This window comes from Vicia villosa, linkage group LG1 (genome assembly GCF_029867415.1).
Source record: "Vicia villosa cultivar HV-30 ecotype Madison, WI linkage group LG1, Vvil1.0, whole genome shotgun sequence".
Classification (NCBI taxonomy): Eukaryota; Viridiplantae; Streptophyta; class Magnoliopsida; order Fabales; family Fabaceae; genus Vicia; species Vicia villosa.
This window is the reverse complement of record NC_081180.1, coordinates 3870709-3942797: the sequence shown is the minus strand read 5'-3', so window position 1 is coordinate 3942797 and position 72089 is coordinate 3870709. Positions and strand designations below refer to the sequence as shown.

Here is a 72089-nt window from a genome sequence, read left to right as displayed (position 1 = left end):
TGCATTTGGAAAAAACCTGAAATATTCAGCAAGAAGGCTCGCATTTGTGTTTGAGTCATCTCCACCAATAACAACCAGCCCATCCAAGTCTAGCTTGTTCACTGTTTCTTCAGCTTGTTTAAACTATACATGTAAACCACATTACTCTTCATACTAAAAGATGCATAAGAGGCCAAATGAACATTCCATAGAGCATATAAACTGGTCAACCTGTTCAGGAGTTTCAATCTTGTCCCTCCCGCTGCGAATCATGTCAAAGCCACCCTGCCAACCAAACTTATTCCTGTTAGTCATCACAATATCATAATTTCTAGAAGAAGAAAGAGATTGTTATATTAGAACATTTGAAAACATCTGTATGCAAATGAGCCATAAATAGAAGGCATGTCAAATGTATCAAGTTTACGGCCACATAAAAACAAAGAATCGCCAAATTACAATTATATCTAGTTAGAAGCATGATGCTCCAAAAACATGTAACCAAGGTTTTAAATATCAGTCGCGTCACATAAAGACTTTCACGATTTCGATCGGTACAAGTGTTGTGACACAACAGTGATTATGGTCGTCACGAGGTTAATTGACTAAAATTTGTTCTTCATCACAAAAACGGTGAATAACGGTATCGGTATCGGATCAGCACCTTCAGATACCATTTTGTCGTGGCCTTATTGCGGTAACTGACAGTTTTTTAAAACCTTGCATGTAACTAAGAAAATAAACCTGATTTCTATAAGGATGAATAAATTCTGAGTTGAGCTCAATGTATTTGCACTTCATGATGCCAGCAGGACCACCCCTAAAACCATACAATATGCTTCCTTTTGCTCTATCTTGAAGGTAATCTAAAACAAATATCAAAATGCATAAATTGAAACCTATCCGCATGAATTTTCACAAATATTGATTAATTCTATTGAATTGAAAACTATCTTTACTAACCGAAAATTCCAGAAATCACATTGTGACCTCCAGGAGCTTGACCACCGGACAAAACCACGCCAATTTTCAGCTTCTGACTAGGCTGCACCGTATCTGAATCACTCGGAACCAGCACCGCCGACGGCTGCCCGTACAGGTTCGGAAACAGCTTCGCGATCTCATCTGCAGAAACGATACGATCAAAAAATGAAAGCGAAATCGAGAATTTGACATGAAATTGAAAGTTGATGGATGGGAGGGAAATTGTATGAGAGATGAAGACCAGGATTCCCGGCAGCGGAGCTTAGAGGACCGTCGACAATCTTGAAAGGACTTTTGAGAACGGAGGGAAGAGGGAGAGTGTGGAAGATACGACTGTTTTGGACGTCGCTGTAATCAGAAGCGAAACGGCCGGTGACTGAAGGAGGAGGAGGCACCCTGTTAAAGTCGTCGCCGCCGTCAAGTGCGAAAGACGGTGCCATTCTGTGAATGAGTGAGACGGTTTTGCTGATGATGATGACTGTGATCACTCGTCGTCAATGCAAATTCAACTTTCAAGTTTCAAGTGCTTACCAAATATTCTCTTTTTCTTTTATTGGTGAAGGGAAAAAAAACAAAGGACAAGAATAATCAGGCGAAAAATCTATTGTCTAACAACTCTACCTACCCAAGGATATTAATTGCCTGCAGTCAGGCAGAAGCTGTAGTGACGCTGTCAACCATTCTTAGCCGTCTGATCAAGATCAGACGAATATAATTAAAAATCAGTATTTTATGAATACTTAAAGAAAAACAAATTTATCTTTTCTGAACCATCACATTATGATCGAACGGCTACAAATATATTTACTGTGTGATTGTGGTAACACATTGACTGCAGTGAATTCATTTTAAAAAAGGTACTACCGAAAAAGAAAGAAAAATAAATTAAAAGAAACCTGTGAGTCAGATTATTTTAGCATTAAAAAAAAATATTCTATTTAAAAAATGATTTTAGAAAAATATTAATTTAATAAAAAAAATTTAGTTTTATTCTTTATAAGTTAAAATATTATTTTTTTGAAAAGTTATCCAAACTAACTTAAAATTTAAATGATTTTTTGAAAATTTGAGAACCAAACAAAATTATAATAAAATGATCTTCCGAGAAATGATCATTTTAACTGCAAAAAGGAAATCCATCATTACAAGTAAAAAGGAAAAACTTAAACTATAAGTCGATTTTAAATCGATCAAGATTACAAGCTAAACTAATAACATAAATTTAATTAGAGTATCTAATAAGACCCTTTCAAAGTGAAATCATTAATTGAAGTAGGACTTATTGATATTGAGCCAAAAAAATAGTATGAGAAAAACTCCACTTTTACATTGAACTAGTAGGAAACCCGTGCTATCGCACGGGTCTGATCGAGGTTTCACATTACATGTATTAAAATATACCTTGTAAAGTTAATCTATATAAATCAACCGTATATATTTAACCAAAATGCAAACAAATTTTAGTCAATGTTAATCCCAAAAACATAATAGTTAACAATGAAAGAGCTAATAATACATCAAATTTTTTAGCTCTTTAAGTATAAACAATAAACTTATCGATTCATATTAGATAAAATTAATATATTTATACATTATAATCATTTATCAAAATTTAATTCATGTGTTTGGAATATCAAACATAATATAACTTATTTTGCAGTTTATAAATATTCACGTAATTCCAATCAATAAATGATATCTCATAGATATATTCACATCTACCTGTCAATTAATTTTATAAATTCAATATATATATATATAAAAGAGTAACAAAAGAAATAGTTAAAAGATAGACATTAAAATGATCCTTCAATCACTGGTATCTCATAGATGCGTTCACATCTACCCGTCAATTCAGATAAGTTAAGAAACGTCAATCAGTGGTATCCCACAGATACGTTCACATCTACCCGTCAATTCGGATGAGTTAAGAAACCCCAGTTGAATCCAAATGAATTAATTCTAAAAATTTATTAAACCTATTTGGGATATTAGCCCATTTTCCCAAACGTAAAATGTATAACAACTCCAGTTAAATGCTTAAGATTTTATACCTATATTATTATAATATAAAAAATATATAATTTTATAAGTTTAAAAAATATATTTTTAATTAAGAAATTAAATATAGTTAAAGAATAAAATTTATTAAATCTATTTGAGATATTAGCTCATTTTTTTCAAACCTAAAATGTATGACATCTCCGGTCAAATATTAAAAGTTTCTACGTTTAATATATACTTAAAATATTTAAAAGTTAAATAAATAATAAAAATATGAATATGTTAATAGAGTAATTAGATCTTGAATATGTACAATTATAAAAAAATAGAAATCTAAAACCTATGTATGGTAAATAATATATATTTATTCTTATATATCTAAAATAGTCAGATTAAGTAGTCTCTATTGAATAGTGTAATAAATATAAAATCTCAAATTTAAAATGCAAAAACGATCGTAGTTTGTTCAATTTATAAGATTGACTATATTAATAAATTTTTATCTTTTATCATTATTTTTTATGATTACCATTTATCATTAAATTTTCATGACTACCCATTAACATATTTTTAACATGATTAAATTATGAAGTTAATTTGAAAAAATTCTGAGAAGTTTTAGTTAATTCATAAGTTTACAAAAATTACAAAATCTCAATTAAATTTTTTTTATTAACCTTTCTATAAAAGTCTAAATAATTTAAAAATAAATTTTATCTCAAATAAGGATCTAAATAATTACAAAATAATTTTTATTCTTATATTTCTATAATCGAAAACTAAATATTTACCTTTGGAATAAAAAAAGTTATAAGTTGTAGTTAAAAATTATAAATTTTATCTCTATTGATTTAGATTTTTTTTATTAACCTTTTCTAATAATCTAAATGATTACAAAATATATTTTATTTTAAGTTAGAACTTTTAATTTTAATAAAAAAATTAAATAAAATAACAAATTAGTAGTATAAACAAATTAGTTATATTATAAATAAATTTTAAATTAATAATTATGAGAAATTATTTAGTTTTCAATTCAATAATAATAATTTCATTCAATATTATAATTATCATTTAATTGAATTTAAGATTTAAAAAAGTCTACCTTTTGAATGAAAAACTAAAAAATTTGAGTTTCCGTATCTGCATTAAGAAACTTTTCATCTTCCGGTGTGACCTTTCATATTAATTGCATTGACCATCAGAAAATTGATTTTATATGAAAAGTTAAAAACATAGCTATGATAATTAAATAGTCATTTACTTGTGTATGTCTGTTCCATTAGCCTTTAACTTCATGAATTATTGACACATTTTAAACATAATTTTATTTTATTTTTAACTCCTAAGAATTATTTTGATGATATACATGAATAATAATAATAATAATAATAATAATAATAATAATAATCAATAAATATTATTTAATTTTATAATAATGATGATTGATTTTGTAATCAATTTAAAAGGTATAATTTTTTGTATTAAATACATAAAATATATTCATATTTATTTCAACATTAAAACAACTTTATTTAATAATTTTTCATCCTACATAAAAAAATTTGATGAATAAATTTGGAACATGCAGTATCATTACCCCTAGTCCAATATAGTTATGCCATTAGTAATTAAAAACTGACTTTTAATTGTTTCATACCTATAATTATAATAATATTAAAAAAATAAAAAATTTGATAATTATGTTTTCCACGTAAAAGTGGCATTATCAATGACGACTCAACTAACCAAAATATTACATTAATGACGACTCAACTAACCAAAATATTACAAACAGTTTAGAGAGTGATTTTTTTTTGACAAATAGAGAGTGACATTTAATCTAAATTAAAAGTTACACTTTATTTTATTGAAAATTGACTACTACACTTTATCACCAGTAATTTTTAAAGCACTGTCATTACCCATAGTCCAATATATTATGCCATTAGTAATTAAAAACTCATTTTTAATTATTTCTTCCTATAATTATAATAATATTCAAAAAATAAAAAATCTTACAAATAATTTAGAGGTGATATTTTTTTTTTTTGACAAATAAAGAGTGACATAATTTAAATAAAAAATTATACTTTATTCTATTGAAAATTGACTATTACACTTTACATCTTCTATTTTAAAACTGACTATTACACTTTACATGTTCTATTTTATAACGTTAACCAAGAAAATCGAATAACGTTAACCACGACATTTAAAAGCTATAGTTTAGGGTTTATATATGGTTAGGTATTAATAGTAGATGCTTCTTTAAATACAAAATATAATAAAAATAATAATACAAATAATAATAATAATAATAATAATAAATAACAAAATCAAAAACAACCAATAAAGAATTGTCATACCATCCTAAATTAAATGTCAGATCAATATTAATTTATTTTACAATATAATCAAGAGACATAAAGTGATTGAACATTTCAAATTCAATAATAATAATTAAATATCATAAGGTCTGATTTGTGTCATAATAATGATTAAACGTTCCGATTTTCAAAATTAAAACAGTTCATATTTTTGGAATTATAATTTATGGGATAATAATGTCGTGAACGTTTCAATTTTTAAATTTTGTTCTATTTATTAAATAATTGTTATCTATTTAAATTTTGCTTTTGAAATTTATTATAATTTTTAAAATATAAAATTTATTATCATTATTAAAAGATAACATATTTTAATCTAACAAATAATACTTGATTATACTATAAAATTGAAAAAATATGATTAATTTATTTGGAATTGATACGTTTCATCACATAATTAATTTTTTTTATTGAAATAAATCTACTATCAATGAAAATTAAAACATTTTATATCCTTTGAATGTACAACTTTAATGACACACCTAATCTTTTAATTTTCCAAAAAAAAAAAGAATCAATTTTTCAAAAAACTGAATCATTTTATACCTTTTAATTATTCAGTTTAAAAAAGAATCTACTATTATTTATTTAAACTGAATCAACTTCAAAACTCCCATGTTATTTTGCAAACTCTGCTTTCTATCAGATGTCGCGACCTGATGAATCATCCCTGTGCATTTATCACAACATCTTGCACTTCATATCATGCCATATAAAATTCAAACCTGCAATATAAAATCCCGTAACTCATCAGATCAAACAGGCTGTAAATCATATCAGTTAAAAAAACAAAAGACATGCATCAAAGCAAATATATACTTAAGCCTACATCGTCCCATAAGCTAGAATACCATTCTCTGTCTGCAAGTTATGCAACCACTGCTTGAATAAATAGGAATCAATAGCACTCCTACGTAAACAAATATCAAAGTTTTGTTCAATTAACATAATAAACTTTAGTTTAAAATTCACGAATTCAGAAATAGGAAATGGAATATGAATGGTTCAGACTATTTAATCGGCGGCATGATAGAGTGACTCAATGACAAAGGTGACTCGGTTGACATTTCGAAACTTTGAAATTTTGCATGATATAAGAACATCCCGCTGATAGTTCGGACTTGAATTTGGAAACCAAATAAGTAGGGACAATGGCTTGAATCATATCACGCTTAAAAAAAACAGAAATAATATTGGTTAGTAATAAGGCCGAACACAGTGTGTTAGACAAAAACAATATAATTTGGGAACAAAATACCACCTTCGAATCAATTAAAATCATTTCTATGTGTTCTTTGTTTGAAGAACTTGTTACAGACCATATATGCTTACAATTAACTGCAATCTTCCACAAATCCTTCGACTCATTGATGTACTTCACAGAATCGATAGGGCGAGCCATGGGAATGCTTAAATAGTTGCAAGAAGAAAACAAATTTCACTTGTTAAATCTCAAATCGTACATATTAATAGAAAACAAAAATGAAGAAAAAGGATCAAACCTGTAAAAGAGCAAGTGAATCTTGGTATGCCATTGTTGGGGTGATATATAGCGTGAGAATAAAAATTTTGAAACGAATAGAACATTGAAAGGGCAGAAGTAATTGATTTTGGGTAGTGGAAGAATTGAAGTTTTCCAACGCATAGAAAACATACACAGTCAATGATGAATTAACTTTTAGGTTTAACCATTAATTTAATTTAACGTGAAGATTTGAAATGGAAGAAAAAAAATAATCTATTATTAAAAACAAATAATCAACAAAAAATAATAGCCTGCCACATCAGCAGCAATAAATACCAAATCAATATTATTGTGTTATTTTGACAAAAGACTTTTATACCCGTGGAATAAGAAAAGATTTAGTTCATTTATCAAAAGGCTTTTACTGGAATTTCCAAGTACTATTACTTTTATATATTAATAATAGATTCTTGATTCTTTTGCTCAATCCAAGAGAAAATGTTGATGATGAACAAAATTTAACTATTTCTGAATATTACTCAAAATTTGCTCATGGTAAAGGAAGATCTTTGAGAAAACTAGTTGGTTTCTATCTCCCCTTAATAAATTTGTTATGATAATAAAGAGAGATGGTCATTTCTATTTATTAGTACCAATTGAAGACAATTGAAGTTAAAATTTATCCATTGAGATAATCTAAGATTATGGAAAGTATTCCATGTGGTTATATGGGTTAAGCATTTTTTTTATAATTGACCTAACACGATCAAACATAATGAACATCAATAAAGAAAGGACATGAATAAAAAATTATAAAATAAATTTTCTAATGATTTATCCAACAAAGATTAAATTATATGAACATCATAAAAAAAATTACCTCACTATTAAAGCATACTTTTAATCTGAAGATCAAAAATTTTAATGTTATTTTAGGTCAAGTGCGAAAGACGGTGTCATTCTGTGAATGAGTGAGATGGTTTTGCTGATGATGATGATTGTGATCACTCGTCGTCAATGCAAATTCAACTTTCAAGTGCTCTTACCAAATATTCTCTTTTTCTTTTCTTTTTTTGGTGAAGGGAAAAAAACAAAGGACAAGAATAATCAGGCGAAAAATCTATTGTCTAACAACTCTACCTACCCAAGATATATGATTGCCTGCAGTCAGGCAGAAGTCACACTGTCAATCATTCCTAGCCGTCTGATCAATATCAGACGGATATAATTTAAAATCAGTATTTTATGAATACATAAAGAAAAACAAATTTATCTTTTCTGAACCATCACATTATGATCAAACGGCTACAAATACACTGACTCTGTGATTATGGTAACACATTGACTGCAGTGAATTCATTTTGAAAAAGGAACTACTGAAAAAGAGAGAAAAATAAATTAGAAGAAATCTGTGAGTCAGATTATTTTAGCATTAAAAAAATTATTCTATTTAAAAAATGATTTTAGAAAAAATCCTCAATCTAGTGGAGGGATCTTAGGGTCTCTTTAACTGTTTAGGGTGGCGAATCAAATTGGTTTAGTGACGGGTTTTCTTGCAAATTGGGTAAGGGATCCAATATTGACTTTTAGAGGCATAGATTCATTAGAGTTGCCCTAATGAAGTTCAAATTTCCTAGCATGTTTGAACAGGTCCAATCTTCTAGACCGTCAGTAGAGGATTTAGGGCAGTGGAGTCAAGGTGTTTGATCCTGGAACCTCAACTTGAATTCTGATCTTCTTCGAGGAGCTTCTCGGACAGATATGGACGAACATCTTATCATTCTTCATTTGGTTTAGCTGATTTCATTTGTGATTGAAACGATGTTTTAGGTTTCTCGGTCAAGTCAACTCATGCAAGGTTAGCTTCTATCTTGTTAGCAACAAGTTGTCATATGGAATTGGACCTTTCTTGTGCTCTCAAGTTTGTTTGGAAATCATTTGGTCTTAGTAATATCCAGGTCTTTGCTTTTAGACTTTTGTTGAACTGTCCTCTTTGTCTTGGTCCGGGGGAGTCCCACCCGCATCTTTTCCCTTTTTGTCTGGTGGCTTCTCGGGTTAGGGAGAATATTTTTGTCTGGATTGAGTTAGGTAGGATAATTCTATATAATGGTATTCTAGCGTAATTAGCAGCTTTTGACAACCTCTTGAAAGGGAGCTTTCCTAAAATTTTGTGTCTCCTCTTTTAATTTGCAGTCACTTGGACTTTATGGTTGTTAAGAAATGACACTCTATTTAGTGGTGGGTATAAAAAGATCTTTGATATTTTTCGCGTTGGCGAAATCTTATCGTATGAATGGATTAGTTCTAGAACCAAAAGGCATCTAGTGTTTAGTTTCTCTTTTACCTTTGTAGCTTCTTGGAATTTTTGTTTCCCCTTTAACCTTTGTATTAAGGTAAGTATCTTTGTACGAACTTGGATTCACTGTTGTCTAGCATAAGTGCAGTTTAGATTTTGTGTGTGTGATGAGAGAGATATAAAAAAATTAAAATCAAAATGAAGAGATGAGAGAGAGAGAGAGAGAGAGAGAGAGAGAAATGATGAGAGAGATACACATGATGGAGCATGAGAGAGGGTCGGGAAGACTAGTGTAGCAGAGGATCCATATCCTCTTTGTACTCGTATTAATTCACTAAAGGGTTAAATATGTTTTTGGTCCCTATAAATATCTCAAATTTTATTTTTAATCACTATAAAAAAAAATATATTTTAGTCCCTACAAAATTTGTATGCTTGCAGGTTTAGTCCCTACTATTTTTTAAAATTTTGAAAACTCTTTAATTACCCTTAAACTTTTAAATTTTTGTATAATTTTTTTCATACGTGTTTAGAAGACTATAAAATATTTCTTTACCAAATTATAGAATTTTTTAAAATGAGAAGAATTAAATATAATTTTTTTTAAATTTCAAAAGATAATGATAGAAATAATGTAAATCTCGACTTAGAAATCAAATTTTGAATTTTTTTTCGAAAAACATTTTATAACGTTCTAAATATATTTATAAAATAATCATTAAAAAATACAAATCAATTTAATAACAAGAATTAAAACTACTTACATATTAATTTATATAGACTAAAACATATATTTTTTTTAATACGGATAAAAAGATAAAATTTATAATTTTATTAGAATAAAAAGATATTTAATCCTTTGTTAAATAATATTTTTATAAAATTAAAAAACATAACAATAACAACGCGTAGTATTAATTTATTTCTAAATTTCTGAAGGAAAAAAGGATATGCACTGACAGTGTAAAATAGTTTTACACTATCAATCAATGACGATCATGAATCAGAACAAGTCAGAGTGAAAATTTAAAAAAATTTATATGACATGACAGAACGTTATATTCTAATTGGATGAAAGTGCATAACCATTAAACTCAATTTCTAAAACCGTGCATAAACTTTTTTCAACCTAGTTGCTTACAATAATAATAAAAAAAGCATAACAAAGCAGGACAGTCTGTGTCGTGTTTCCCTACTCTATGTATCCTACAATAGATACACTTTTGCTTTATTTTTTTTTTATCTTTATTGGTTAAGTAAAAAATCATTATTGCTACATGTGCTTCAAAGAAACGTGGATCGTGTTTATCTCTAATTAGCAAACTAATCAATGATAATCACATGCTAATCACCTAATCACTTGTTTTCCTTTTTTGCTTTGTCTACAAGTTTTGCTGCCTTGTACTGTGAACCATACAAAGAAGAATCTGTTAAAGAGATTCTTAATTAGCTGTGTGTGTCTTTTGTCTGATTTTCTCCATAATTGGATTTCCACTACCACTACACACAAAAGCAATTCATGGAACTGGTTTTTTTTTCTTCAAAAGTTAAGATCATGATATCTCTAGATAAACATCAACGTCACGCATGATCCAAAATAGAACCTCAATAGACATTTGACATACTTAAATTCTAAACTCAATATGAATCATACACAAATGTGGTCAAAATTGAAAATCCTATTTAACATCTTCGAAAACTTAAAATGTCTCTTGTTAATTAGGATTATTAAAAAACCGTTGAACCAAACTGCTAAATCAAAACTAAAATAATTGAACAATTATGTTTAGCTAGTGAATCGAACTACTAGGTTACACAAAGAGTTTTAAAATAAAATTAACTATTAAATAAACTGATTTGAAGCCGAACAAACTGATTCAAAACTAAAATTAAAAAGATTTTTTCTTTACCCACCTCCCTATGGGGTCACCCCATCGAAAACCCCACTTTACCCCGGCTTCGGAAATGCATTTTTGAATTTTTTTTTTTCTAAATTTTTACAGATTTCGGAAGTGCACTTCCAAAAAAATCTCAAAAATTGGGATTTTAATTAATTCGGAGATGCATCTCCGAAAAAACAAAAAAAATTTAAAAATTCTAAAAATTAAAATTTTTAGGATATTAATTAATTCACATATCTGATATAATTTATGAGTAATGAATAGTAATAATTATATATTTTGATATAATTTATGAGTTATGAATAATAATTATTATATATTTCTATTCTGATTCATATTTTAAAATTTAAAATAATTTTAATTAAAAAAATTAAAATAATTTCACCTACAAAATGAGTTATAATTTTTTATTTATATATTTATATATTTATAATAATTATTATATAATTGTATATTTACAAAAAAAAATTTTAAAAATGAGTGTTTTAATTTATATATTTATATATTTATATAATAATTATAATAATTATTATATATTTATAAAAATTATTATATATTTATATATTTATATAATAATTATTATATATTAATTATAAATGTTTATATATTTATATATTTATATAATAATTATAAAAATTAAAGAAATGAGTGTTTTAATTTAAAATAATTATTATATATTTATATATTTCACTTACAAAATTAATAATTATTATTATATATTTATATATTTTTATTTTGATTCATAATTAAAAATGAGTTATAATTTTTTATTTAGTTTAAAAAAATTAAAAAAAGATTTTGTCTTAATTTTATTTAATGAATAAATTTTATATTTAATTATATATAATTCAAAACTTACTTATGAAATTAAAATATTTTTGATTTATATAAGTTAGTAAAATAATTTTTAACTTTAAAATTGTTTAGAAAATTTTGATTCACCTTCATTTTATTGATTCACCTTGATTTTATACCTATTAATTGTATTGATTCACCTTGATTTTAATTTTTTAATAATTATTAAATTCTTTCGGAAGTATATATCCGAAACATTTCAAGACCAATTTTGTCTGGGAATATTTCAGATATGCATCTCCGAAGACACCCCTCTTCCAAAAAGGGGTGTTTTCGAAAATGCATCTCCGAAAACCCAAAAAAGGGGTGTTTTCGGAAATGCATCTCCGAAAACACCTTTTTTTCGTGTTTTCGGAAGTTCATATCCGAAATAAAACATATTTTGAAAAAAAAAAACATTTCGAAAATGCATTTTCGAAGTTAAGGGTATTTTGGATTTTTCACCAGAGGTGACCAAGAAAGTAAGGAGGTGGATAAAGAAATTTCCAATTAAAAATCTAAAAAAATTCCATAAAAAGATATAACGATTCGGTTTTTATCAAATGATTAGACTTTAGAAAACTGTCTTTTAATAATTTGATATGGTTTGAAATTTTGAAATAGATATATCAAACTAATAATTTGATTCAATTCAGTTTTAAATAAATTAAATTGATTTAATTTGGTTGGGATAACCTTTAGTATGATTCAATTTGATTTTTTTTTTTTACTAAATTGTCTTATAAATATCCCTACCATTAACCATTACCTTGATCTTTGGCTCAATTAATTATTTGTAAATATGTCCCCTATCAAGCTAACACCTACCTTAGTTTTGAATGTTCGAAAGTTAAACACAATGATTAAATGCACTAACATGTCCCACTTGTCAATTGTCCATAAGTGATTATTTTCACACAAACTCTCCCTTCAAAACATTATCTTTGTGTCCTAAAATGAAAGCCTCAAAGCAACAAAGACGATGCAAAGCCTTGTGTTGTAGTAGCAACAGGTTCAGTGTCTCTTCATCAGAAGAAGCAGAAAATTCTTCTTCATCTTCTTCTATCTCTGATAGGTTCCCTTCCGTTTCTACATTAGCACATGCCATGGTGCAAGAGAGACTTGACCAAATGATTAGAGAAAAGCTTGAGAGAAAAATGGAGAGAAAAAGAGAAGAAACTAAATTTGTTGTAATGTTAGCTATGGAGAAATGTTCTTATGATCCTAGAGAAGATTTTAGGGAATCAATGGTGGAGATGATAACGGCGAATCGCATTCGAGACGCAAAAGATCTTCGTAGTTTGTTGAATTATTATGTGTCGATGAATTCGGAAGAATATCATAGTCTTATACTTGAGATTTTTCATGAGGTTTGTAGTAATTTGTTCTTATCATGTAAATGCAAATGGTAAATATTGTGAACAATTTCAACAGTTTTGTTTTATGGATTCAAGTGATGATTTTAAACTATGTGAATAATATCAATGAGAACATGTAGATTGCACGCAAATTAATTTAGGCCAAACTTATGCAATTGTAAGAAAATAAACATGTACGAATATTTTAAAGGTTTAAGTTAGGCATGTTTGAAAAGTTTAAGATTTAAATCTAATTAATTTAATATTATACATTTTTTAAACCTAAAAATGATTTTTTTTAAAGAGTAATGCTATTCTTACACTATTCTTAAAGAGTAATACAGTATTTTTTAAAATAAAATAATAATATTTATAAAAAATATTTTTTATTTTTAAAATTACGGACAACACTGTTCATGTACGGACGTGTATTAACCAACTTCATTACTGCATTAACCAAGTTTTTACACTGCATTAACCAAGTTTGATAACTGCTAAAAATTATTTTTAATACCTGGATATTGCATTAACCAACTTCATTACTGCATTGATCAGGTTTTTACACTGCATTAATCAAATTTGGTGACTACTCTAAAGTACTGTTCATGGGTGTAAGAATAGCATTACTCAAATTTGGTTAATGCAGTGTAAAAACATGGTTAATGCAATAATGAAGTTGGTTAATGCAACATCCAGGTATTAAAAATAATTTTTAGCAGTCGTCAAACTTGGTTAATGCAGTGTAAAAACTTGGGTAATGCAGTAATGAAGTTGGCTAATGCAACATTCAAGTATTCAAAATATTTGTTAGCAGTCTAAAAACTTGGTTAATGCAGTAATGAAGTTGGTTAATGCACGTCCGTACAGGAACAATGTTGTTCGTAATTTAAAAAAAAAATTATAAATAAAATATTTTATTTTAAAATTCACCGTATAAATACGGTAAACAGTGTTTGGTGTAAGTATTGGTGTATAAATATGGTGTAAGAATAGCATAACTCTTTTTTAAAAGTGTGGTATGACATGTTAATATTTTTTTTTAATGAAGTGTTGTTTTCTTATTAGAGATTTAACTTATGAGTTATATAATTTTTGAATTTATAATTTATAGTTTATAAATTCATACGACGATTTAAATCTCTTTGGTAATAACTTTTTTATCATGAACTTGTGATTTATTTTATAAATTTATAACTTGTTTGTTTGAAAACGCTATTTTAAATAGTATTTTAACTTATAATTTATAATTTATTTTTCAAACGCTATTTTAAATAGTGTTTTATCTTATAGTTTATAGTTTATCAATTTTTCTTCCACTTTTACATTTATAATGTTAACAAAAACCTATTTTAATCATTTATAATTTATTTTAATTTAAAATAAAATAAATATGTATTAAATATTTTTTAACTCATTTTATATTTATAATTTAGTTAAACAGTTAGTTTTAGAAAATATTTCAATTTGCTTATCAATTATCAGTCATCAACGTTAGCTATGAGTTATAAGTTTATTAATCATCAGCCATCAATCATAAACTATCAATTACTTTATCAGTCGACCGTTATTTTTATCAAATAGAGCCAACAATTTAGTTAATTCAAATTAGTTAAATTATTCCTCTCATTTGACTGATATTGTCAGAGAATTATGATAGGTTAGTCTATTCATATTTTAATTCATATAAAAAAATATATTGAATTAATTAATTAATTAATTAATTAATTTACTTAATTTATAGACTAATAAAATTAAGTAATAGTTTGAGATTTAACATGAAGATTTACAGAATTTAACGTAATATAATATTCATGTTCAAAACATCATATTTTAATTATATTTTATAATACATTTAAACAATATTTTTTAATTATACTTCATAATAAATGTGTTATGTTATGCCAACTCAGTTGATAATTATATAAAAATATTTAATTCCAAATGTGCATGTTCTAATTTGTGACATTGCTCTTTTTATAATTATATTTTAAAATTCTTAGAAGCGTTGAAGATGTGTAATTTGGGTGCGTCCGAAAATACATATTCAAAACCTAAAGTTTTTTTTTTGTAACTTTTCACTATAATGAACGAGCATCTCATATGGCGGATAAAATAATGCTCTAAAACAATGACTTTAAGTCTAAAAAAGTTTCTCAATATAATGGTTCTTTAAAAAGATATGTGAAAAAAATTCTCGCTAAGATCGTAGTTTATTCACTTTCAAGTAAAAAAGTCTCTATTATGTTAACTTTAGAGTTGTGTTTAAATGCTGAGAAGGGAGGATGGATGAAAAGGTGAAACATTGAGACACTACCTTTCTTTGAAATGCTATTATGGAAGAAAGAATGTCTAAAAAAGTGGTTTATTGTGGTTATGGCTTGCCCTCGACGGCAAGAGACCATGCATGATGTTGTTTGAACGTTTACGATGGTTTAGAGAACATGCTCACATGAGGTGAGAGGTTCTATATGTGAGCATAATGCTTAGGGTATGAGTGATCTTTTGTGTAAGTTATGATCTCCCTTTCTTCCGTTAGGGAAAGTATTTATAGAGGCTCTTGGGCCTAAGACTTAGGAAATCTTATGAGGTGGTAATCTTTTCCTCTTGACTGGGGGAGGTGGTTGACTACCTATTCTTTAGAAAGTCGTAGTATAAATCAATCTGCATAACTGATGGAGGGATAGTGGCATTATGCAAATGTATTATTAGAAGGGCAAACAAAGACTAATTATGAAAAAGATTCACGCTCGGGTGAGAAAATTGTTTGAAAGAGACTCGTGTTTGGGCGTAAAAAAGATGGTTTGGTGAGTTAGATTGTTTTCAAGTGGGATCACTTTATTGCAAAAAGGTGTTTATTAGAATCGAATTAAAGTCCATGGATGAAGGTGAGCATGTAAACACAAGTCATAAGATAAACACCTTAGGACTCAGAATAAAGGGGCATACGCCCATTCATTCCTCCTTCATCACTTAGGGATCGTGGCATTCAATTGCATTTATTATTAAAAAAAATTGGAAAAGACCTTGGCGTTGACGAAGGGTTTATTTGCATTTGAAATCGAAAATCGGCTCGAGTGTGAAAAGAGTTTGAAAAAACTTGGTGTTGACCAAAGGTTTGATTGGTTTTGAATTATATTTATTGAAAATGGTTTGAGGAACCTATAATTTATTTGCAAAAACTACGATTAATCGGTGAATTATTTATTGAGAAAAGCCCATAAATATTGACCAAGCATCTTTTATTTGAAATTGATTTTGGTTTGAAAAAGAGACTAGATGTTGATCAAGTATTTTGACTTTTTGAAATTGAAAATGGTTTGATTTGATTTGAGTTTAAAAATGGACTTGATGTTCATCAAGTGTTTTTTTTTTTTGCATTCATTTGAAATTGATTTATTGAGTGAAAAGACTTGGTGTTGACCATATATTAAAGGGTTAAGTATATTTTTGGTCCCTATAAATATCTCAAATTTCATTTTTAGTCCCTATTTAAAAAATGACATATTTTAGTCTCTATAAAATTTTTATGCATGCAGTTTTAATCCCTGCTATTTTTTAAAATTCTGAAAACAGTTTTATTATCTGTAAAACAAATTTCAATCATTTTTTTATACGTTTTTAGAATATTATAAATTATTTTTTTACCAAATTATAGAATTTCTTATAATGATAAGAATTAAATATGAATTATTTAAATTTCAAAAGATAATGATAAAAGTAATGCAAATCTCGACTTAGAAATTAAATTTTGAATTTCTTTTTTTCGAGGAACTTTTTATAACATTCTAAACATGTTTATAAAATAATCATTCAAAAATACACATCGGTATAACAATATGGACTAAAACTACGTGCATAATAATTTTATGGGGACCAAAATATGTCATTTTTTTAATAGGGACTAAATATAAAATTTGAGATATTTATAAGGACCAAAAACATACTTAACCAAATATTAAATTATTGTGAATGATTGATTTTAAAGATGATTGATTGATTTGAAAATTAACGAAGATGGATGGAGTGATTTTAAAAATTACTTGATGTTGATCAAGCATTTTATTTATGAATAGTACGTTTTAGTCGCCGCTTATTGTCTTGATTTAACAATCATGCATCAACATAATAAAATAAATTAAGAAAAATAAAGCAATAAAAGTAATAAAGCCAATAAAAAATAAAGGGGGAGATAGACACACTATCAATACAAGGTGCCGGCAATCAAAGAAAATTTAAAAAAAAAAACGAAAAATAAAACAAGTAAAGCACAAAAGAAATAATAAAAGGGAGAGAGATGCACTATTAATCCAAGTATAAATGGAAAGAGAAATAATAAAAATAAAGGGATGCACTATAAAAAAAACAAAACATAAAAAATAAAATAAAGGGAGGGAGGAATATTAATTAATTAATTATTTAATATTTTTGAGTTTTTTAATATCTGAGCAAATGAAATAATTAGTCACGGTTGTCTCAATTTTTTGGAGGCCCTGTGTAGATTAGTCATGGTTCAACTATGCGGTAGTCTACCTTGCACCCCCTTAATAGTGACAAAGATTTATAAGGCCTTATTTAATTACAATTTAACCGTAAATAATTTGAGGCCCTGTGCGGTAGTCTACCTTGCACCCCCTCAAAGACGGTCTTACATAAATTTCATTAGAGTCTCCAACGAGGTTCCATAAAGTGAAAGCATTAACTAAAGTAGGACCTATTAATATTGAACATTAAAAAAATAGTACGAGGAAATCCTTAATTTCACATTGATTTCTTGATTCTTTTGCTTGACATAAGAGGGTGGGTGAAGGAAATGTTGATGCCGAATAAAATTTAGCTACTTTTGAATATTACTCAAAAATTGTTCACCGTAAAGGAAGATCTTTGAGAAAATTAATTAGTTTCTATCTCACCACAACAAATTCGTTAAGATAACAAAGAGAGATAGTCATTTCTATTTATTAGTACCAATTGAAGACAATTGAGTTAAAATTTATCCATTGAGATAATCCAATATCAAAGAACGTACACAATGTGGGTTATATGGGTTAAACATGTTTTGATGATTGACTCAACACGATCAAACATAATGAACATCATCAAAGAAAGGACATGAATCAAAAATCACAAAATCAACTTTCTAATGATTTACTCAACAAAGATCAAACTATATGAACATCATTTAAAAAAATTACCTAACTATTAAAGCACGCATTTTATCTCAAGATCAAGTATTATTATTTTAGGATCAAATGGTAAAAAAATGGAATTTTCTCTAAAACCTAAAAACACGCACACACGCGGGCACACGCATTTTTCAAACTTCAATTCCTTCAAAACTCTTTGGAAAAGCCAAAATTGATCATTGTTTAACCCGTATAATTAATTATGAAGCATTTGTTGTTGAGTAATTGATTATGGTTTTAGCCTAATCAATTATTGATCAGATATGAGCGAAGCTTTACTAATTTTCTTACGTGTAATTGATTATAGTCTTGCCATAATCGACTATGGCAAAACATCTTTACTAACCAAGTCACGAAAAATGTCATATGATCTTGCAAAATCTTTGTGTGATCTGACAAAATCTTTATGTGATAATGTTCGTGGTACAATCACCTTTTTCCCTCATGTCTATATTGAACATAAGGCATAGATCGTGCCACCATTGCTCACTTCAATATTGGGCCCTTAGACATATATCATGCTATGCATGATGGACAAATTCCGCCTAGGTCCCTCTTGTTTCTCAACATGATTTATGAATTACCCATCAACCATCATTATGGCCATCTTGTCACAGACAACATTTGATTTGAAATAAAGTACTTGACTCCACATCTAGGGTTCATAGTGGTTTTAGGTCAAATAGTGGTATACACCATTATCACCTTGAGAATAAATTATGACACTTGCATAACATTTTATGTAGTATTATCACGGTGGGTTAATCTAGTATAAATATTACTCTTAATATTCATGCATATGTGAAAACTTGATAACCCATTATCCATGATGCATGAGATGTAATCATAAACTTGTCCACACAATAGTCTCAACGTTTCAATGTTATCCCATTTCACAATAAAGTTTGACTAAGGATACTTTAAGAATAATGTCCTTATGTTGGGTTAAAAATACGATACTATTTACTGTGGATTTTGGTAAACAACCGCTAGTCTTCCAAAAGAGAAAATTTGGTTACTTGCAGGATTGATTATATTGATCCTAGGACTTATGTGCATAGTTTTTCTTTAAATTTTTCTTAATAACAAGGGTTTCGACACTAATCTCTATGGTAATGTGAAAAAAGGTTTATAAAATGTAAAGGAAGATAAAGTGACTTCGACTAGAATCAAAAGTGCAAGAAGATACTATAAATTAAAAAGACATGGTGCTGAAATAAATAAATATGGTGATTCATACGTACATTTCACTCGAAAACTTTTTTCTCAATACGCTAGATACTTTGAGTAATATGAGTTTGTACAAATTGAACACATGGAATCTAACATTGAAAATCCCTATTTATAATGAAAACAAAATAAATGTAACGAATGGTATTTTCTCCACTGCTTGACATGTTTCACTTGCATGCACTTCGCTCATTACTTGACTTCCACGTGTTTTCTTATAATTGATCACGCTAAAAAAAATTACTTAGCCTTGTTTCAAACTTCTCTATCGAAATAGCATAAATTCTCCAAAATATACTAAGTCCTAATATTGTATTGAAGAAGTGAAAACCATGTAGCTATCCTTCAATCGAAATCTTTTTAGCAACTTTGTTAGTCGAAATACTACCAATTTCACTCAATTCTTCTAAACATCGTTTCAATCTTTCTTGATTTGTCAAATCCATACTAGGGTGAATTTTTCTAGCTAAGAGATACCCTCTGCAATGTAGGCGAGTTTTGCCCCTGTAATATATTTTTTTGAATTCTCACCCTAAGCGTACAATTTGAACACTAAATTTGGGGGGTAAATAAAAATTATATATCACAGGGGGTAACTTGTGTACTTATGGGGCAAAAGACATAGAATTTTAACATTTCAAGGGGGATCCAAATTTTTGTTTACAAGGGTAAACCGAATCTCGAATATATTGCAGGGGGTATTATATATTTAACCCCTTATATTTTATGGGATTCCATGATTAATTTATACTTTTCATTAAATAGACTAGCTATTCTAAGGACTTAATTATTTTGAAAAAATAACCATAACGAAGAAATGTCTTTTATTATTAATAAATAATTCGATACAAGTACCAAGTTCTAATAAAAACTATTGGCCTCTAGAGGTTACACCAACAACCTCCCACTAACATTAGAGCCAATCAGGCACACGTGTAATACTCATAGATATAGTATATTCATCATGCTTGTGTTGTGCAAGAGGCTATGGAAGAAAGAATGTCTAAAAAAAGTGGTTTATGGTGGTTATGGTTTGCCCACGACGGCAAGAGACCATGTATGGTGTTGTTTGAACGTTTACGATGGTTTAGAGAACATGCTCACATGAGGTGAGAGGTTCTATATGTGAGCGCAATACTTATGGTATGGGTGATCTTTTGTGTAAGTTATGACCTCCCTTTCTTCCGTTAGGGGAAGTATTTATAGAGGCTCCTGGGCCTAAGACTTAGGAAATCTTATGAGGTGGTAATCTTTGCCTCTTGACTGGGGGAGGTGGTTGACTACCTATTCTTCAGAAAGTCGTGGTTTGAATCAATCTGGATAACTGGTGGAGGATAGTGGCATTATGCAAATGTCTTATTAGGAGGGCGAAAAATACTAATTATGAAAAATATTCAAGCTCGGGTGCGAAAATTGTTTGAAAGAGACTAGTGCTTGGGCGAAAAAAAGATGGTTTGGTGAGTTAGATTGTTTTTAAGTGGGATCACTTTATTGCAAAAAGGTGTTTATTAGAATCGAATTAAAGTCATTGGATGAAGGTGAACATGTAAACACAAGTCATAAGACAAGCACCTTAGGACTCAGAATAAAGGGGCATTCGCCCATTCATTCCTCCTTCATCACTTAGGGATCGTGGCATTCAATTGCATTTATTATTAAAAAAACTTTTGGAAAAGACCTTGGTGTTGACTAAGGGTTTATTTGCATTTAAAATCGAAAATCGGCTCGAGTGTGAAAAGAGTTTGAAAAAACTTGGTGCTGACCAAAGGTTTGATTGATTTTGAATTATATTTATTGAAAATGGTTTGAGGAACCTATAATTTATTTGCAAAAATTGTGACTGATCGGTGAATTATTTATTGAGAAAAGCCCCTAAATATTGACCAAGCATCTTTTATTTAAAATTGATTTTGGTTTGAAAAAGAGACTTGATGTTGATCAAGTATTTTGACTTTTTGAATTGAAAATAGTTTGATTTGATTTGAGTTTAAAAATGGACTTGATGTTAATCAAGTGTTTTTTTTTGCATTTATTTGAAATTGATTTATTGAGTGAAAAGACTTGGTGTTGACTAAATATTAAAGGGTTAAGTATGTTTTTTGTCCCTATAAATATCTCAAATTTCATTGTTAGTCCCTATTAAAAAAATGACATATTTTAGTCTCTATAAAATTTTTATGCATGCAGTTTTAGTCTCTGCTATTTTTAAAAAATTTTGAAAACAGATTAATTACCCTTAAAATTTTAAATTTTTGAATAATTTTTTTCATACGTTTTTAGAATACTATAATTTTTTTTTACCAAATTATAGAATTTTTTATAATGATAAGAATTAAATATGATTTTTTTTAAATTTCAAAAGATAATGATAAAAGTAATGCAAATCTCGACTTAGAAATCAAATTTTGAATTTTTTTTTCGAAAAACTTTTTATAATGTTATAAACATGTTTGTAAAATAATCATTCAAAAATACACATCGGTTTAATCGTAGGAACTAAAACTACGTGCCTAATAATTTTATGGGGACCAAAATATGTCATTTTTTTAATAGGGACTAAAAATGAAATTTGAGATATTTATAGGGACCAAAAACATACTTAACCCAATATTAAATTATTGTGAACGATTGAGTTTAAAGATGATTGATTGATTTGAAAATTTACGAAGATGGGTGAAGCGCTTTTGAAAATCACTTGATGTTGATCAAACATTTTTATTTATGAATGGTTTAAGAAAAATGCATCAACATAATAAAATAAATTAAGAAAAATAAAGCAATAAAAGTAATAAAGCCAATAAAAAAATAAAGGGGAGATAGGCACACTATCAATACAAGGTGCGGGCAATTAAAGAAAATTAAAAAAAAATACGCTTATTAAAAAAAAAAATACGAAAAATGAAACAAGTAAAGCACAAAAGAAATAATAAAAGGGAGAGAGATGCACTATTAATTCAAGTATGAATGGAAAAAGAAATAATAAAAATAAAGTGATGCACTATCAATATAAGAACTAATGGCACGGAAGAAATAATAAAAATAAAGGGATGCACTATACAAAAAAAACATAAAAAAAATAATAAAGGGAGTGAGAAATATTAATTAATTAATTATTTGAACTAAAAATAAATTAAAAAAATAGTTTTGGGTTTTTAATATGTGAGCAAATGAAATTTAATAGGTGCATGAGAAAAAAATAAAATCAAAAAGTAAAATGGCAAAGCAATAAACAAAACAAGAAGAAAAAATAAAATAAATAACATGGAGTGCAAATTCTAAAGGTGTGTTTGGTTCGGGATAGATGAAGGGGAGGAGAGAGAATATTTCTAATTAAATGCGTTTGGTTCAAATTTTAAGAGGGGAGCAAAACCCCCTCCAAAACACATTTTTATTGAGGGGATTTGGAGGAGAGGGGAGGGGATGGAATCTTAACATTAATATTTTAAAAATTATTATAATTACTATAATATCCTCAGTTTTATTTTAATATTTCATAATTATTTATTTTCTTTTGTATTACTGCTCTCTTCTGTGTGATTTTTCTCGATTGCTTCTATCAACTTATTATTATTATTCTCTACCTTCAAATTATTTTGAAATATTTGTCCTTAATATAAATCATAACCATTGTACTTTTTTTTATAACTCTTTTATGTTTATTTATATGTTTTTCTAATTTTGTTATGTATTCTATCATATTTTTTTATATTAAATTTTAAATATTTCATTTTAATTTTTTATTTATTTTATTAAAATATTTAAACCATTTATATTTAATAATAAATTATTTTATGTATTTGATGTGTTAAATAATTCATTACAATTTAAAAGTTGTTATCAATATATATTTTAATTTATTTTTGAACATTTTATTCGAATTAAATGAACTCAATTTGTTAACATTACGTAATAAATTATAACTTTTTAGTCACTCAATATTAGAAATTTTACTAACAAAAAAATATGTATAAATTTTTCACATTTGAATATCATATTGTATCACTTATATAAGATAATAAGGATAAAAATGTAAATTAGTATTAATAAAACCTCTTCCCTCCCCTCCTTAACCAAACATTTTTTTAATTAAAATTCCTCCCTTCCCCTCCCCTCCCCTCGTTTGAACCAAACACCTATCTGAATAAAAAAATTCCCTCCCCTTCTCTCCCCTCCATTAAAATCCCTCCCCTCCCCTTCCTCTTCCCCTCATTTGAACCAAACAGACCCTAAAATGGGTGTATAAAGAAAAATAAAAGGGATAAGGAAGGTCCAAGTTGCTCGACCCAGCAACATTCAAAAAAAAAAAAGAGCAACATGAAACAAATGGCTAGGATTAAATATGAGTTTCTCTTCGAGAACAACAGCAAAGCTCATCCTTTATTTTGGTCATAACTTGCTCAAATTTTCATGGAATTAAGCAAATGAATAATAAAAAGTCATCTACTCGATCTCACGAACAACATGTAATATTCAGAATTAAAAAATAAATAACAAAAATACGAAATATTAATTCCCATTTCACCAATTTTACTCACGGAGTTTCAAGAACACTTTAAACTTTTGATTTTGAATTAATAACGTTTCCATACAAAATAGTGATAATTAAAATATTAATTAAGTGCAACAAGAATAAATATACAAAAGAATTAAATAAGTAACAAGCATTAAAAGCCTACCTTGATAATAAAAAGTGACTTGAAAATAATGGAGAGAAATTTGTGCAAAATTTCGGTTTGTTTTTGTGAGTGATTCTTGGTGTCATTTGTGAATGATAATGAGTTTATTTATAGGCTCTAAAAAGGGTAATATAAGAATTAAGAAAAAAGAGGCGAGAAAGGTTTTTGTAATTGGAAGAATTTTGCTAAAACATCGTTTTTAAAATATTGAGCAAGATGTTAAAACATCTTGTTCTCTGTCATAACAAGTCCATCTGTTATGTATTTTGATAGATGTTCTGCCAAATGTTGTGAGATCCTACACCAGAACATTTTGACAGTTCAGACTGGTTTTTAACCTTAAAATATTTGATTGAAAAATATGAGAATCTAAAATATTCAGATACTCATTACAGGCGCAGACAATCAAGGAATGTTTAGGACAAATGCAGATTAGTCTCGGTTTTTAGAAAAAGAATGTTTGAGATTTATTTTAGAAAACTAAGATTTGATTTGTTCTTATTACGTGTAAAGATCTTGCAGATGTTTTCAGAAAGGAGAAGATTGGATTTAATTTAAAGTCCAAGCTCATAGTGCAAAAGTCTATAAAAAGGAACTTAGAAAACCTAGTTTTGTAGGCATTCACATGAGGAAACTTGTGGGTGCAATAACGGTTGTTGTTTTTGTATTCTCTCAAGTTCTTCTTGTGTTCTGTTATTTGTGTCATTCATGTATCTTCTGATACATTGAGGTGGACGTGCGTTCTCACTCTCGAATCTTTTAAGAAAGAGAGTTGAGTATTGTTCTTGATCAAAGCTTTTAAGCAAGATCAAGTATTGTTCTTAGTTAAGGTGCTTGACTAAGTATTTTTATTGGAAAGTGTAATCTTTCTATTTGGGTTCCATTGGTCACGGGGTGTGAGACTGTTATTATCACTGTGGTGATTGGAGGTGACATATCGATTTCTCATATCTAGATGTTGATTGCTAGGTAGAATTTACATTAGTAGGGATTAGGAGAGAAGTTGTAAACTTGAACTAATTAGGCTTCGAACTAGTACTACTAATAGTGGATTTTCTTTCTGATTTAGTAGCCCCCAGATTAGGTGTTATTGCACTGAACTAGGTTAACAATTATTGTGTTCTTTATCTTTCTGCATTTAGTTTTCAGTTTGATAATTGTGTTGTAAGTCAGCAGATGTTATAACATCTGTGTTGACATTGTGAATTGTTAAGACATATGTTTTTACATGTGTTGTAAGTGCCAGATATATATATATATATATATATATATATATATATATATATATATATATATATATATATATATATATATATATATATACACACACACACACACACACACACACACACACACACATATTCTCTATGCAACCATTTCATCCTCGATAAATATGCGTGGGAAAATATGACCACACCACCAATGATCTTGATCTCGTATTGAACTCTTCGAAATGCTTGAGTACCCCAAGGTAAAAAGGTATAAATACTGACAGTCCTAGAACCACATGTCACAACACTCTACTAAGGTGTTATGAGTTACAAGGAAGACTTTCAATGCACATGTTTCCAATGCTATTGGCCTCACAACTATCTCAATCTCTTCGACTAAGGACCAAACTTAAAGCACACATGAAAAAACCCTCATTCCAACAATGAGGCCCAAGGATTTATGGGGCAATAGTTCTAGGCCGCTTATAAGAATCACATGTCAAGGCCCTAAAGTAAGCGCTCTGAAGGAAAAGAACAAAGAAACATGTACGACTTCACTAAATCTTGGAGCATACAGTTCCAACCTGCTGTCAACTTTCCACCATCATATTTAATCAGACGATAATATGCACGAAACGACGGATAAAGCGCAAGAATTTTTAACTGGTCTCTTTTTATAAAGTCTTTCACATGTCGAGACTCTATAATTATACTCATTCTCACACTCATCTTACTTCTCATTCATTCTCTAACTTAGACGTTTGAGTGACAATTTTTCATATGTGCTATACTCCCACACTGAAAGCACAGTCCATCGCATTCGAGTCCTACTTCACTTTATTATTAACTTTTTCTTTATTGACTTAAATACACTTTTGGTCCCCCTATTTTGATATTTTTTTAATTTTTAGTCTCTCTATTTTAAAATCCAGTGTTTTGGTCCCTAAACTTTACATATGTTTGTTGACCTCCCCTCCAATTTTGCAAATGTGGCAGTAATGAATAGGATTAAAAAATAATTTTTAATAAACAGGTAACAATGACTAGGATAATTTATTAATTTGTTTATTTAATTAATTTTTACATAATTAATTAATTATCTGAAATCAAAAGTCAATTATTTAGAAATTAATTAATTGGAATTTTAAGCTAAAATTTATGGGGTCAAGTCACTTCAACATATTAAAAATCCCCAAGAATATAACTTGTGGGGAGTTGTGAACTATATAAACACTAATACTTTTTGTTGTGAAATCGATATGGGACTTAAGTCTAGAAGTCAAATATTACTACAATGGAGCTGACTCCTGTGCTTACAATTACACTGACCCTAAATTTTAATTTTATCCACTACACTTCACTGTTAAATTACTACTTCACAAGCATGAAAGCAGGTACTAGATTACAAGATCAAGGGAAAAGCTCTATGTTGATTTACTGTTTTTCGTTATTTTCTCGTGTTTTTGCTATTGCACAATTACCATGGAAGGAATAACGAGCTTTGTGTTAATGAGTTTAGCTTTCGTCAACATATACTTTTGGCATGCAGAACTCAAAATTCCTTTAATTTGTATCAAAGATGAGCCGCAGTGAGTTAATTATCGATGACAATCAAGTTAAAGAGACTCCATTACCTGGACTTAGAGATTGGGCAACAGAATATCAACAGCAGTATAATAATGGTGTTGCATAGGCTGGTGAATTATTAGTTAATAAGGCATTTTCAACAAGCTGGAAACAATATTCACTTCCAAGTATTTTATATATTGGCTTTCATTAAGTTATAAAAACCAAGACTTATCAGAATTTAGTTTTTATTTTCTAACCGTATAAGTAAAGAATAATGAAGATGCATGTCCTATAAATGTTTGTATTCCACCTTATCTTCAGGAATATCATCAAAGTTTTGTATTAAGTTTATCCCTATCTATATAGGAAACATGTGTTAGTATGTGTTCTATCTAGTCATAGGGATGTCAACGGGACAGAGAATGTTTGAAGGATGCTTCACCTCTTTCCACCCCCCCCCCCAAATTTACTCTTCGTCCCCGATCTCCGCCACGGGGAAATATTTTTCCCATCCTCATCCCCACAGAGATCAAATCTTAAGAAATTTTTTATACTTTTCGATCGAAACTATGACACTAGTAATTCGTTATTTTTTTCCTTTTAAAAAAACACATATATTTGGCATCATTCTTTTTAAAAAAATAAAAATACATCTTGCATCAATAAAAAACAAAAGCAGTTATTGTTGCTAATTTTTTTTGCAAAAAAATATTAACAAAACTTGTTGTTTTCATGCTTTCGCTAATTTACTACCATAGTACTCCCGTCGTCCAGTGCAAGTAGTTGATTATGTGTGAGTGTGACAAATCCATAACTACTAATTTATTAATTGAATGAAAAACATATTATTAATGGAGGTAAAGTGAATTTAAAGAGTAATTAGCATAAATGCAATGAAGAAAAAGAGAGTGGTTGTGGTGATGATGATGAAAATAGAGGAGATGATGAATGAGGAGACAAAGATAATTGAGAAAAAAAAGGATATGGTGTGTCATTCTATGTATTGAATTCACTGTTTTAGGGTTGGGTATTTGGGTAGTGAAACAATACATTATAAAATAAAACATAAAAATTAAAAGATCCACTAATGACTCTTCATTTTCTAATACATTAATATTTTTTTATGTAAAATTATATAATTATATATTTTATAAATTATAAAATTTAAATAATATGGTCGGAGTCGGGGAATCCACAGAGTCGAGGGTTCTTTCCCAATCTCTGCTCTAAAGTGTCATCGGATGAACTTTTCCCTCTATCCTCGTCCCCGTGGAGAAAAAATTCTCAACTTCGATGCTCTGAACAGATAATTTCCATAAAGATCTCCATTAACAGATGCAAATTGGCATCTATAGTTCTATCACTTTTCTATCCATTGGGTAATCTTTTGAATACAGTACTGAATGTTTTTATATCTAGATTTCCATTAAAATTTATCAAAGTTCTAAGAGTTGAGTCCTAGCGCAACAATAGGATTAACTAACAGACAGGGGCGGTTCTATAGCCCTGCAAGCTCGGGCACGCGCCCGGGCTCAACCCCTACTTTCTTTGTATTTTCCCCAATTTAATAGTCGATTTTTAAATGAAACCAAGGGAAAAATTAGTAAAAATAAAGGTGTAAAAATTAAAACAGATGAATACCCAATGGTCCAAACAGACCTAACCCAATTAATTATTTATGACTTAGAATAGAAATTAAAAAAAAAAAACTAATCAGAATGGCTGCTCCTCTCTTTATCTTCTGACTGTTCATATTTCTCTCTTCCCTTACGTCACTTTCACGTTTCAATTCAAGCAGCAGAACAGCAGGTAATGTGCTTCTCTTAATTTTTTTCTTATTATAACAATTCTATTATTATATTATATATATATATATATATATATATATATATATATATATATATATATATATATATATATATATATATATATATATATATATGTTCATTCATTAATCATATACTTTCTTAAACTTTTCTTCTTTATATAGTTACAGTAGGGTAAATTGCAATTGCAATATAGGTTGTTCAATTTGGTCAATTTCAATTATCGTATCGCAAATTGCAATTGCAATATAGGATGTTCGATTTCACATACAGGATAGGTAATTAAATAAGGTATTGTACTGTACTGCAAATGACATATAAGTTTAAATTTTTATTATTTTTAAATTGTTTGTTCATTGAATTCATAAGACAATTTTAAATTATTATTATCTTATTATATATTTTTTATATCATAGCAAAATAGTTTAATTTTTTTTAGAATCTAATGTTTATATTGTAGTTTTTATTTTAACAGAAACTCTACTCTTTTTTTCTTTCTAACATAGTATCAAAGATTTTGGTTAATTTAATAGGTCATTCATAATAGTAAAATTCTCTTTTAATTTTTTTGTTACGATTTATTTATTTCAATTATTCGGTCTAGTCAATTTGTGTGTTACAAATTGTTTATCTAAAAATTCTTTTCAGTGAATCATTAAATTTTAGAGATGAGGAGGTTTTTGGTTCCTAGAACAAGTATTGAGAAAGTGAATGTTAAGCAACGGAAGCCGAAGTAGAAGAAACACCCCCTTAATGTGGCCAACGAGTTTAATCCAAATGAGATTGTGCGTGATCTAGGATGTAGGAAACAAATTCACGAGTATGCTCCCGATATTCAAGACCAAGTGAGGAGGGCATATATATTGAAGGGTCCAACGCAACCAGATTTAGCAAGATTTACTCGTACTCAATTTGGGAAGCCTTCAAGAGCATTTTGTAAAGCTTGGTATAAGCGTTATACATGGATTGAATACAGTGAGTCAAAAGATGCAACTTATTGTTTCTATTGCTTTCTCTTTAAGCCTCCCGGGAGGGCCGAACACTTTGGTTATGAAGTCTTCAACAAAGACGGATTTAAAGATTGGAAGCATGCATCTAAAGGCTTTAAAGATCATATTGGTAGTCATGATAGTAAGCACAATTCATGTATGAAGCACTATGATGATTATAATAATCAAAGATAAAGTGTGACAAGTATCTTTGCTAGAGCAACTAGGGAATCAGAAGAATTGTAAAAGATCTGTTTGACCGGTTTTGTGAAGGAAGTAACATTGTGCTGGATTGCTTCTCATGTCTTGACCCTGAGAACTCTTTTTCCAAGTTTGATGTTGATAAGCTTGCTCGTCTTGCTAATATTTATCATGTAGACTTTTCTGATAATGACCGTGGAACAATAAGGGAGCAACTTGAGACTTATGTACATCAAGTGAAAAGGCATGCTTCCTTTACTTCTTGTGAAGATGTTCAAAGTTTGACTATGAAGATGGTTCAAACTGAGAAATATTTGGTATTTTCATTGGTCTACAAGCTCATTGAGTTGGCTTTGATATTGCCGGTGTCGATAGCATCCGTTGAAAGAGCTTTTTCAGCAATGAAGATTATCAAATCTAATTTGTGCAGCAAGATCAACGATGTGTGGCTCAACGACTTGATGATATGTTACACCGAGCGGAAGATATTCAAGTCACTTAAAGATGTTGATATTATTCGAACATTCACCGCAAAGAAGTCTCAGAGAAGACATTTACCTCTTAATTTTATTTAGCACACTATTCGCAGGTTAGGCTTCATTTATCTTATGTAGCACACTTTATGACTATTTATATATTGTTACATGTAAAATTCAGTTAAATTTTTTGCCCAGACTATATAATATTCCTAGCTCCGCCACTGCTAACAGACGAATCCTTTTTCTATAATTTTGGACTCTGGTTTGTGAATTGAAGGCTTTTCCCGGAGTTAGATCTGAACATGGGTGAATGAATTTGTAACCAAAAGACAACAAAATGGAACAGTTGATGACCAATGGGTTGATGAACTATAAAATTTATGTGTTAATTACTGGGAGATGCAATTAGAATTTCTAGACTTACGTCCCACAACGATTTCAAAAGAGAGAGTATTAGTATTTATATAGTTGACAATTATCCAACGTCTTGTATTCGAATTTGTAATATGTTGAAGTAACTTGGCCTAAGGCCCAAAAATTTTAGTAAAATTTCTAATAATAAAGTTTTTTTTTTTAATTTTAGATAATTAATTAATTATGTAAAAAAATTGATTAATTAATTAAGTAATAAATTATCCTACTGATCATTGTTATTTTAATAATAAAAATACGCATGTAAAATTCTATAAAGTTGAATTCAAAAATACATTTTAAGCCTTCTTTATTCTTAAACGAAACAAAAAAATGATAATATATCTGATTTATTATATAATTTAGACAAATTAACTATTCATTATATGTAAAAAATTAAAATATCTATTTATAAATATTTTTGGAGACATAGTTCTTTACTTGAGAATTCATCTTAAACAAAAAAATAAATAACATCCACCTACTCTCCTCTTAAAGAAAACAGTCAGATTTTTTTCTCCATTATTACTAAAAGAACTTTCGGATTTATCATACACAGTCTATTTTTTCTTCATATTACTAGAAATTACAACTTTTAACATCCACCTACTCTCCTCTTAAAGAAAACTTAGCCAGATTTTTTTCTCCATTATTACTAAAAAAACTTGTGGATTTATCATAATAGTCGATTTTTTTCTTCATTATTTACTACTCCCTCCGTTCCTTTTTAAGTGTCGTTTTAGAAGATTTTTTTTGTTCCTATTTAAGTGTCGTTTTATAATTTAATGTTATAATTTGTCATTTATACCCTTATTTTCTTATTAACTCCACCTTAAACTTTTCAATTAGTTATTGGAAAAAGAGAGTTTATGATTGAATTTATTTGGAAAGAGAAAAATAAATAAGGGTATACTAGGAAAATTAACTCTAATAATCCACTATCTTGGTTGAAGAGCTTTTTGCTAAAACGACACTTAAAAAGGAACGGAGGGAGTAAAAATTACAAATTTATTGACCAAGGTACAAAAGCGAAATAATGAAAAAGTAATTAATGAAAGAAGGGGTCCAAATACAAATATAGTAAAGTGGTCAACCCCGTAGAGTGTCTGTTTATGTAACGCATTTTTCGTCATAACCTGAATTCAGAAAGTTTGGCTGTATAACTCTCACAACAAATAACCTCAATTTCATTAAATAAACACAACCGTTCTCTCTCTCTCTCTCTCTCTCTCTCTCAAATTTCACTTCTCTTCCATATCCTTTGAGTTTTACTCCTATCTTTTATCTTATCTCTCTCACACTAACTTCCAACAAACTTTCCAATTTCAACAAAATAGTCTCCAAATGAAACTATTTTAAAGCTTTCATTTCTTTGCAAGTGTACCGTACAGCGCATCTCACCGGATCTCGCCCCATTTTTATTTTTTCTTAAGTTTCTATCTACTGAGTCAGTATGAGTCAACTCGGTTTCATATTACACGAATCGCTCCGTCCTCAGAGAGAACCAAGAACCTTACTCGGTTTATTAACAGAACAAATGGACGGTGCAGATTCATCAACAACGAGGCGACGTAGTCTGAAAGAGCGGTTCAGATTCACCGGTATCGGTGGTTGCTGTGGCGCCACCTGGGTTTTCCGTCCAATTATCCGACACGAACATCACCACAACCAACAACAACAACAGCAACAACAGCGGCAAGAGGAAGCAAGAGAAGGAGAAGCTAATGTGGAGCAACAAGAACTTCAGGTCCAAGATCCGAATCCGGATCCGTCTAGTTCTTCTGGGATGAATCTTGCGGCGGCATTGGCGGCGGAGCGACAGATGAGGGGAACGGAGGAAACTAGCGGCGGAGAAAGAGCGACGCCGTGGAGAGTTTCGTTGATGAAACTGTTGGAAGAAACGGAAGTGGAAAGTGAGAGTACTACGACGACGACGGTTATGGAGGGGAGTGATTCGGTGTGCTGCGTGTGCATGGGAAGGAAGAAAGGTGCAGCGTTCATACCGTGTGGACACACTTTTTGTAGAGTGTGTTCAAGGGAACTGTGGTTGAATCGAGGGAACTGTCCCCTTTGTAATCGTTCTATTCTCGAGATTCTCGATATTTTCTGAAACTCATTATTACTACCCATTTTCCTCATTATTTTCCTCATTCTCTATTTTTTTAAGATAAAAAGTTCTCATGAGTATTTCATTTAAGGTAATAATAGTCCATGATTGTTTTCATTCTGAAAATTTACTATATTTTGAAATTTGTGATTTGTGATTAGAATTAGTTTATACGATTGTGGCAGATTTGCATATACTTTCGATTGGAGAGGTGTGAGTTTAGATTCGAACTCGTGATATCGAACATTCAACTATGTGCACACAAATTCACAACATTTCATTTATTCACGTGGTTTAAATATGTCACATCTCACTTATTCATCTTTAAATTATGGAATTTTAACCATTAAATTACTTAAAAAATAATTATCATTCATAATACATTTGATCACACCTTTGAATATTAGTTATAATTTAATTCTCTGCAGTCAAAATCCTATATATTTAGGTATTCAAGTGTATCTGACCAAGATCTATGATTGAAAATTGGTAATTATGAAGAAAAAAAATCAAGTCTATTTTTTAACTGTGCGATCGAGATCAAATGCCCAATGTTATTTTAATTAGGTGAGAAAATTTTGACCATACGGTATTCAATTTCTTACAAATGAGTTGCTAGATGCTTTCAAATATATGAGGCGCGGTTGCCTTTAATGAGGTCATGGGATAATTTGGAAAAAGGCTGTGTACTTGTGATTGAGTTTATGATGATGAATAGTGTGTTTATAAATCTTAAGTTAAAGTGTGAAATTGAAAACTTATTTTGGACTATGAAAAGTGCACAATGAATTGAAATATACAGTGATTCCAAACGTATTGTAAGAGATAAGAAAAAGAGAAACTATCATTTGCAAAGTTCAGTAATCATCTACACTGATTTGTTTAAAGTTCCATTGTTACATTCTGACAACTATTTCTTTATGAGCTGTGTTCAATCGGACCACTACTCCCAGCAGTTAGAGCATCTCCAACCGTGAACCCATTTTTGGGTTCCTTGCGGGACCTATTAAGCCACGTCAGCTTGAAGCAACTCAACTAATTTTTCACTCCAATGATGCAACTCTTAAGAACCCATATTGAGTCCCACAATTTTACTTTATTTATTAATATTTTATTCATATTAAATTTTATAGCAATTAAAATAATAATTTAAATTATTTAAATTTAAATTGATATAAAATAAATAAAATTCAAATTAAACTTATAATTTAAAATGATAATTAATATTAATCTCAAATACATGACATATAATTAAAAACAATAAAAATAAATAACATCACATAATAAATTAAACTTAAACTTCATCATCTACATGTCCAAAACGTTCCCAAATATACTCGACTAAATTTCCTTGAAGTTGACGATGAACTTGTTTTTCTCGAATACTTGCTCTTCTTTGTAGTCTTGTTGCAAGATTCGGATGAGGACCGCTAAATGTTTCGGTTGTTGAGTTGTTGTCATCCACATTATCATAAGAGTAATCAAAATTACCTCCATATGTATGTCGTTCGTCTTCAACAATCATGTTGTGCAATATGATGCATGCATATATGGTATGCTTGAGGGTGTCCATGTGTCAGGCACGTGCTGGGCCACGTATAATTGCAAATCGAGATTGAAGCACTCCAAATGCCCGCTCCACATCTTTTCTAGCTGATTCTTGATGTTGAGCAAATAACTTTTTCTTTTCTCCCTATGGCATTGAAATGGTCTTGACAAATGTAGCCCACTCAGGATATATACTATCTGCTAAATAATACCCCATATTATATGGTGTCCCATTGATTGTATATTGCACATTGGGAGCATGTCCTTCCAAAATATCGTTAAACATGTTAGATTGGTTTAACACATTAATGTCATTGTTTGAACCTGCAATACCAAAAAAAGCATGCCAAATCCATAAGTCTTGTGATGCCACTACTTCAAGCATGATTGTGGGCTTACCATGATCACCTCGACAAAACTGTCCTTTCCATGCAACAGGACAATTTTTCCATTCCCAATGCATACAATCAATGGAACCCAACATACCTGGAAAGCCACGTGACTCTCCCATTTGTAAAAGATGTTCAACATCAGTGTTGTTAGGCTTTCTCAAATACTCAGCCCCAAATACAGCATTCACGCCCTGAACGAATCTTTGTAAGCACTCAATTGAAGTGCTTTCACCGATTCGAACATACTCGTCTACAATGTCAGCAGCAGACCCATACGCCAACATACGAATAGCAGATGTACATTTCTGCAATGGTGAAAGACCCATTTTACCAGTTGCATCGACCCTTATTTGGAAATATTCATCATGATTTCCAAGGGCATCTACAATTCGAAGAAATACATGCCTATGCATTCTGAACCTTCTTCGGAATTGAACATCTGTGTATACTGAATTTTCCGAGAAGTAGTCATTGAACAATCGATTATGCCCTTCTTCACGACCTCGATCTATCGTTGTTCTTTTCTTTGGCCTAGAGGAACTTCCAGATTGAAGTTCATTCTGAAGCTCTTGTTCTTCATCACTGTCGTCCATAAATTCTTCTTCAACCAACTCCCAAAATTCTTGATCGTAATTATCTGAATCATCTGAATCCATTTTAGTAAATAATGAGAGAAGAATAAGATGAGAATGAGAAAATAATGACATAAGTGGTAGTATATATATATATATATATAATAGTTTGAATAACGGCTAGTTTGAATAACGGCTAGTTTGAATAACGACTAGTTTGAATAACTGCTAGTTTGAATAACATAATATTTATTATAATTTAAAGTGGTACTAATGACCATGTTACATAGGTGTTGATAAATTAAAGTGGTACTAATGACCATGTTACATAGGTGTTGATAAATTAAAGTGGTACTAATGACCATGTTACATAGGTGTAGATACTAACTACATTCCATATTTTTTTTCATCTTATTACAATATTTTTCATGAATATCTCGTTGACTATCGCTCATAATAGAAGTGTCTTTCATCATTAGTTGCACTACCTTTAATTCTATCTCGTTCTCCTTACTTTGCGCTAGTCTTTCCATTGTCACTGCTCTTTTATTCCTTGCATCTTGCGTTGCATTTGGAATTTCCTTTGCCTTTCCCTTCCTTTTTGCTGCTTTTTGTCCCATTGGACGCTCCATTGGTGATGATGAGTTAAACTCATAACTTGAAGGTGTATTTGGGTTCTCCGATGATGCCTCACTAGCATAAGTCTTTGTTATTTTTGAAGAACTTTCAATCGATTCTCTCATCCATTTAGGTTCATCTTTTAACAATCTCCATGCGTACTCAAGGTTGAATGTTGTACCTTGATCCTGAGCAAAAAATGCATTTGCAGCGGCCATGACATCGTTCTCCGATGTCCCACTTTTCTTTCCATTAACAGCTTGTTTGTAACACCCAACAAATTTTTGAACCAAGCCATTTATTCGATGCCATCGACATTTTAATTGTCCTTTTAACTTTTCCCGCGATTGCCCACGATACTGGTTATAATTGGCAGCGACTCTTACCCAAAAACTCTCAGCCTTTTGATCAACTCCCACAATTGGATCCTTTGAAACATTGAGCCATGATTGGATAAGTAGTATATCCTCATCCCTTGTAAATTGCTCTCGAGATTTTTTTTTAACAACAACCCTTTCTTCTTTTTCAGTACCAACTTGAGTAGAAAATGGTGGCATCGGTGGAATTTGAGAATTTTGAGGATTAGGATTTTGATAATTTTGCATGAAATTGAACATAGCTTGTTGATAATGAAAATGATTAGGATCCATTTGACCTAAACAATTGTAATTTGAAGTAAAAAAAATGGAAATTTGAATTAAAATGATGAAATTGTGAGAGAGAAAATTGAAATTGAAGAGAAAATAAAAGTGTTGGTAAAATTTGTGTTGGTTAATTTTTTTCACAAAACTATATTTATAACAAAAAAAATAACTAAAAAAAAAAAGAAAAAAAAAAGTAACTAGCCGTTGTTAACGGCTACTTTTAATATTAAAATCAAAAAAAAAAAATAAGAACCGTTGTATGTTTCTTACACGATGGCCAGCTGGAGCTCTGCTGCAAAGAAAAAGTTGAATTGAAATGCATGCCATGCTGGCAAACTCCCATGACGAACCACCGCTGGAGGTGGTCTTAGGATTGAACGACTTATTCATGCAAATTTAACGGTTTGATTAAAATCACACGGTCTTCATTTTAGTAAAGTATTTTTAAGTTATAAAATAAAAATTGCTTTTTCAAATCCATCAGATCAAGATCAGACAGCTGAAAATTGTTTAACTGTGTGATTGCGTGAAAACGTGACTGCAGTGGATTCTAATTCATGCTGAATCATATGAAAATCAGGACCTAGAATATGAGACATAAAATTAAGCGGATTGAATATTGTTAAAATAATAGAAAAGAGTTATTTTTAAATTTTTTTAAAAAACAATGGTCAGATACGATAATTTTCGTTTTGGAATTTGGTGTCCGATGTTAGGATCGACTAATTTGGAAAATCAATTCCACTAACTATAGAGGAAGGTTCCATTAAAGGCATAGAAAAATTATGTATGAATTGTTCTAACTTATTACAGAAATTATTAATACATTTGAGATTTGAATCTAAGAGCTTGAGAGAAGTACACTCTTAAGTCTCAAGTCTTCATCATCATAACTTTTCTAGTTAGTGATGACTCGATAAGGACCTTATTTGGGAGTTAAATTTCCCGTACATTATTTTTATATACGTTGGTCATCCTCAATACTAGATCTTTGAAAATGAACTCACGGAGACCACCCTCTTGTTGTATTTTGACGTCATTCTTTACTTGATTACAATCTCACTTATAACGACCCAATTTCAATTATTTTAGAGGAGGTCCAACTCTTCTCTGTATTCGCCTTTGCTGATTTTTCTTGGTAAATGGGCGATGTTATCCAACTTATCTCTCATATCTCAATAGGGATCATGATCTCAGTCGTAGGTGAGCCGAAAGAGAGTTTCCCATATGAACGGACGTGGAATGGTTCTATACATCCAGTTCCCTTTGAATTATTGAGCCCACATCTAAGTTCCTTCAATAGGACATGATTTATAACATCACAAGTAAATTTATCTAAAAGTTTAATTGGAATATACATAGTCGATACCATAAACTTTTAAAACTATAAAATAAAATTCATCTCGAATACATTGAAACGCAATGTACCATAATAATGTGAACTTTGATACATCTGAAATTATATTTATATTAAAACAAGATAAAGTCTTGAACATAATTAACAAGACCAACTGGTAAATGAAAAAAATGAAAGCTCTGAAGCTCCAATCATTCTGCAACCTTCTTACTTTGTCCATGTGTCTATTTGAAAATGAAAAATATGAGAAATGAGACCTACTTGTTTCGGGGAGCTCTTTTCTAAATCCTTAATGGTTAGTAAAATTTGGAAGATATTTTTCAACAACTAATCGTCATAACAATCTTGATAGTTGAACATACAATCAATATCTTGTTCATTTAAATTCTCAAGGACACTCTAAGGTTAGTTGTCTAAAGGTCTGGTCAACAGATTGATATTAAAAGTATATCAACATATGTATCAGTTCTTATACTCACTTGATCAGTTCATACATTTATAGGATTACTCATACTTACTATAGAGACGCTAGATTTGTAAGGTTACCAAACTATCAAAAATCAATTATTTGATAAACAGGGTTCAGTAGAAATATATTGATTATTATGCTATATTTTCTAGTTTACTAAGAATTGTGCCTGGATTAAAAGGCATCATGGGGTACTTACATCCGGCAAAACAAATAACACAAAATATATATTTAATTCTTTTCTAATTTTGAAAACTATTTGATAATAACCACTTAAAATACTTTCGTAATATATTTAATCAATAAAATGTTGATTCCTCATCCATGATATCTTTAGAAAATTTCTTTAGCCACCTCCCTATGGGGTCACCCCCAGCGAAAATCCCAAAATAACCCTGCTTCGAAAATGAACTTCCGAAGCGCTTTTTTTTTAAAAAAAATTTCCACAATTCGGAAGTGCATCTCCGAAAACACCTCATGGGGGTGTCTTCGGAGATGAACTTCCGAAAACACCTCATGGGGGTGAATTCGGAAATGAACTTCCGAATTATGCAGAAACTGTTTTTTTTTTTTTATGTTTTTTCTTAAACTGTCTCGCATTTTAATTAAACGCAAACGCCAAATAAAAATAAGCAACAGATAAACTGAAAATACTAAGATGATAAATCCAATCCAAAAACACTGTGCGAAAGATACAATCCGAAATCAAAACAAAACAAAACAAAGACACGTTATTCTGCCCGACGAGCGTTACAAAATACACATCAAACAAAACAAAAACACGTTATTCTTCCCGACGAGCGAACTCCTCCGAATGAAGATAATTATACCAATCCTCATCCCACTCAGTCTCAGAACCATCAGCGTTGATCACGCCTGAAGACTGAGCCTGCACGTCCGAGCAATGGACCCCAAGGGGACGAGAAGCAGAACCAGTCAAAACCTTCTTCTTCTCCTTCACCTCCTTCACCTCCTTCTTTGAAGAACCCTTTCTTCCCTTAGCGCCACCCATTCCTGCGTAAAAATGAAGAAAGAAAGGTCCATGAGACCTCCTTTTATAAAAGAAGAAAGGGGACAAAAACGCTTGGGAAACAGACAAGTCATTAAAGAACAAAGACGTTGGAAACCAGCGACACGCCGTCAAAGAAGTCAGAACGCATGCACACAAACTTCAAAGAAACAGGCACAATAAACAAAGGCGTTAAAAATAAAGTACTTGCAAATTAAAACGGACACTCCCTACCCTCTCTAGCCGACGCAGGCTTGGTCTCCCTTCCCTGTCTGATGCGTGCTGGTTGGTTGTCTGACATGTTCCTGTAAACAATTGAAATCGATTAATATGCGAGACAAAATAAAAAACAAAAAAATTTGAACTTCTGATACATTTCGGAAGTTCATTTCCGAAAACTGGGATGGAGGTGTTTTCGGAAATGAACTTCCGAAACACCCTTGCGATGGAGTTTTCTGCAACTTCCATGGCAGACCCCTAAACCAAACTTCAAACCAAATCAAAATGCTTCTAAACAACCTAAATACTACTAACAACCTAACCATATATCATTTATGCAATTAAAACCCTAAATAACATGCATTTGAATAATGAATCTAAAAATTTCAAAACTTACAAAGTGTTAGGATTGAGGGCTTTTGAATGTTGTTTAGCAGTGTGATTGGAGCCTTGATGCAGCCTTGGAATTCTGTTTGCACAAATTTTCGCCTTTGCTTGTTTTTGACTTGAGTTAGGGTAAATGAATGGGGGAGGGGGAGTGTTTTAATAAATCTGCAGAACGCGCAGTATTTCGGAAGTTCACTTCCGAAATGCTGTTTTCGGAAATGAACTTCCGAAATAAGACAATTTTTTCAAAAAAAAAGACGCTTTCGGAGATGCATCTCCGAAAACGCCTTTTTCTTGCATTTCGGAAATGAATTTCCGAAGTCAGGGGTAGTTTGGGTTTTTCACCAGAGGTGGACTAGAAGGTTGGGAGGTCTATAGAGAAATTTCCTATCTTTATTAGTTTCTACTATGCTCACAACAAAGAGTAATATTATTTCCTACAATTTCTAACATCTAATATTGACTTACTTCTTAACTCAAATTATGTAATTAGAAGGTTTATATATATATATATATATATATATATATATATATATATATATATATATATAAAAGAGAGAGGGCATATCATATGAGAATGTGATAATGAATCTGAACTATTAAATTTTAAAATAAATGGTGGAGATTATGTGTGAATCTTTTTTTATCTCTCTTCAATCTTAAAAATGAGCTTAAAAATGAAGAAATTCAAAGACAGGAAAAATGTCCTAAGATAGATGACACCTTGGAAGGAGGATAAGAACGTAAAAATAAAGTAAAAGAAAATTAAGAAAAAGTTTGCTTTTATTTATATCCTTTAGAAGGAGAAATGAAGGATATATAATTGGTAAGACTCAAAGATCTTCGAGACAGCACATCGGCTACTAAATTGGCTCCATGTCAACGAGGATTACAACAATAAAGTAATAATAATATTTATTGTACTGGTCAAAAAATACATGTGTGCATGTTTCCCCTGTAAATGACAAGGACACTTAAAGGCCTTAGTAAGTATATTATATTGTATGGTGTTTAAAGCATGCCCACAGCGGCGAGAAGCCATGTAGTTAGGTATAAGCGTATATGGGTCATTATTTGTATGGCTTAAGATTTGTCTTCTCTCCCCTAAATGAGAAGTATTTATAGAGGCCTTTTGGGCCTAAGTTTATCTTGGTATGGGCCACCTCCCACCTAGCCAATGGTGGCCTGTTGAATCCCTATTTCCAAGAGGGGTGTGGGTTAGTTAATGACTCTGAATTCTATCTTCCCAATAAATGTCGTATCCCATGATAGAAAAGCCTTAGGTAGAGGTAATACCTTATTTGGGGAGACATGTTATTGTTACCACTTCTGGGGGCGGCCTACATTTATCACCCTATCCAGGCTCTTTTACAAATATAAAACTACTCATCCCCTCAAGCACGAGGCCTTTGATAGAGGGAGAAATATTTTAAAACTGTGACGCACTGAAATATCTGAATCCCTATGTTTCTTGATGACGAACTCTGTCATGCGAGGTTATCTAGCCCGAATGATGAGATAATAAGTTCCTCATGAGAGGCGTTGAACCTCTCGGGTGGGACTTCTATCAAGCTCTCATACAAGACTTATGATTAAGTCTCTCAGGCGAGAGTTTAATTAGCTTGAGAAATATCAGTTCCTCCAAAAAACATTATGTAGCTCGACTGATGAGATCATAAGTCCCTCAGACGAGGAGTTAAACCTCTTAGACAGGACTTCTATCACGCGTGATTTCTATGTCTGATCCTTCCCAGGGAAACCCTAATTTACTTAGGCAGAAGTTAATTATAGCCTTGGAAATATAAGCCCCTAAAACAAAATTATATGTATCCTGACTAATGAGATCATAAGTCCCTCAGACAAGGTGTTAGGTAGCTTATCTCAATTACCCTGAGAAGCGGCGAGGATCTTTGCTATGAAGTCCAAAAAACATTGCCTTAAGGGGAGGCAAGGATCTTCAATATGAAGTCCATCAAATATTGCCTCAGAGGGAAGAAATTATTTTTTCTATAAAGTCCAACAAATATTGCCTAAAAGGGTGGCAAGGATCTTCGCTATGAAGTCCAACGAATATTGCCGCATGGGTGGCAAGGATTTTTGCTCATAAAGGTCAGTGAATATTGTCATAAGGGGCGGCAAGGATCTCTGCTCGTGAATTCCAATATATATTTCCACAAGAGGCGGCAAGGAATCTACTTAAGGATCCAGTGATTTTATCACCTCAATGGGAGGAACGAAACCTACTTAAGGATCCAACAATTTGACCGCCACTATGGATGCCAAGAATCCCATTTTGGGATCCACTGATTTGATCGCCTCTATGGGCAGCAAGGATCGTATTTAAGGATCTAGTGATTTGATTGCCTCCATGGCGGCAAGAATCTACTTAAGGATCTAGCAATTTGATCGCCTCTGTGAGCGACAAGGATCCCACTTAATGATTCAGCAATTTGATTTCCTCTGTGAGAGGTAAGGATCCTACTTAAAGACCCATCAATTTGATATCCTCTATAAGCGGAAAGGATCCCACTTAGGGATCCAACGATTTGATCGCATCTGTTGGCAGCAAGGATTGCACTTAAGGATCAAGCTTTTAGTTGCCTCTATGGAGAAATCTTTTTCCTAGATTGTGGATTTCCTGCAAAAAGGTAAGAACCAGCAAACACGAATTATCTAAGATAATAAAGTGAAGGGCCTAATTAAAAACCCTCTCCCCATGAAAAACGTAGAGGGAAAAGAGTGCACCCCATAAAATAAACTTGCCCTTATAATTGGCAGAGATGTAATATTCGCCTATAAAATTCCATAACAACGTACCCAACACAATAATAAAGAAAGATAAATAAATGTTAACTATGCAAATGTCTCCACAGAACATCCCTTCAGGACCTTCAATATTTGATCTCCTTAGTGTTCGGAAAGGGAGCCTTTTCTCCCTTGCATATTTCTCCTTGTGGATTTATTCTTGAGCCCACTTTCCTGGCTTTCACAACAATAGTGCAAACCAATTTTAGCTTAAGGCTCTCTATAAAACACTTCCAGTCGAACTCTTGATCTCCTTGGATAACTTCCCCTTTCCCATTAGAGAGAAGGTACTTCATGTATAAATGCATTGTGGGCAAGGCGGCACCAAATTGATTTAAAGTTGGTCACCTTATAATCATATTGTAAGAAGAGATAGCATCGATAACCAAATACTTGAACTTTATTTCTTTGACCTGATTCTGCTCTCTAAAAGTGGTCTTCAAGGTAATATATCCTTTTACTTTTACCTGTTCTCCAAGGAATCCAAACAAAAAACCTTTGGAGGATTTCAAGTCCACTAGGTCGAGTTGAAGCCTTTCAAATGCCTCCTAATACATAATGTATGTTAAACTCCCCTGGTCTATGAGAACTCTTTTAATCTCTCATTTGGCACATCTGATGGTAATGACCATGGGGTCATCATTATGAGGGTGGATGCCAACTATATCTTACTCATAGAAGGTGATCGTGGCTTATGGATCTCGGGCTTTGCCTTTGCCTTCGACGTTGGGGATTTTGGAACAAAATGTGTTCACACTCTTTGAGCTCATACTCCTTGGGTTTTGATGATAACAAAAGCACTTAAATAATAATAGGGTATACTAATGTTTGATTAAGCATGTAGGATTATTTGGCTTAAATTTAACTTGGTTCTGACCTAGTTAAAGAGTTTGTAAGGAAGAAGGAAGTGAATCCATATTCTACTGAAACAGAATATGAGTTTCATACGAAACCGTAGTGCCATATTCCAGCTTCTGATGTTTAAATAGAAACTCAGTTGCTACATTGACTTTCCCTCTGATGATTCCAACGAAACTTAAAACGCCTTGTTGGAAGCATAGTACAAAGCTATTATGTCCGTACTCTGTGCAAAAGCAACTACATCTTGTTAACGGCTAGAATTATGGAGAAAGTCAACTAGAGATTTTAGCACAAGGCTCAAGGCTAATTTATATGATTTATTCAGTCTACTACTCTATGCTTATGAACGCCTTACTTGAGAAAGACAGAACGGATAATGCAATTATTCAAAAGATGAAGATCCTCATCGTACCAACTACAACGTGTCTCTCTTAGAAATAGCTTCTTCAGCAAAGACACTAAGCAAGTTTCCAATGTCTCTTTTGTTACCTTTATACAAATGAGCTAAAGATTCAAAAGAAGCAACAAGAACAACAATAAAAAAATCAGAATATTGCAAAAATTGTTTCATACCTCAAGTTACAGTTTATAGTTGTTGTATTGCACATAGACTTGAGAATATTCTTACACTTGTATATCTTAGAAATCTTAAATATCAAGGTCTTTGTGTGTGTTGTATTATCTGTACCTCTAATTCTATATCAAGTACATCTTGATTTAATCTAAACAATTTGTTAAGAACTTGGAAAAGTTTCAAGCTGAGTGTTTTAGCAAGGAAGTTCTGAACAGTTGGTTTAGACAAGGAAGTATCTTTCTAGTTTGATTAAGCAATGAAGTTTTGAATAGTTGTTTTAGGCAAGGAAGTCTCTTTCTAGTTTGATTGAGCAAGGAAGTCGTGAAATAGTTGGTTTAGGAAAGAAGTGTCTTTCTAGTGAGATTGAGCAGGAAGTCTTGGACAGTTGGTTTAGGAAAGAAGTGTCTTTCTAGTGAGATTGAGCAGGAAGTCTTGGACTGATGTGTCTAAGCAAATTATAATCAGGTTCTGATTATAGTGAAAATCTCTTGTGTGACAAGGGGACTGGACTACTTTCATTATAGAGGAACCATGATATGTTTTGTGTGTGATTTACTTATTGCTTCTGCACTTTAAATATTCTGCTGCTACATACTCAAGCTTAGAATCTTAACTTGGTCAGATTCAAAAGCTGTTGTTTGAAAAAACATAAGTTATCAGTTACACAATTCAATCCCCCTTCTTGTGTATTTTTTCACCTCCTGTGAATGTCTTCTATATTTAGGATTTGGTGAGTGTACCTTCTACGGGTGGAACTAGTCTCCTTGCCCCAGTTATACAATTCAATCCCCCTTCTTGTGTATTCTCTCACCTTCAATGAATGTCTTCTATATTCAAGATTTGGTGAGTGTACCTTCTACGGGTGGAACTAGTCTCCTTGCCCCCAATGAATCCTCCTACTATTGGTGTTGAGTTTGTGGAGCACAACTTTATTGCCCTTGCTCTAGGATACCTCCTTATCTTTGTTGTCCCTTGGGCTTCCCACATCATCTCACCCTAGCGAATTGGACCTGTCTGACCCATAGGAAGAGTCTCCCTTTACATATTTCTTGAGGCGTACATCCTGGATTAGTCTATCAATTTCCTTCTTGAGTTGGTAATAATCTTTAGTGTGGTGTCCCTTGACTCAATAGAACTTGCACCATCTTCCTGGTTTAGGACCCATTACATCCGCCTTCTTAGCGAGCAGCGTAGGAATTTTATGTCGGTGAAGAACCTCGCGCCAGATCTACTCACGGCGGGTGTTTTGGGGCGTGAAGTTTTTCATTGCCTTGCCTATCCTTGTGAACACAGTCTTGTCTTTTATGGAAGAGGTATAATTACTCCTTTTCGAGTGATGCGAACCCATAAGCGGATCTATGTTATGGAGTTTGGGGGATCTTGCCCCCACAAGAATGATAATCATTATTACTAAGTTATATAAAAATATAGCATTAAAATTTTTTAATTTTAAAATAAAAGAAGTTGTTTCCACTGATTTCAGTTACAAATCTCACAATCTATCTCATATATTTTTTGAACCACGTTCTTCTATAGTATTATTATTTCATTTAAAAAATAAATTTCTTATTATTAAAAGTATGTTATTTCTACAAATGAATTTGATTATTTATTCTATATTATTTTTATAAATATAGTTGAGAAATTTCAGAGAGGTGTTAAATTTTATTAATATACTATAATGTTAATTATATTTTGTTATGAGCTTGTTTTAAATAAAAAAATTATTAGCACAGAAGTTAAGATTATTAGTAAATAAAATTTTGAATATTTTTATTTACTTCATAAACAAGAATAAAATATCATGCTATCATTATAAAATTGAAAATAATATTCGAAGATTTTATTACAAAAATTTATAGTAAAAAACCGAGTGAAATTTTCTTCAATAAAAAATAGAATTCTTTTAGAATTTTAATTTTGATTATGTTACAAAAGTTGTAGATTAGTTGAATTATATGTATAAAAAAATTTGTATTTTATTTATATATAAAAAGAGATATTAATATTTTTTGTCCAAGTGATATTATACTATAGTAATTATGTTAAATAATTCACTCACAAAATAAAAATACATACAAAATAATTTTAATTTATAGTGTATTTATTTTATGAAATCAAAATTATTTTGTCATTGATAGTTTTTTTTTTCACTAAAATAATATTCTAGATCTGTCACTGATAATGATCAAGACAAATTTGAAAAATAGAAATGTTATTCTTACACCAAGTCATACACCTACACCGTATATACGGACGACACTGCTCATGTACGGACGACATTGTTCATGTACGGACGAAAATTATTTATGTACGGATGTTTATTCTTAATACTTGGACGGGTATTAACCAACTTCATTATTGCATTAACCAAGTTTTTACAATGCATTAACCAAATTTGATGACTGCTAAAAATTATTTGTAATGCCTGGATGTTGCATTGACCATTTTTATTACTGCATTAACCAAACTTTTACACTGCATTAATCAAATTTGGTGACTACTGTAAAGTACTATTCATGAATAGTAACGTGAACAGTTCCAGCCGTACATGAATAGTAGTCGTCCATACATAAACAGTGTTGTCCGTATATGAACAATATTGTCCGTACATACGGTATATGTGTATAGCTTGGTGTAAGAATAATATTTCTAATTTGAAAAATTCCCATAAAAAGTAACAACGTGAAGTCTAACGCATAGACTACAGCCAAGCTTTGGCCACGTCACTTGAAGAAGATGATACGTTATTGTGAAGAATTTTCCATCTAATCCATAAAATACTTTGTTACACATGCAAATGTCGCACATGGGACAAGAAGTAGCTGCCATATATGACTTTAATTACTTATCTTCTATAGTACTATAGTACTCTTTACAAGACAAATTGCTTCCATATTTGTTGGGCAGAACAATTTTTATTTACATTGATTGGATTTGTTTATAACTACTACATTACAAAACTCTATTAATTTATTCACATCTCATTAATTTACACATTTCATATACAAAATGCTAGTGCCCATTACAGTAGCTTTCTTTTCAATATTCTTCTTTTACTATCTTTCTTATAGAAATTCTAAAGTTTCTAATACCAACGAAGTTCCTATAGTTCAAGGGGCATGGCCAATAATTGGTCACCTCCCACTTTTGAGGGCTTCAAAAGGAATACCTCATAAAACCTTAGGTCATTTGGCAACCAAATATGGACCCTTGTTTTCCATTAAGCTTGGTTCCAAACGTGCTTTGGTATTAAGTAATTGGGAAATGGCTAAAGAATGTTTCACCAAGATTGACTTGGCAGTTTCTAGTCGCCCAATGCTTGAATCAACTCAACATATGGCTTACAATGGAGCCATGTTTACTTTAGCGCCCTATGGTCCTTTTTGGCGCCAAGCGCGTAAAATCACAACTTTAGAAATCCTCAGTCACCGTCGTTTGGAGCAACTTCAACATTTTCGTGTCATGGAAGTTCGACGTTCGATTAAAGATCTCTATAATGATTCTGATCATCAAGATTTCATGGATGTGATGCTTTCATTGCTTGATGGAAAAACAGTTGAAGGATATGATTCTGATACTACAATCAAAGGCACAATGTTGGTACGTAATTCAGACCAGATATATTAGTTATTCAATAAATTTAAAAATAATTTTCTATTTATAAGTGCGACTAGAATAGAGAAAGCATGTTAACATTTGCGTATGAAATTTTCAATTTATTTGCAGGCATTGATTGCGGGAGGAGTTGACACAACTTGTGTAACTCTTACATTGTTACTGAAAAATCCTCATGTAATGAAAAAAGCAAAAGAAGAACTTAACATTCAAGTTGGAAAAGAGAGGCGTGTAGAAGTATCGGATATAGAAAATTTGGTGTACCTTCAAAGTATAGTTAAAGAAACACTAAGATTATATCCACCGGTTCCTCTCTCGGTGCCGCGCGAATTCTCAGAGGATTGCAATTTAGGTGGTTATGATGTCGAAAAAGGAACTCGACTTATATTGAATCTTTGGAAAATTCACACTGATCCTAAGATTTGGTTAGATCCGTTAGAGTTTAAACCAGAACGGTTTCGTAGCACTCATAAAGAAATTGATGTTAAGGGTCATAACTTTGAGTTATTACCATTTGGAAGTGGTAGAAGGGTTTGTCCTGGAATATCTTTGGGCCTTGAAATGGTGAGTTTAACCTTAGCTAGTTTTTTGCATTCCTTTGAAATCTCAAGTCCTTCATGTGATTCTATTGATATGAGTGAAGCCTTTGGAGTAACCAACACCAAAGCAACTCCTCTTGAGATTCTTATTAAGCCTTGTTTATCTGTTAGTTATTATGAAAATATGTGATTTTTGTATTAGCTTATAGTAATACTCTAAGTTTTGTTTATTTCCATAAGTTTTTTATTATGAATTTTCAAACTATATATGTAATTCTCGTTGAGAAGATAAATGGTGATTAATTTAAATAAAAATAATAAATAGGGGCAGTCATTTATTATGCTTATCTTTGTTTTTATAATATATCTAGTTCTGACTGAGTATTTTTTTTATATAATTTCACATTCTTATGAGCAATTGATAACAATACAGTGGTTTGATTGACTCTTAATAGTTGTAGATCTTGTAATAACTAATAAGTATATGTTATTAGGTCTTTATATTAGGGTTTAATTATTCATATAAAAGCAGTCTCATGAGCCCTGTTCTCCTTTATAAATTGAGTAATGTTATTCTTACACCATATTTATATACCAATAGTTACATCAAACACTCTTTACTGTATTTATACGGTGAACAGTATTTTTTAAAATAAATAATAATATTTATAAATAATATTTTTTAATTTTAAAATTACAGACAACATTGTTCATGTACGGACATGCATTAACCAATTTTATTACTGCATTAACTAAGTTGTTCGTAATTTTAAAAATAAAAAATATTTTTTATAAATATTAGTAATTTATTTTAAAAAACACTGTTCACCGTATAAATACGGTGAACAGTGTTTGGCGTAAGTATTGATGTAGAAATATGGTGTAAGAATTATTCTTATAAATTATAATCTTTTTAAAATTTGTGGATAATAGTGTCGGTTTCAAGACGATGATGGAGTGTTACAACAACGTCAGACATCACATCCAAGTTTGAGGATGCTAGGCTACAAAAGTTGCATTGCAGCTTCAAAATCTACTTCCTTGTTTCTAAGTGTTAGGTTCCCCAACACTAGCATTGTGATGCTTTTCCAATCTCAAGTTTTTTTTTACCGGTGTTTAGCACTTCAACCGAGTCAAGATGCTTTTCCAATCTCAAGTTTTTTTTTTACCGGTGTTTAGCACTTCAACCGAGTCAAGATGGTCTGTGTTGGATTCACGCACTTTAAATTTAGAACATTTCCTTTTACACTCTTGTATCTTTTTCAAGGTCAAGGGAAAAATGTCAAAAATATATGTTGTTTTTAGAGATATATCTCCAGACACATTAAATTTTATTTTTTATTAAATTAAATTCGAAGATACGAATGCGGAGTCTTTTTAGGATGTGTTCAGAAATATATCTTCGAACATGACCTGGTTCCAAAAAATTCAAAAAACATAAACATGACAAAACCAAATTCCAGAAAACAAAAATAAAGTACTGCATAGAATTGTGCAACACTAATTTTTAGAATATGTTTGCCATTTGATTTTTGAAGAATTTTAGAGGTGAGGGTTTTGAAGGATCATATCTATAATTTAATATGTATTTGATATTTTTTAAAATAAAAATATAACATATAAGATCACATTAGTTTTTTTAAGATTTTCATCACACATGTTTAGAAGGAAATATTGATCTGTCAACATAAAGCCCTCTATGAAGAACACGGTAAAATTTGTAAATGACAATACTCTAGCAGTTGAAAGTATTGGTGACGTTCTATTTATGGGGAAAGATGGCAAAAAGTTAGTAATCTCCAATGTGTTGTACATACTAGGCATGAAGAGCAATTTGTTCAGGTCGAAGTGTTTAGAAGACATCGTGACGAAGAGTGTGCGGGTCGAAGTGTTCAGAAGACCAAGAGTTATGATGAATGTAGATAGCTTAGATACAATGAATCAGGTGGTGTGTTAAATTGTAATTCCTTGTGTCAAGACAGCATGTTGCTCGACGGAACAAGGATGTGTCGAAACAAGTAGTGTGTCGAGTTGTGTTAGTTGTCGAAGTGTCGAATCAGTAAGCTTCACACAGTATTTCGACTTGGATCTAAAATAGGTATTTTGGACTTTTATGTTTTGGACTTTAGCTTAGGGAGAGAGCACCTTAAAACTATAAATAGAGAGAGTAACCCCTATTTTGCATAACACTTGCATTCACAGAATTTTGTAGTTGCAAAGTGAATATGATTTTTCATAATTTATGGGTAGAGAGAAACTCTGCAGAAAATCATCATCTTCTTCTCTTTAATTTTTTTGAAAACCCTAATTTTTTAATTCCCAAATTTTCTTTCTTGTTTCCTTCATTGTCATTGTGTAGCGATAAGGAATTACTCAAAGGTTTTTGTTTTTTTTTTATAAGATGGAGGACCGAAGCCCGAAAGAGAAAACAAACTACAGGGGATCAACAACAAAACTACTAATGCCTAATGAGTCAGCCGCCATAAGGGGCCAAATGATCTCATGCAAAGCTATAAGCTTCATAATCTGATGCAAAATGGGAACACACTCTTGATTACAAGCCTCTCCTTTCTCTATAGCAGTAACCAGTAACTTAGAATCAACATTTAACTCCACCCTCCTAACATCCAGTGAAAATGTGAATTATAAACCTTCGTAAACTCCCCAAAACTCAGCAAAAATAGCATAACATCTCCCTAAATGTTTGGAATAGCTTCCCTTCCAATCTCCATTGAAATCCCTAATAATTCCTCCATACCCAGCCTCTCTACCTTTAATTCTAACACTTACATAACTTATTTTTTAAGTTTATTTTTATAACAAATAATAAAATAAATTTCAAATCATTTTGTATATGTTATAAGTTGTTTTCATGAGATATCTTAGAAAACTCATAAAAATAAGGTATAAAAAATTATAAAAAAATGTATTAAGTTATTTTGATTAAATCTCTTAAACAATGTCACAAAATTTATTATGTTAAGAGATAATTCCAAATAAATCAATCCAAAGAAACTCGTTAAGAGATAATCTCAAATAAATCAAACCAAAGAAACTCATTTTCGATAGAGATAATGAGAGAAGAGAAATAGAGAGATAACTTCTTATAAGTCAATCTCAAAAAAGAACAAATAATTCAAACTCAAAAAACACATTTTTGATAGAGAGAATAAAAGAAGAGAAATAGAGAAGAATATAGAGGGTTGAGAGAGGTCATGAAAAAATGAGTAAAAGTATTCTTTTGATCATGTAGAATATCAAAATTTGTTTTTGGTTCCGAAATTTTGTTTTTGGTCCTTATAAAATATCAAATTTTATTTTTGATCCGTGTATATTTATATGATTGTTTTATAACATATTTAGAACGTTTTAAAAAGTTCTTTAAAATAATCTCAAAATTTAATTTTTAAGTCGAAACTTTTATTATTCTTATTATTATCTTTTTAAAATTTAAAAAATTCATATTTAATTCTTTTTAATTTAAAAAAATTTAAAATTTGATAAATAAATATTTTCCAGTATTCTAAACATATATGAAAAAATTATTCAAAAATTTAAACAGTTTTCAAATAATAACGGGAATTAGGAATTAAAATTGTATGCATAAAAATTTTGTATGGATTAAAATATATTTTTTCTATTAAAGATTAAAAATAAAATTTGATATATATATATATATATATATATATATATATATATATATATATATATATATATATATATATATATCCCTAAAAACAAATAAATTGTATGTCACATATTTAAACCAGCACTTTGGATCCTCTCCTTCATTTTTCTCTCCTCTCTCCATTCTCCCTCTATCTCTCCTCTCTCCATCCTCCCTCTATCTCTCTCTTGATTATATTTTGTTTTTTAATGCTGAATGAGAGTAAAATTAATAGAGATAGAAAGGTTGAAGAGGAAATCAGAAAAAAATGAAAGAGATGATCCAAGTCCTTCATCCCGATGCAATCAAGACCAATTGAGTATAATATTTTATAATCAATTCATTAATACAACTTCATTTTAATATTATTTAATAACATATTAAATAAATCAAATCTTATAGTAACTAGTACTTTTTAATCAAACAATTGTGCTATCTAGTGCTATAGTTTTCAGCAAAGCAGAACAACGTGGTACGCAATCTAATGGATAAATGGGTTGAAACGTGGAAGCCACTCATACTGAGCTATCTAAGTCCATTTCACCACACAACAATAATCAATCACATAGACAAGAAACTTGTCCTGTGTCCTCAACGATAGAAACCATTCATCAGTGCAGAGGATCCATATATTTTTCTTTACTTTGGATTTGGAGTATAACTTTTTTTTCCAATTTTTAATAGACCCTTCAAACACTAACGATTGTCTATGAAAGAAACACATTCAACAAACTCATAACTTTTCTTTTTTTTTTTTGACAAAACAAACTCATAACTTTTCTTTTTTTTTTTTGACAAAACAAACTCATAACTTAACCATATAAAACTGGGGTTATAACTTATAAAATAAAATCAGCAATACATCCAGCATACTGCTAAAGACCAACAAAGCAAATGTCAAGAGTTTAACAGGTATACAATCCAATAAATTGCAACAGTGCAAAGGACACAACAGGGGACAAAAATGACTGAGCAACAAAAATTGATCATCAGAAACTCATAACTGTCTAAATAATGTTAAAAAACAATCTCCCCTTCATCAGATTCTCAAAGAACTTCAGAGAAAAAAGAAAAGAAAACAAGGGCAGAGCTATCTAGTTGAAGTACCCTAATTTTTCAATTTCAATTTTCAAAAAAAATTCAGACATTACTTTTGAGCTTTTGATGCCAAGGATATTCTTTGTCCATAATCTTCATTCAAGAAGTGACTGAACAAAAACGAATAAGATTTCATAGCCACACATAATTTATCTCATTCTTGACTTGCCTTATTGATCTCTAGTTCACCAGTCTTGTTGGGAAGTGTACTCTGAACTTTTTTATCATCGCCTTTTGTATCACCACCATTTGAAGAATGATTCTTTAGAACCATTGAAATATCTGCCTCGGATGCTCCTGCAAGCTTAAACCTTTCTGTTGCAGCATCTAGGTTTTTCTTCCAACCATCCATTCCTAATTTGCATTCAACTTGGGATTTTTCGAAAAGCATATTGCCCCAAAAGAGGTGAATCTGTGATCTCATGACCACTGCTTGCTCAGCGGCTTCTTCCGCAGATATCTCACTCTGACCGGCTACACCAGAAGCCTCACCTTCGGTAGTACTGCCATGTTTCTTCCTTCTTCTCAATAGTTCTTCTTTCTTGGTTGCATTTGGGTCTTTTAGCTCCTTTGCTCTTTGTTCCTCCAACTTCTCCCACATATCTGTTGCAGCTTTCATCTTCTCCTCGGCACTGTTAAACAATTGAAGAGTTTCCGTTGGATCCCAACTTGTTAAATCTATCTTCTTAGCAATTGCGAAAGACCAATGGAGTTTGGCCATTTCAAATTGTTGCTGGCCTAGAGCCAACAGCCCCTCGTAGAAATCTGGTTTGATCACGAGTGCTTCCTCGTATTTTTCTCTTGCCAAAGAATACTTATCCTTGACCCAGTCATAAGCCACTTGAAGTTGTTCTGCCACTACCTCTTTTCCAGCGGTTTCATCTAAGGGAATCCGCTTCCTAGCAGCGCACATGTGTACATTACCCCAATTGAAGAATGCCAATGCTGCCACCTCCTGGAACTTTGAAGCAGCCTTGTCGAATAAATCCTGAGCCTCCTCACTAGTTACTGTTTCTTCAAGTGCCTCTGAACAAAGCTCCATCCCAAGTTCATGCAAGTCAATATGAGCATCCGGGTCAATACCAACATGGGAGCGGAAAAGCTGAGCAAATTCAAACAACCAATCATCCATCTCCACTTCTTTGCATTCATTTTCTCCGGTGGCTCCTGGCTTTTCCTTGGAAGCATCCTTCTTTGCAGCTATCTTGTCAACCTCGGTATCAGGAACCTCGGTAACTTCTGTAACTTCAGGGACAGATTCACCAAGGGAAGAATGAGATCCATTCTCATCTCCCTTGGTCACTTCATTCTCAACAAGCTTTTCTTCCTCTTCTTCCAACAAAGCTGGCTCCTGTTCCGGATTAACTTCAACAATATGAAGTCTCAGCACCGAAATGGAATCACTTATATCTAATTCCGGCTCTTTCAGCAAATGGCTATCAACAAAAGACTCTGCTAATCTGAGTTCATCCGTAGACGTTATAGTAACCAAATCACCATCACAATCCTTGTACTTGATCAGAACTGAATTTGACGAAGGAAATCTTTTGCTTACCACATCTCTCAGTACTCTGAAACTGCATTTCACCGGCATCTGAGCAAGCCTAATGTCATGATCATAAACAAGCTTCAATGGTCTCCACCGAATCGCAACCTCCGACAGCTGCCCACGAATATCCTTCTGGTTCACATCTTTCGAGTTACGCTGCACTGCAGGACCATTACTTAAAGGCTTCAACACAACATTCTGCTGACGCTTAGTTGTCTCCGAGCCATTCTCAGCCGGCAGTAAAACATTCTGAGACTTGTCAACCTTGTTATTAGGAGAAACAACGGCCCCAACTCCAGAATTCACCCCCTTCTTCGATCCAGGCCGTGCAGGCAAACAAGGACCTAACCCCGCAATAGGAGCACCACGAACAGCCGAAGCCCCAAGAGCAGCAGGAGAAGGCCGACTGTGAAGATCCTGCTGAGCTTCCTGCCGAGGCCCAAACGCAGCCCTCAACCTCTGAGCAATATCCAAAGCATCCTTATGATTAGGATCAGAAGCCAACAACAATTGCACATCCTGCACAGCCAATTCATACTTACCAACAGCCTCAAACGCCCGAGCCCTCCGAAGAAGAGCCCGAACAAACAACGGCTGAACCTGAAGAGCCAAAGTACACTCAGAAATCACAGATTCATAATCAATCGGTTTCATTTGCATCAAACATGCAGCCCTATTGCTATGAAAAACAGCTCTGTCAGGATGAATTTTGGGCGTGAGTTTAAGAGCATTCTCATAGTGTTCAAGAGCACCAGCATAATCCTTACTCTGAAACCTCCTATTCCCTTCCTCCTTCATTTCATGCGCCTTTTTCAAAAAAATTGATGAATCCAATTCAACACCGCCATTCGGAGTTTGTGCAGAGACTGAATTATCAACAACAGCAGCAGCACCACCTTTCTTCTTTCTACCCCCTGATTTCCCCATACTTTTTTCCTTCTCTCAAATTTCACACACAAAATCTAAAACCTAAACCTAAATCAAAATTAATATTAAAAATTAACCTTTGTGTCGATGAAACCTAGGTAAGAGGAGGGTTTAAGGGAATTGTACTTACCGGTGAGAAGTTGAAAAGGTGTGAGATGGAAGAATCTAGAAAAGCGAAGGAGATAAATGAAAATGGTGTTGGTGTTAGTTTAATAGTGGAGAGATAGTGGTTGATGGGTTTTGGGAACTGTCTTTGGAAGTGAAACCCTAGTAGAAATTTGGGTGAGTTTCATATAGTTCTTAGATGTGGTGGGTCCATTACACGTTTGTTGATTTTCGACCCTCTGATCTGAAGAGTTATCGAAACTTGGTGTTGATCTTATATTATCAAAGTAGCAACCATGATGCACGCGCACGATATGCTAAATGGACTCCGCTTTTTCAAATCACTTGGACATACTCTATATTTACGGTGTTTCATTTGCTAAAAAAAAAATTAAACGGTTATAATTTTATTAGTCCTCCGTCTACTTTAATATTAAAAGTTGATTATCACCCAATTTCCGTAATTATCCTAATCAAAGTCAATTTAAGATAGTTTTACATACCCTTAAGAGTAATCAATACTATACTAAGAAAAGTAAAGTCTCTGTTAATTACATTCTAATCCCATAATTATCCATAGATTACTTTCATTTTAAGGATAAAAGTGTCATTACAAATATATTGATTCTGTCATTAATGTATTAAGTATTTTCATTAATTATTTTTGATGTTTTTACGTGTTTGATGCAGCAGACATAATCATCACAACAGCTGCTACCATTTGGTCCAATATCCTATGCCTTCCATGCGCCAGCTTTGAACCTTTCCAACTTCTGAATTCAATTTTTAACAACTTCCAATGAATCCTTCCGACTATTGCCCCTTCGGTTTCTTATACTTGCTCTATATCAATGTCATCCGTATAGACCCTCCCAAACATATTTCTTTCTCCAACTTAAACCCTAAAAAATTCGATTTTCTTTCTTTTCAGCTTCAATGTCTCGCAGAACCGATTTCATACGTGATGTTGATGATTCTAAAGAAACATGGCGCCTTGCTGTTCGTATCAACGATCTCTGGACTGTCGTAAATAGTAAAGGTGTCGAGCATCTTGAGATGGTGTTGATTGATACAAAGGTTGAATCATTATTTTATGGGTCTTTGTATAGCAAGGGTTTCTTATTCATCTTCTGTATATTTTTTTCGCTATCAGCTTATCTAATATTGTTCTGTTTGTTGTTTTTTTATTTAGGGAGATCGTATTCAAGCCTTGGTCTGTGGTGACCATACTTCGAAGTGGAAGCAGCTGCTGAAAGAGGATATGACCTGCGTCATTAATAATGGAAATGTTTATGAAAATGATTTCCAGTGGAAGCTGTGCGATCATCCAAAAAAAATTGTTTTCTTGAGCGGTACAACTGTTAAACCAGTTGACCTTAACAATATACCATCTGAGAAATATTTCTTTAAAGATTTCTCCGACATACTCGCGGGAGGATGTAACATGGACAGACTTCAAGGTATGTCAAAGATATTATGTTTGAATATATATTATGAGTTGCTTAATACATATTAAATCTCTGTAATAATTTATTGTTACAATCTTTTCATATTCAGATATCATAGGTGTGGTTGATAAGATTGAAAACTGCCAATCCAAGACAGGAGGAAAAAAGATTGTCATTTCTTTTAAACTCAAAGATTTGAGGTATATTTCGATAATACTGTCATACAGTATTCTTATTTTGCTGTTAATTACACATTTTAATGGCTATTTATAATTTGTAGTGGGAACATTGTAACTTGCACGCTGTGGGACACTTACGGAACCAGGTTTTTAAATTACTATAATGACGATTCAAAATGTGGAGCAATAGTCATTGTTCTAACTCATGCAATCATTAAGGATTCTCAGGGTAAATAGAGTGATCTTTTTATAATCAGAAATCATGAATGGATTTTTAATAAACTTATTAACTTTTTCTTTTTTGCAGTCTCTAATGGCTGGAGTGGCTCAAAACTGTTTATCAATGACGATATTGCTGTTATCAATGAATTCATGTCAAAGTATATCACAAATATTGTATTTTGTGTTTTTTATATTATTTGTTGTGTTAAATAAGAATTCTACAACGTTTGATTCATGGTAATTGTGTTATTTTGTAGGCTGTCTGAATCTCAGAGGAATGAAAAACCATTGCAATCCACTCAGACGATGTCTTCTTGGTCTGGGTCAACCCAATACACAACTATTGATAAGTTTGTTTATAATGCCAAATGTATGTCGCTAGCTGAAGTGGCAAAGTTAAAACAGGTATAAGTCTGAGACCTTTTTTACATCGTACTGGTACATGGATTTTTATTTTTCCGAATCCATAAATTCCACATATGTCTTAATGAATAAAATTTTTGTTTGCAGGAATCTGTCTGTGTAACTGTGGCTACTACTTTGAAATTTGCTGTTTCCAAATATGGATGGTTCTACTATGGATGCACCGGCTGCACTTTGAAGGCTCCCAATCCAGATAATCCGTTTAAATGTGGATGTGGTGAAAATGTTGTGAAACCTGTACCAAGGTGCTCTAAAGACGATGTTTAGGTTTTTCTTCCTTATTTTCATTTTTATATCCTAACTACTTATTAAATATATTTTTTTACATCAAATGTTAGGTACAAGGTTGAGATTCATGTAATTGATGGAGAATCCAAGTTCCGCTTTGTATTTTGGGATACTGATTGCTTTAATATCATTGGAAAAACAGCCGACGATATGCGCAAATCCATGATAGAGGTTTTTAGTTATGAATAAAAATTTACCTTATGTGATTATAATAGATGTTTTCATATTTTAATTTCGAATCTAAATCTGGCATAATCTATTTTCTATGCTTCCTTTACAGAATGGTGAAGATGATCCTATGGTCTATCCAGACGAACTTGACGTACTTTTGAAAAAGAAATTTGCTTTTAGAGTTAAAGTGCAGCCAAACTTCAATCAAGGATCCGTTCAGAAACTTTTAACAGATGCATCTTCTATTGATCAGATTTTAGAAAACTACATCAAACAGCAAGATGAGCAAACTAAAGACATTGTAGTCAATGAACCAAAAACACCAACAGATACCTTGGTAGACACTGCTATATTTTATCTAAGTTTTTCCATAACTGTTCGGCTATTATCGAAACTAATTCCTAATTTCTCCATTTTTTTTTCTTCAGAATTTCAACATTGCTGGTAAGGATCCAAGAAAGGAAGATACCATTGATTTCTCAGCTGTAAGTACATATCAAACTCCTCAATCGTTTAGCTAAACATTGCATTTTTAGAGTTTAATACATTAATTATTAAACACGTTGTTAATTAAATATAATACATTTTTATTATCCTGTAGCATTCACTTTCGGCATGTGGAGAAAATGAACCCGAAATTAACAGTATAGTCACCCCAACAAAGGCGAAGTCAACAAGTGCACCAGACGGTGAAAATGAATGTGAGTTTGTCGGAGCTACACAGTACTCGGGTACCAAACCCCTAAAAAAAGTGAAGATAGAAGGAACCAACTGATATGTTTGTGATTAAAAAAGCACTTACTTTAAGCAGAATGTTCATTTTCAATTTTATGTTTTAAATTTTTGTTTAATATTTGGATAATCATATTTGGTTGTAGAAGTATGTTCCTTTCAAATTTGGTATTCCATAAGACCATCCCATTTTGGATAATATATGCTTATCAAGGTTTTATTATATTGCTTATATTATTTACAACACCGTGATTATTTTCAAATGTTGTCTTATATATACCGCCTGAAAAAATATTCAAATCACGTTGGACAATATGCTTTATTAACACATGCACGTATGAAAACTAATAGGAGATTTTCAGTGTCTTCTTAATATAGTTTAATTCCGTTACAAGATTATTGTCATGAATTTATTTTATAAGCTCAAATAATATTTTTTGCATTAATCTTTTTGGGTTTAGAATAAAAATTCCCATATATAAAAATACACTATCAAGTCCCTTTTATAAATATTCAGTAACATGTCGCATATATAAAAACACAATATCAAACACTTTTTTGCAGCAAATAAATATAATATAAGGAGCTACCTTTATACGTGACTTTTCGTATTAATTTATATGTAAATTTGCCCTAAAAGCACGATCAAAGGATAATTATTAATACGTAGTTTATGTTTTGTGCTATACGCAACTTTGGAGTGTCTTGGACAATATGCTTTATTAACACATGCATGTAAGAAAAATAATAGGAGATTTTGAGTGTCTTCTTAATATATTTTAATTCTGTTACAAGAATATACTCATGAATTTATTTTATAATCTCAAATAATAATTTTTGAATTAATGTTTTTGGGTTTAGAATAAAAATTACCATATATAAAAATACACTAACAAGTCGCTTTTATAAATATATAGTAACATGTCGCATATATAAAAACACACTATCAAACACTTTTTTGCAACAAATATTTTTTTAAGGAGCTACCTTTTAACGTAACTTTTAGTATTAATTTATATGTAAATTTGCCCTAAAAGCGCGAATATGTAGTATATGTTTTGTGCTATACGCAACTTTTGGTAGACCCATGTAACTAAAATGTCAAATAATATATATACTTAAGAGAATAAGGTATTATACATCTTAATACAATAGTGTGTTCACCTACTTCATAACTATTGGTATTCCTTTGTTTTATAATGTAGCAAAATAAATTAAATAGCTGTCAGTGATGTCATATAGGGTTAATTTTAATAATTGCAAGCTAAAATAATTGTGTTACGTATTAATAATGACATTTCGTTTTTCCATGCTAGCTATTCATTGATGGCGTGCATATTTTGTTAAAGCATGCTCTTCCCCTTAATGATTTCGTTAACATAAAATGAATCTTGAGTAACAACATGTCATCTATATATTACACTTAGAATACTGCAGATGCTCATAAACATATTAAATAGAGTTTGGTAATCCATCTGTGGATTTTAATATGGATGATGAGAATTTAATATTTTTACGTTAGATCAACAAAATGAAATCTGCTAAGGCAAGGTTTAATAGAATGAATGTCCTCAGGCAGAAGAAGGCAAAGCGGTTGAAGAGAGCAAACAAAGAGAACGATTGTTTCTTCTCTGCATCTTCCGTCCAACAATCTTCGTCGTTCCGAACACCTTTATCAACAATAACTATGAATACCATCAACATTTCCTCATCATATTCACCTAACCACTTTCAACCATCTTCTTCAAGTCCCCAACCTTCAAACAGATTGGGTCTGAATCTAACAAACAAAGATAATGACTTTTTCTTCTCTCCAATTTCCGTCAAACAATCTTCCTCCTTCCAAACACCGTTATCAACCATAACAATGAATACCATCAACATTTCTGAGTCATCTTCACCTAACACATGTCAACCATCTTCTTCAAGAACTCAACCTTCAATTGTTGGGATTTTAAAATCTCGGAGACCCATCACATATCGTACGAACGGGTTGGGTTTGAATTTGACAAAAAAATTTAACAGCACCGTTAGTGGTTCAAATGATCATCCTGAGGTTTCTGCATCTCCTGTCCCGGCCACGGACAATAGCAATTTATTTTCGGATTCAGATGACAATAGTACAGAAAGTATATGAATATTAAGTACTTCTATCATTCTTAACCCCTTATCAGATTGTAATTACCAAATAACATGCAATTTTTTTTTACGCTTCAGGTTTTGAAACGGACTCCGATATTGAATACCTGGATGAAGGTTATAACATATCTACAGACATGCATTCTGCAACGACTTCTTCAAATGGTAATGCATTCCCCTGTGCATGTTAAACTCATTATTATAGGATGTAATACTACAATAAAAATATTATACTCAAATACTTTTTATTTTTATAGGATACTACGATGTAGGTGACGCTAATTCTGTATGTCAACAATGCGGTGCGCAAATGTGGTATCTTGAAAGAAAGGAAAAGCATCGGAATAGATCTATTCCAAAATTTTCAATGTGTTGTCGAAATGGCAAGATTCAACTTCCATTTCTCAAGATGCCACCTAAATATTTGCAACATCTTCTATTTGACAGTGATACGGTTCAGTCTCGCAATTTCCAGCAAAACATACGAATGTATAACATGATGTTTGCATTCACATCTCCTGGTACTAAGATGGATAACCGTTTTAACAATGGAGGTGGTCCTCCTACTTTCTGTATTCAAGGGCAGGCCTGTCATAGAATTGGTAGTATGTTACCCATGCCGGGACAGACTCCAAAATTTGCCCAGCTATATATTTACGACACTGAACATGAAATACAACACAGGATTAATGGGATGAGGTATTTATTTGCCAATTATTTTTTGTTACGTCCATATTTGTTTGTTGAGACGTTTTCATAATTTTTTTAATTTTATTATGTAGAACAAAAACTGGCGTTGACATTGATATTGTTACAAAATTATCTCAAATGTTGTACGAACACAACGTACATGCTCAGTCTTTCCAAATGGCAAGAGATATTTTGTCTCAACGAAGCGTAACAGATTTGAAATTGAGACTTATTTCAGACAGAAATACTGATGGACGTATTTATAATCAGCCAACTGTTTCCGAGGTTGCTGCTTTGATAGTTGGTGATGTCGATACAGCTGAAAAAAGAGATATCATAATGCACAAACAGTCGGGCGATCTTCAAAGAATTGATGAGTATCATACTTCTTATCTTGGATATCAATATCCATTGCTTTTTCCATATGGCGAGGATGGATATAGGCCAAATGTGAAACATCGGGATCACGGTCACGTTGTACGTTCCACCACACCAAACAGTCGTGATGAATTGGAATACGACGATGTTCCATGGGAAGAAGCTACAAAGAGAAACAGGCTAACGATAAGAGAATGGATGGCATTCCGAATACAATCAAGACAGAACGAGGCACCGACACTGTTAAGAGCTCGAAGGCTATTCCAACAATTTTTAGTTGATGGTTATACAATGTTGGAATCGGAGAGACTTAGATGGCTTCGTAAAAATCAATCCAAATTAAGGGTTGGAAAATATCACAATTTGAATGAGTTAAATTCAAACAGTGTGACACAAGGCTCAAGCACCGGAAAAAGAGTAGTTTTGCCGTCTTCATATGTTGGCAGTCATAGATATATGGATCAACTGTATTTTGACGGAATGGCAATTTGCAGCTATGTTGGTTTTCCTGACCTATTTATTACATTTACATGTAATCCAAACTGGCCGGAGATACAGCGTTATGTAAGAAAATCAAACTTGAAACCGGCCGATCGTCCAGACATTATTTGTCGAGTATTTAAAATGAAGTTTGATGAGTTATTGTCCGATCTAACCAAAAATCTATCATGGGCAAGGTCCTTGCCTGTAAGTACATTTGCTTTCCTTCATTCTTCCAAACTTAAATTTTTCGTTTTAAATTGGTTCACATATTTAGATGCTGCAATTTAATTGGAAATATATGACATTTCATTAACAGATATGTATACCATTGAATTTCAAAAGAGGGGTTTGCCACATGCTCACATAATAATTTTTCTTCATCCGACCAGCAAGTATCCAAATGCAGATGATATTGATAAAATAATTTCAGCCGAAATACCTGACGAGAATTCTGATCATGAGCTCTATAACTTGGTAAAGTCACATATGATACACGGTCCATGCGGAAGACTTAACCTAAATGCTCCGTGTACAAGGGATGGGAAATGTTCCAAGTATTTTCCAAAGGAATTCCGTCCTCAAACAATAGTCGATCAAGATGGCTTCCCTGTTTATCGAAGAAGAGACAATGGTCACACTGTGTTAAAGAATGGAATTCGGTTTGATAACCGTCACGTTGTACCATACAATTCAGGATTATTAAAGAAGTTTCGAGGTCACATAAATATGGAGTGGTGCAATCAAAGTTCTTCGATAAAGTATCTGTTTAAATACATCAACAAAGGTTACGACATAATCACTGCTGCCGTTGTTAGGAATGAGGAGGTGAGCCAAAATGCCCAAAAAAATATCGACGAGATTAAACAATATATTGATTGCAGATATGTTTTTCCTTGCGAAGCATGTTGGAGAATATTCTCTTTTCCCATACATGGAAGAAAACCCGCGGTTGAGAGGTTATTTTTTCACTGCGAAGGAGAGAATTCTGTGTTTTACAGAGACATGGATCGCTTAGATACCGTGTTGGAAAAGCCAAGTGTCACAGAATCAATGTTTACTGCTTGGTTCGAGGCAAACAAAAAATATCCTGAAGCCAAGGAGTTAACATACAGCAAGTTTGTTGGAAAGTTTGTTTATGTAAAGAAAACAAGGGAATGGAAACCGCGGAAAAAGGGTTATACAATTGGTAGATTGGTATGGGTTCCTCCAAGCTCGGGTGAGTTGTACTATCTCAGAATGATGTTAACGCATGTAAAAGGTCCACTGAGTTACGAAGACATAAAAATAGTTAACAACAAGAGATGTAATTCTTTCCGCGATGCTTGCTTTGCTATGGGATTTATTGGCGATGATAGGGAGTACATCGCTGCCATTGAAGAGGCAAGTCATTGGGGATCTGGGCATTATTTGAGGTTACTTTTTGTTCATATGCTACTATCAAGCAGCTTGAATAGACCAACACATGTTTGGAAAAAAACATGGCAATTATTATCGGACGGCATATTATATGAACAGCGTAGAATCGCAAACAATAGAGGTTAGTATTCATCAATACTATATAAAAAGAATATATAGAGCATGCAACCCATAACGCTATTGAATTATTTTTTGCAGAGTTGATTTTGTCAAATGAAGAATTGGTCAATTTGACATTGGTAGAAGTTGAAAAATTACTTCAAAAGAACAGGAAGAGTTTATCCGATTTTGTGGGAATGCCACAGCCAAATGGATATGTTGTTCAGCAATTAGGCAACAGGTTGATTTATGATGAACGTAACTACGACATCATAGAACAAAGTCAAGAATACAATACATTATATCAACATCTCACAGGTATTTGTGCATTTCATAAATTTCAGTTTTTTCTGTTACCATTTTACGTATCTTATTTGTTGAAAACCGTAATATATAATTTATTACGATTATAATTAGATGAACAAAGAACTGTTTTTAACACTATTATCGGCGCTGTCAATAACGAAAGAGGAGGTGTCTTTTTTTTGTACGGCTATGGCGGCACGGGAAAGACGTACATTTGGAGGACATTGGCGTCTTGCATTCGTTCGAGAAAACAGATTTGCTTGACTGTTGCTTCATCTGGTATAGCTTCTCTCTTGCTACCAGGAGGTAGAACAGCACATTCAATGTTCAAAATTCCAATCCCAACATTGGAGGAATCCATATGTGACATCCCAAAGAATACTGATCGAGCCAAGTTGCTTCGGTAAGCCAAATTAATTATCTGGGACGAAGCTCCAATGGCTAACAAGTACTGTTTTGAAGCACTGGATAAAACCCTTAAGGACCTTATGTCAGACACAAAGCCTTCCAAGTCTATTTTTGGTGGTAAAGTTGTTGTTTTTGGCGGGGATTTTCGTCAGATCCTTCCTGTTATTCCAAGGGGCAGCCGTTCTGACATCATTCACGCGAGCATCAACTCTTCATACATATGGGATCACTGCAAAGTTCTCAGACTAACAAAAAACATGCGTTTGTTGCAATCCACCACACCTTCAAGTTCAACAGAATTAGAAGAGTTTTCAAATTGGATTTTAGATGTTGGAGATGGAAAACTGGCTGAACCGAATGATGGATATGCAGATATTGACATACCAAAGGACATGTTGATATCCAATTTTGATGAACCGATAAAGGCAATTATAGATTCAACCTATCCTAACTTTCTGCAGAATTACAAAGATCCCCAATACCTTCAATGTAGAGCAATATTGGCTGGAACTTTAGAGACAGTTGATGTCGTAAATCGTTATGCGCTAGATATGATTCCAGGTAATTATAATATACGTTGTTGGAAAATGTTTATCAATTAAATCTTTTTACTGGTAAATTATATTTTTACATTCTGATACAATCTTTTGCCTTGATTGAAATTATGTAGGAGATGAAAAGATTTTTTTGAGCTCCGACTCAGTTGATCAAATGGACACTGATGCTTGCGATTCTTTTGATGCTTTGACAACGAAATTTTTGAACACCCTGACGGCATCCGGTCTTCCACAACACAACATTAGACTTAAAGTTGGCACCCCTATAATGCTCCTGAGAAACATCGATCAATCTGAAGGGTTGTGCAACGGTAAAAGACTCATTGTTACAAAATTGGCCGACCATGTTATAGAGGCAAGGATTATCTCCGGTAAAAATATCGGAAGTTCATTTTATCTTCCAAGAATGGATATCTCTCCAACACAATCACCCTGGCCTTCTAAATTAACAAGAAGGCAATTTCCAATCATTGTGTCCTACGCAATGACGATTAACAAGTCGCAAGGTCAGTCATTAGACTATGTTGGGTTGTATCTGCCAAGGAATGTCTTCAGCCACGGTCAATTGTATGTTGCAATATCAAGAGTGAAAAGCAAAAACGGTCTCAAGATACTAATCCACGACAAAGACAATGAAGCGGCAGACACTACCACCAACGTGGTATTCAAAGAAGTATTTGAAAATGTCTAATTATAATCCATTTAATTAGTATCATTTTGTAATCCAGTGTTGTTCAAATTGTCACGTGGATGATTGTTGTAGTGTTGGTATTAAATTACAAATACTGAACCTGATAAATGCATCATCTGAGTTTTTTGGGTACATTCCAAAGCCCAACACACGGTTCCTTTCATATTTTAATAAAATTTCACATCTATTTTAAAGTTACCATATTCAAAAAAGGGTTAAGAATTAATATAATCTCTAAATCCAAAACAGAAGCCTACATATATCACACACACACCATTTGAAATTCTAAAACAGACAGAACAACTTAAAGTTAACAACTTTCTAATTCTTTTAAAATTAATACCATATATATATATATATATATATATATATATATATATATATATATATATATATATATATATATATATATATCCAGCACCCATTCATATAAAAATACTACTATAATTACCAATTAAAAAAAAGTACTGATACTATCCTGTATGGTTATCCATAAATTGTTTACAGCAAAATGAAATTAAACTTTCTTAAAAAGCCAAAATAGTTCACAGAATTATAAAACAACACATAATATATCAGCAACACATTCTTCATCAATTCCCACGGACAACACAGACCAGAATTTCTTCGACAGGTGGGTACCTAATGGTGAAATGCAAAACATCACCTTTCTTGAAAGTCCTGCTCTTCCCAAACTCATACCACCCCCTGCAAAGAAACGTTTCATTCTTATCTTCTCTCTTCTTGAGCACACAATTGTATGCCTTGCGTCTGTCCGTGTCATACAACCCAATGGTGTCCTTGCCTTCCAATTCACACCCAGTTATGACCTCAGCAGGAATTTGCTACAATTCATTATAAATTACAGACATTAGCAAATGGAATACTTTCGGTCACTTAAATTTAAATCATACATAACTTATTGTTTTATTAAGAACTTACAAGAACTTGCGTGCCCATTGATGGTGGGTTTTTAACCACCTTAATCCAACTTTTTTCATTTTGAATTACAACCGAATCATCATTATGCCTGTATTTCAAATAAACATTTAAAACTATTATATAATTAACCATATCTAATACTAAAACGGAATATACATTTACAAATACGACACTTCTACATATTTTTAAACATATAACATAAATTAATTTTACTTACCCTTCCATATCTGATGATATTGAAACGTGGTCATCTTCAACCTCTTCCATAACTTCTTTTCCCTTCCTGTATGAATCCCTTTCTTTTGCAATGTTACTTGGTCCTTCTTGGTTGATTTTGCTCTTAGACGGCTTATTAAATTCTTTGCCATACCTCTCTTCACTGCATCCAGAAGAAACACAATAAACCATTCTTTCTAACATTTTAACTACAAACACAACCTTATTATCATTATTTATTACGCGCTTATTATCATCTTTAAATTACATGTATTAAATCCTTTCCTGCTATCAGGATACTACTAACATGCAAATAATAAGTATCTAAATACGAAATAGCAAGTCTATTGTATCTAAACATTTAAACTATAATCACACTACTTTTATCATTCTTTATTACTTACTTATTATCACATTGTATCTTAGAGACATCCAACATTCATCCAGAAACGCATCGAAACATTAACGGACATAATTTTTAAAACAATAGACAGGCCAAGCAATTAATATCTAAGTAACATATATAGTGTATACGTTTTACCTTTCAGAATCTGAAGACAGTACAATCACATTTCGTCGGGCTTCTCTTCTCGACATTCTTTTCCTTTTCCCAGCACCAACAACTACATGTTCTTCAGTTCTTGCTTCAGTGTTTGCAGAACGCTTTATGTACACCCCAGATTTGCTTGATTGCCATGCTGCCTTCCATTCTATTGAAGTGCGACGTTTCGCAAGACCAGCCATTATTGCCTTAAAATCATTTTCGCGTCTCCAAAGGCATCCCTTCCATTTTTTTCGGTTATTCCTCTCCCAAACTTTCCTCCATTCCACTACAACATGAATCAGTTCCAACACCCTGCGAATCTCAGCCTCCCTCCTCAGTCTTTCCCAATTGTTCTCCATTCCAAGTTGCTCGATCGTCCTAAAAATTGAAACAACAAAAATTATAGGGGAAAAAACAACAACAATGAACATGTAACTTACATTTCTTCAGATTTAACAACATCTACATATTTAATAGACAATCCAAGCATTCAAGCTAAATGATATTCACATCTCTTCAGATTTAACAACATCTACATATTTATTAGACGATCTATACATTCAATATACATGCAACTCACCGATCGGGAATGTCATATGGCGGAGAGTACGTCATTGCTCAGCGAAAGTTTCTTTGCTACGTCGACCAACTACTCCTCACCAGTACGAAACCCTAATGATCGGTCACCAGTTCTACTTAATTTCGTCATACATTCGGCATAAGATCGCCATACTTGGTAACACTTTGTGGTTGTTTTTAAGTGTTTTTCTTTAATTTATCTAATTCTAGTTATTCTATGAGCAATGTGTTTTTATGTCGTTTTCATTGTCAATTAGGTGCTTTTGATCTCGTTTGGTAATGGTTTCAGGTTAGCTTCAGATGGATGGAAGATCGCGTGGCCAAAAGATGTGAAGAAAGAAGCAAAAAGCAAGGAAAAAGCATATGGGCAGAGGCGGACACGGTCTGACCGTGTCACCTGACACGGCCGTGTCAGGCCTCAAGAAGAATTGATCACCCAGACCAGAAGCGGACACGGTCTGCCTGTGTCAAGGGACACGGCCGTGTCAGCGGTGCGGGCAGGATTTCTAAATTTTGGTTTATTCCAATTTTTAAAGTTCCAGGGGCAGTTTGGGTATTGTGGCTGAAATCTGAAAACCTAGAGGGATTAAAAGAGGCTTGAGAGACAAGGGGAAGACACTTTTTGATCATACGATAGAATTCCAGAGCAGAGAAAGATAGCTTCATCAAGGTTATGGAAGACGAAGAGATTCAACGGTGGAAACCATTGAAGATCAGAGTTCTCCTACTCTTTTGTAAATGTCTAAACTTTCTGATTTTGGTTTCTTAAATATTATGAGAGGCTAAACCCCCCAATGCCAGGGGGTGTCCCTGATTTGAATTGTAATGACTTTTGAATTCCGTATTTCTTTAATCAAGTATTAGTTTTATGCAATTTGATTGTTTAATGTTTTTATGCCTTCTTTGTCGGAAAAACAAAGATTGATCTACGGTTAGCAATTTGTAGGACTACGGTTGTTAAGGTTTTTAAACAATTTGATCTAGTAGTTATCACCTAGGACTAGGGATACCGAAAGGTTATTTGAAGATTCTTGATTATTTACATCTTTGGTTTGCAAACCTTTGTTTCTAAGGACTTAGGCAATAGGATTGCAAACCAAAAGGTTTTCCACTAAGGCCTTAGGGAAACACCCTTAAGAACAAATAGTTGCATTCTATGAACTTGTTAAAGAGATCTTTTTACAGAGTCATTATAAGGAAGATCAAACACCTACCCTGGCATTACCTCAAATTACATCTAAAAAGTCAAACTTTAATTTCAGCTTATTTTTATTATTTCTTTTATTTAAATTTACTTATTGCATTATAACAAAACACCTATTTGCTCTTTTGTTTAATTGACTTAAATAACTTGTGTTTCCTACGCAATCCTCGTGATCGATACTTGGGGTAAAACCCATTATTACTACATCGGTGAAAATAGTACACTTGCTATTTTTCCGATCAAGTTTTTGGCGCCGTTGCCGGGGATTGCCAAAATATAAGTGATTAATAAGTCAATTGAAATTTTGTTGCTCTGCAACTAAAATTTTATTTTTCAGCAACTTTTATTTTTTTTTCTCTCAATTAATAACCGTCTAATCTTGTATGCGAGGTAAATCCTCAGCTGAACTTCTTTTTGACGCAGAACCCGAAAGATTATTGCGAGCACGACTCCGAGAAGTTAAGCGGAAAAGACTGGCATCGAAAGAAGAATCACTTGTAGTTTCAGAATCAGAAGACGAAGAAGTAATATCTATTCAGTCCGAGCAGTCAAATTCTGAGCCTGAAACTATGGCAGCAGATCCACCTCCTCCAGAGAGACTTTTGGGTGATTATGGAAGGGCCAATGCACCGCTTGGAAGAATGACCATTGTAAACCAACCGGTCAATGTTGCACACTTCCAACTTCATCCTTCAACTATCAGACAGTTGGAGAGCAAGCCGTTTGCGGGACGAATCAATGAAGATGCAAATAAGCATCTACAAAGATTCCTCACCACGACAACGTCATTAAAGATTGAAGGTCATTCTGAAGAAGCTAAGAGACTTGTAATGTTTCCTTTTACCTTATCTGAAGATGCGGAAGAGTGGTTTTACTCACTTCCGGCTGGAAGCATCACCACATGGCAACAAATGGAAACCGCTTTTCTTAACGAGTACTTCCCCGCATCAGTTTTCATCCGAAAAAGATATGATATTGTAAACTTCAAGCAGAAAGAAGGGGAATCGTTGGGGGATGCATACAAAAGGTTCAAGAGATGTTTGGTTGCATGTCCTACTCATAATATGGACCCAACCGAGCAAATGCAGACTTTCGTAAATGGTCTCCGAATTAAGACAAAACAGCTTATTGATACGGCTGCCGGTGGCTCAACTAATTTTTCAACAGCCACGGGTATCAAGAGGATCATAGAAGCTATTGCTGCTAATGAGCACATCGAGTTATATGACCGTGCAATGAGCCAACCGGAAGGTAAAATTGATTTGAAGCTTGCTGATCAGGTAGTTAAAATGGAAGATCAAATTGCAGCTGAAGTAGAAAGAAGACTGAAGAAGATGAATCTTAGTGATCAAAAGGTAGCACAAATTGAACCAGCCGCCTCAGTTGTATGTGAAATATGTAGTGGACCACATTTTGCTATGCATTGTGTGGCAACGCAGGAACAGGTGGAACAGATTCATATGTTGAGGCAAAATAATCCATACGCCAATACTTATAATCCGGGTTGGAAAAATCATCCTAATTTCGCATGGAAGGACCAACAAGGAAACTTTCAAAAGCAAGGATCAACCCAATTTCAAACTCCAGCGCAATCACAACAACTTCCATATCAACAACAATTCCAACATCATCCTCAACAATTTCAACAACGGGTACCAAAGAAAGAAGATTGGGAGATCGCTTTTGAAAAAGTGGCAACCCAAAACTCTCAGTTTCAAGAAGAGACAAGAGCCAACCTCAGGAACACCACGGCTTCGATCAAAAATCTTGAAGTTCAAATGGGTCAAATAGCACAACATCTCACTCTACAGGCACAAGGAAACTTTCCGAACGAAACTGTGAAAGATCAGAAAAATCTAGAGAAGATCAATGCTGTTACAACAAGGAGTAAAAAGGTGTTAGAATCGGAAAAAGAAAAAGAAG

At 32.0% G+C, this 72089-nt stretch overlaps 4 protein-coding genes, 1 long non-coding RNA gene and 2 pseudogenes across 5 annotated transcripts in view; 4 read left to right on the top strand and 3 right to left on the bottom strand.

Moving 5' to 3' along the window:
• Nucleotides 1-1531, bottom strand: part of LOC131626858 (pyrophosphate--fructose 6-phosphate 1-phosphotransferase subunit beta-like) — a 7149-nt gene extending 5618 nt beyond the window's left edge. The window contains exons 1-5 of the mRNA XM_058897699.1: nucleotides 1205-1531; nucleotides 943-1104; nucleotides 724-845; nucleotides 211-264; nucleotides 17-123 (exon numbers count right to left, since the gene is read on the bottom strand). Coding sequence (XP_058753682.1) covers nucleotides 17-123; nucleotides 211-264; nucleotides 724-845; nucleotides 943-1104; nucleotides 1205-1403 — 644 coding nt within the window. The 5' untranslated portion in view covers nucleotides 1404-1531. The remainder of the gene's footprint in view (nucleotides 1-16; nucleotides 124-210; nucleotides 265-723; nucleotides 846-942; nucleotides 1105-1204) is intronic.
• Nucleotides 1532-32150: 30619 nt separating this feature from the next.
• Nucleotides 32151-33435, top strand: LOC131599781 (E3 ubiquitin-protein ligase bre1-like). Its single transcript, XM_058872043.1, has one exon. It carries the CDS (start codon nucleotides 32440-32442, stop codon nucleotides 33094-33096), a length of 657 nt encoding a protein of 218 aa, XP_058728026.1. The 5' UTR covers nucleotides 32151-32439; the 3' UTR covers nucleotides 33097-33435.
• Nucleotides 33436-34387: 952 nt separating this feature from the next.
• On the bottom strand, nucleotides 34388-36873 carry LOC131645274 (uncharacterized; annotated as a pseudogene).
• Nucleotides 36874-47560: 10687 nt separating this feature from the next.
• LOC131645273 (cytochrome P450 82A4-like) lies at nucleotides 47561-49024 on the top strand. The gene is made up of 2 exons (XM_058915945.1): nucleotides 47561-48151; nucleotides 48278-49024. Exons 1-2 carry the CDS (start codon nucleotides 47561-47563, stop codon nucleotides 48893-48895), a joined length of 1209 nt encoding a protein of 402 aa, XP_058771928.1. The 3' UTR covers nucleotides 48896-49024.
• A 4160-nt stretch (nucleotides 49025-53184) lies between these two features.
• Nucleotides 53185-56258, bottom strand: LOC131626854 (protein CLMP1-like). The gene is made up of 2 exons (XM_058897695.1): nucleotides 56077-56258; nucleotides 53185-55994 (listed from the first exon to the last, which is right to left on the bottom strand). The coding sequence occupies exon 2, from the start codon at nucleotides 55944-55946 to the stop codon at nucleotides 53625-53627; it is 2322 nt and encodes a 773-aa protein (XP_058753678.1). The 5' UTR covers nucleotides 55947-55994; nucleotides 56077-56258; the 3' UTR covers nucleotides 53185-53624.
• A 1377-nt stretch (nucleotides 56259-57635) lies between these two features.
• Nucleotides 57636-58059, top strand: LOC131599764 (uncharacterized). The gene is made up of 3 exons (XR_009282905.1): nucleotides 57636-57699; nucleotides 57780-57907; nucleotides 57986-58059. It is a non-coding gene; the product is annotated as an uncharacterized LOC131599764 (long non-coding RNA).
• A 2986-nt stretch (nucleotides 58060-61045) lies between these two features.
• Nucleotides 61046-66681, top strand: LOC131645272 (uncharacterized; annotated as a pseudogene).
• The last annotated feature ends 5408 nt before the right edge of the window (nucleotides 66682-72089 follow it).

Bases quoted from the DNA above. Each gene is read 5' to 3' on its own strand.
- LOC131599781 (XM_058872043.1), top strand. From the start codon at position 32,440: ATGAGTCAACTCGGTTTCATATTACACGAATCGCTCCGTCCTCAGAGA.
- LOC131645273 (XM_058915945.1), top strand. From the start codon at position 47,561: ATGCTAGTGCCCATTACAGTAGCTTTCTTTTCAATATTCTTCTTTTAC. The intron at 48,152-48,277 runs GTACGTAATTCA...ATTTATTTGCAG, and splicing joins CAATCAAAGGCACAATGTTG to GCATTGATTGCGGGAGGAGT.
- LOC131626854 (XM_058897695.1), bottom strand. From the start codon at position 55,946: ATGGGGAAATCAGGGGGTAGAAAGAAGAAAGGTGGTGCTGCTGCTGTT.